Below are 72,089 nucleotides of genomic sequence, written 5' to 3' on the forward strand. Positions count from 1 at the left end.
GATGGTTTTGAAGAAAAGCGGGACATTTTGAGGGAAAAAAACGGGACATAGCCGAAAAAAGCGGGACATTTCAAAAATTTGTTCAGAAAAGTCATGAAATGTATGTAACATATGTGAATATGTTTTTTCTACTCTAAAAGTGCGGTCCTTTTTTACTTAAGTATAAAGTTCTATAAATCGATAATGGAGGCATATTTCAGTTAATACAACATCTGCCTTCCGAACCAACGTCTATGCTTTAACATCCAGGCGTAAACATAGAACAAAGTTGAAACATTTCAGTGCCTTTGCGTTGGCAAAAAAGTGCGAACGACACAAAGACGTTAAAACAACATTGATTGAAACAAAAATAAAATAAATGGGGAAAAAATTTACAGCATTACAAGCGGTTTTTTTTTTTGTTTTACAAAATGTCAAGATACTCTTTCATGATAATTACAATACTTGCTATTGAATGTCATGCCTAAACAAATGTTTTGATAAGGCTCTAATTAGGTAGGCAATTCGGCTAACATTTTATACAAAGAAATCAATTTTTTTATTTGTAAAATGTAGACATTCACTGATTGATTATGGAAAGTTCATAAGCTTGAAATTTCTGGTTTGTGAAAAGAGCTCCACTATATTTATTAGCATAACTTTTTTCACTTTGAAAGTCACATCAGCTTCGTTTCAAGATTGAGAAGATTTCAAAATTATAAAAAATCAAATGAATTCTCTAGAATCGATTTTAGTGCGAAATCAGTGTGTCATTTTTCAGTAATCTATCACTAGCATTACCCAAAATGAGATCTTTTTGGAAATTTGTCTAAATACTGAAAAGCTATAAGTTTTGCCATGCAAATAGTTATTCATACAACAAGTTGCAAAAAGTGATTTTTCAGCACGAGTCGTAAATATATAAAACAAGGGTTACTGAGTCGGATAATTACGTCGAGTGCTAAAAAAATTGAGTTTTGCAATGAGTTTCATACACAATTTTATGCAAATTCGCAACAATCCTTTGAAAATTCATTTATTAACCATCAACTCAAAATAAGGTTGGTCGTGCTGAAATGTAGCACTTTTCGATACTGTATTCAAATTTTCAATTTTGAACACTGAACTGCATAAATGTTACTTTAAATAAAGAAAATGCTTTTTTACATTTTTTACAAATAGAAAAATAGTATGAATCATAAGGCATGTCACAATGTGTCACTGTCTTATACTCAAATGAGCTTGACAAAGAAAAAATGCAAAGCAAATGACATATTTTTATTTGAAAACCAGTTCTTCTTACAAATTTAAATTCAATGTCTTGTTTGATAGATAGTAATCTGTCAATAAAAGGACGTAGAAAAGTTTAAAAGATCATTCCCAAAGAAATAAGGGATCAAAGAAAAAGCAAGCATCTTATTTGTGTGACGTACAATTTTGATAAAGCAAAATTAATCAAACGTAGGCAAACTTGTTTTTATTTATTTGAAAACTTAGTTTAAAAAAGCGGGACATTTCGAGTAAAAAGCGGGACGGCAGGACATTTTTAAAAAAAACGGGACATGTAACACCTTTTTAAATCATTAATTTTAAACACATCATTAATTTTGTTATATTAATAGACTCCTTGAAAAAGGCATAATAAATGCCGAAACGTTGGATGAAGAAATAAAAATCGTTTTAAGATTTTTTCGTGACTGAAATCCGAAATCCGAAAATCAATTTATTCATTACCCAACCAGTCGATAAAAGTTTTACTGTTTTTTTTTTATATTTATTTAAAATTTGGAAATTTGAGAGCATACAAAATTTATTGAAGCAATTTTCTAATACAATATAAAGAACATCATTTTGAAAAGTTAATCAATGACATACCAAAAATAGAATCGATTTGCAACTTTCATTATTGTGTTAACAAATTATCGCCGCTGGTTTTCATGATTCAATTGAATGATTAATGGCATTTCGGTGAACTATACATTCTAATAGGAAGAATATCAAATGAAAGTAATGAAAATTATAGACGGATAGATTAAATAAGAAGCATGAAAGATGTTGAAAATGAGCCAAGAGCGTGATTTGAGAAAACTTCTTGCCGCACAACTTTCATTGTTGGTAATTTTATTGAAAAATTTTGATTAATTATATCAGACCAATTTATAATTTTTAAGGTTTGTGAGTTAATGAGTACACTCAAAGAAATCTTGGTGTTTGAACCAAAAAAAATGATTTTGATTCAAAAAAATATTCTATTGAAACAAATACTTTTTTATTTGTAATAATCTATATTAGAGATGTACCGAATAGTGGTATTCGGCGAACGGCCGAATACCGAATATTGACCTTTTCAACTATTCGGCCAAACGAATATTCGGCCGAATATTCGGCCGAATATTCGGTCGAATATGTGGTCGAGCATTCTGTTGAGTTTTTCAACAGAAATAATAAAGCGACAATTTCATGTTTCTTCTACTCCTTCCATCTTAACACTCGTTATGTGTTTAAATCGATTATTTTCAACCAGATGTATAATACATAAGTTATTTCTTTAATTAGAGGTCTCTTTGATAATCAAAATGTCACCAATAGTTAGAAGGACATCAGATGAGTTGTCACTTCTAGGACGTTTATCATCAAAGAGATTGGGTTTCAGTGAAATCTGCGACAAAACATGTCAAAACAGGTGCAAAGCTATGTGAAATTGCTTATTTTATATTTAATCAGATAAACGTCAAATTTTAGCTAGCTGTCAAAATAGTTGCCGAAAAAACGATAATCTTTAACTTTAAGAACACCACATTTTCTACCAAACGAATCTACACGGCCGAATATTTAAAAAAAGCACATCAGAATTTAGGAATTATTCTCAAACATACAAGAAGAAAAAAGAAAGAAAATTAATTAATATTTAAAATTTTCATCGAATCACAGCAGCAGTGTTAAAATCGTATCTCTAACAATCGTTTTGGAACGCAAAATCTAAAAATTTTCAAAGAAAAAATTAAGTATTTATTTCATTTAGCAAATAATCTGAATAAACCCGGGTAAAATCCGGAAAATTTCAAATATTATCTGGCCATCCCGGTCAGTATTGACTTTTCTCGAATTCTTTATTGGACGATGGATATGTGAAAAAAATCTAGAAAAACCGATAATCAAAGTATAAAGCTATCTATAGTGAAATATACACGGATACACCTTAGATCTCTTACTGAAATCATAAATTTTTGATGATTTTGTAGCTTTTTCAGCATTACCTTTGGATGTATCAGAAATTATTCAATATCAGTTGAAAAATTTGACAAGTTTGTTAGTGTATAAAATTTGAAAAATAAGTATTCGGCCTATTCGGCCTATTCGGCCGAATACTTGGCTCAACTATTCGGTGAGCCGAATATTCGGCTTAACGGTTTTTTGGCGGTATTCGGCGCCGAATATTCGGCCAACCGAATATTCGGTACACCTCTAATCTATATATATAAAAATGAATGTTTGTCTGTCTGTCTGTTCCCTATAGACTCGGAAACTACTGAACCGATCATCGTGAAACTTGGCATTTGAGGGTTTTTGGGGCCGGAGATGGTTTCTGTAATAGTTACAAACCACTCCAACTTAAGGAAGAGGGGGCTTCCATACAAAGTTTGTAGTTTTTCGAAACAAATTAAAGTCATGGCCTTCAATTTCCTGCGATTTTTTTTCCTTTGGGCGGTTTGTTTTTTGTCTCCATAGTCGAGGCGTCGCGAGCCAACGTCGCAAAAGGATAGTAACCATGGCATAGCATACTGATCAGTGGGAATATTTTGGCGCGTATTTCTCAACCAAGCATATTTTCAATGCAAGTGGTGGCGATATGAAGCCTTGATGTGATTTTTTTTTTGTTCTTGATTCCTTGCTCATTTCTACAGCACATGGTTATGTTTGACGCCCAGATGTGACTCAGGTTGACATTTTGCTGATCGAATAAAACATATAGATAATATTTGTTTTGCCAAAATCTGAAATTGAAAAGTCAGGCATCCATTTTTATAGATTTTCTTTTCTTCGAGCGGTTTGTTTTTCGTCTCCATGGGCGAGGCGTCGCTAACAAGCGTCGTTGCAAGATAATAGTAACTAAAGCATACTGTTCATTGATCGCTGGAAAAATTTAAAAATTAGGCGCCTATTTCTCAACCAAGTACTTATATTTCTTACGCACGTGGGGGCGATATGCAACCTAGATGTGTTTTTTTTCTTGCTTATTTGTACACAGCACATGGTAATAAATGACGCCTAGATGGGACACGGATTGATATTTTATCGATCGAATTAAAACCATATAAACGATTTCAAATATTAAAACCATTTTTAATTCGTGGTAATTTAAGTAGTAAATTGTTGTCCAAAAAATATGAATTTGGTAAAGATAAATATGAAATAATGTTATGACACTTTGCGGACGTTTGAAAATAAGAAATTGGGAAGCTTTACATTCAATTTCGTATAATCCAATAAGCCTAGAACGTTAACTGAACAAGAGTCTATTCTATTCTATTTTGTTTATTTATAGACGATTTTAACCAACTTGGTCAGTCGTCCTCTCAACAAGAGTCTGTTCTTTGAAATAGATTGGATAGGATTGAAGTTTTAAAAGGCCGAATGAACTATATGAATTTTTGCAAACGTAAATTGAAATTATCCATAAAATAATCTACTTTTTAATAACAAAAAGTGAGGATATGCATTTTTGGAAGAATTTTCAATTAAGAAAGTAGACTAGAGCAAGAGCAAACTATCAACTTTTACAAAAAATGTATATATTATTTCTCCTTCTAAAAATTGTTGGGCCTAAAAAAAATTGATTAATTAAACTTAACTCTTTTTTTAAAATCATTCACCAAAAAAACTGCTTACACGTTTACTGTTTGTTTACACACAATTCAAGTACAAACTTAACATGAAAAGTGTGGTTTTGGTTAAATATTTTGGCTATATAGAAGAGACTTTTGATTCACTTTTTTGTTGAAAAGTTTTTTTGTGATTGATTTTTCAGGGGCAGCAGATTTTTATGATGAACTTTTAATATGACCTGAAAGTGTTAAAAATAATATTAATTCCTGTAATTTCTCAGGTGGAATAAGTGAAAACGCGCCATTTAGCTATGAAACATTTACAATTTAAGAATTTTATCTCCAAAATGGCCAGAAAGGATATCCCAAGTGTTGAATCTGAAGCGGATATTCAAAATTATTATAAAGGTCTTTGTAAATCAAGGTCTTTTGGTTGAACAGCATTCAGTTAAATTGTAGTACCAAGCATTAATTTATTCCGGAGAAAAACTTAGGATATAGCAATGAAAGTTGATAAAATAGACAAACAAGAACAAGTACTAAATTCATTTTAAAGTCTTTTCACTGACGCATCTGAAAAATACCTATGGGTTTTCACTTGCCCCAATAAATGGGACAAATGTATACTTCGATATTTCTTTTTGTCAACATAACTAATATTTTTTTCTGAAAATATAATTTTTTTCAGAAAATACGAAAGTTGAACTGTGGTGATTAGGATTTGACCGGTGTTTCATTTTTGAAAATAAAGATTTACAGTTAAAAAGACACATAATTTTTATTAAGGTTTTGTTTATATGATAATTTCCAGAAAACAAAATGGACTCATGAAACCATCGAAGCCTGAACAGATTATTTCTTTTCGATCTATTAATTTAAAAAAAATCTGCTTTTCAATTAAATGTAATTAAATCATAAAAATATAACATAATCCTTAATGAAATCGCAGATCACCACCAACAATGTTCTGGAAATTTTGAAATCAGAACTGCTTCAATTAAAATCTTTAAAATAATGGGTGAATATATCTAAACATATGTTTTCCTCTTTTCAAAATCAATCGTTTCTTTGATTCATTGGGTTAAAGTTCAAAGGAATTAATTAATCATTTTTTGCTTGAATAAAAAAAGGAAACAAAATCGCCATTTAATACCTGTTTGGGAACACTTTAAGTATAACTTAAGTATCAGGCGAATCTTTTTGGAAATGATTTTGGTGAAAATATGGATTTTAATTCAAACTTCTTCGAAGGATGAGGATGATGAATAAAAAGCTGTTTGAAAATGGTTAGTAAAAAATCATTTCTTATGTTTTTTTAATTCTTCAGCTCTAAAAAAATACACCATTCAAAGCTAATTGGGAGCTGAAAGCGCTGCGTTAGGCAAAATATTCTGCAAATACTCCAAAAATTGTCCGACATTAAGAACAATATAACAAAACGGAATAAATCTACTGAATGGAATACAGCAAATGAAACATACATATTATCAACATACAGTTATTTATTGAACAAGTTACAAAAATTGGTTTAACTTTGATAGAATTGAGCGGGGCGATTCGAGTAAAGGGAAAGAAGGGAAATGTAAAAAAAAAACTGGGAAAAATAGAAAATGGACGCCAAGTTGAACATGGTAAGACGAAGTTTACCGGGTCTGCTAGTGTATTATAAGTATGATTCCAAAGATTTTATTTTGACACAAATGCTTTATACTTTGAATTTAAAAAATATTTTGAATCGAAGAATTTGTTTTTAAATTCGAAGGTAAAAAGTTCTTACGTCTGAATCAAAGCAATCGAAAGATTCCTTTTAATTCAACCACGGTAAATGAAAAGTTCGTATACCAGTATTTCGATAGCAACTTACAACCTTCTTCAGTGAACGTTTTCGATTGAATCGAAAACGTTCACTGAAGAAGGCAGTAAGTTGCTTTAGAAATACTGGTATATGAACTTTTCATTTACCGTGGTTGAATTAAAAGGAATCTTTCGATTGCTTTGATTCAGTTGAATCATTCAACCAAGTAGGCTCATACCACAACAGAGTGAAGTTCTTACGTTTATTTTTTAAAAGTCAAAATATGGTATCAAAACCTTGTATGAATTTTTATTATTTTTTTTAATTTGGTTAATTTATTACATTCTCTCTTGCCTTATGTTCAGAGCATTTCACCCTCAAAATGCATTTATTAGATATGTTGTCTCATCAGCCTTTTCGTAGGGTTATTTAACCCAATTGTTTCTCTCTGCCACACGTCTGTAGGGATGAGATGAAGTAGAAGCAGAAAATATATCAAAATTCATTCGAAATAAAATGAAATAATTGTTTTATTTGGCAACACTGAAGATTTACAAAATAAAATAAATCTATACGGCAACGTTTTCCATTTTTGTAACAATAGGCAAACAAACATATTATGCGAATGCGAATGCGAATGCGAATAGGCAAACAAACATATTGCGTATTCAGAGAAAAATTAGATTTACGGTAGTTAGACCCAAAATTTGACAGCTCTGCTGATAGGTTGCATTTTCGTCAGTGTAGCCGAGAAACACTAAAGCAAATCACCATATGATATAAATATCCTTTTTTTTTTTAAGATGTACTAAATTTTTATTTGAATGAATGAATCGACTTTTCGACGAGTTTTGTAAATTATTAGATATCGATAAGAGTTGGTTACTTTAAAACATCTATGACTTATTTGAAAAATTTTTTGTACTGTATATTATGTGATTATGTTCAATGTTTGTGTGGATTTCAATGTTAGTTTCTATTCAATATTTCTATCGCGCCAGCATAAAATTTAACTTCGGAAGTCGAACTTCCAACTTCCGACGAAGAAAAATGATGTTTGTACTCAATCTGCGGCTCGCGAGCTACATGCGGCTCTTTGGGTGTGAAATTGCGGCTCTTAAGATCAATACGTGAAAATTTTGAAAATCTATATAATCTTTCAGAATAAACAAAAAGAACATAAGTCTTACTTCAGGTCAAATTAAGGGTTTTTTCAGGATTTAAAAAAAAACATGAAGAACAACTGTAAACAAATTAATCTTGTAGTGCCCAACCCCACCATTAGGCGGAATTTATTGAAATTGTAATTGTCATGCAACCGCATCGAATGATTTTTTGCAATTTTTTTCTCTAAATTATTAAAAAGATTCAATAAGTTGCCTTAAATGAAATTGATATGTGATTGACATTTTTGCAAAAAGAATAGCCGAAGTTGGTTAAAAACGATGAAATATAAAACATGTCTAAAAACATTTTGTTTGATAAATTAAATATTTTCCATCAATATGGTTTTTTTGCTAAACAAAAATTTTTTGAAGTCACAAAATACAACAACTGAGAATTTTTAAGCGGAAAAAAGGGTTTTAAAGGTTTAATAGAAACTTGTCAAAAGCACTGCACCCTCGCCAGATTGAAAAACAAGTTGAGATTTAGAAACGTTTACGTTTTTCTCTTAAAGTTTGATAAAGCCTTTAAAAACTTGTTGTATCTTTTCTAAGGAGGTCCGGAAATTGGAACATTTGAATAAAAAAAGCATTGTTTGTAAAATGGTCTTATAAAATCTGAACTGTTAAAATTATGAAATTGGGTTTTTTTTTCTAGAGTTGAGCGTTTGAGTATAAATTTCCTTTAACAGCGTTCTGATGAAATACGAAAATCGAATGGTAGTTCTTGATGGTTTTTGCTACGATCACCGAATACAGATAATACTTTTTTTGGGCATTAATATTTTTGCAGAGGACTTTTTTTATATTTTTCAAATTTCAAATTTCATCTCTTCATGTTTCTTTTGGTATCCGTGAGAAAGTTTCACAAAGTTTCGAAAATTCACATTCTTCTTCTTCGTTCTAATTTGGAACATTAATTCGGGATTCTTTGGTTCAAAATTTCCATGTTTAAGATACAAATATTCCTGTAAACCAGAAACTGAGTGCCAGAACTAACTAAGGATTCTCATTTGGAATATGTAAGAATATTTAATTTAAGCATAAATATGCATTTAATTCCAGAAGCTTTAATCATAATATACCAAACTCGTAAGCAAAATTTAGAATCAGAGCATTATTAATTTTAAATTTTGAATCCTGGATGAAAATTCATAGAAGCTTTTAAAGAAGGATCAACTAAAATTCAAGATAGATTTGTTACTCAGAGGTTGAGACATTATTTTGATGATTGAGTCTAGAAAAAGAATAACTCGAAAGAGTAACGATTTCAAGAGAACTGAGACTTTAAACCTAGATTTTCGTAATCTAAGAAACCGACTTTTTTAAAGTAATCAAAACTAATACTAGAGAACCGATTCGGAATTCATGATGTACTTCTAATAACATTTTTTCGAAGAAATCTTCTACCTAACCGTATTATCAAACAACATTTCACGATCGATCGAACTCTGCTAATTTGTGGCTCTTTTTTCATGTTGATATTCTGCAAAATGGAAAAACATTAATTAAAATTTGTAGATTAATATAATCTAGAAATGAAAAGTATTTATATCCTTAAAATGAAAAAAAAAATTAAAATTTAGTCATATGGATTTTCACGAATTTTGAAAACAAGTAGAAAACAGACATATTCTGGACGAATTTATTGTTATTATAAATTTTTAAATAAAAAGAGTTATATTTATTATCATTCTAGTTATTTGGGATGTGATTTCAGTGCAACACCCTGTATTGGCTCATTTTATAATGATGTACCTGTTTAGTTTATTGTATCGTACCATTTCCCTGCATAATGATGTACAGTACCGTTCATAATTGTATAGAAATTGGAAGCACGCTCACTGTCACTTCGACTTTGAACTCCCATAACTTTTTACTCTGATGTTATTTTTTGGGCAAATTTTTCGCGTTAGACAGATCAACTATCACACTATTATATCACAAAATTTGAGCTTTCTGGAGTTTGTGTGGCCTGAGATACAGTAATTCTACGAAAATCGGACTTTTTGGAATTGCAATATCTCTGAAACTAAGCTACATTTTTTATTGAAATTTTGCAAAGTGATTGTTGAAATATAAAGCTAGCTTTTTTAAATTTTTCTAAAAGTTCTATCAATGAGATCAAAAGTTACTCGAGGTGCAATATTTTCGGCATCAACATAGAAATGCGATTTCTAGGTTGATGCCGAGGTTCCTTTTACAAGATGAATTCTATCTGGTCACAGAAGCAAATCAACAAAAGCTCATCGCTTTCAAGCTTCCCTTGTATAAAAATATATATTGATTAGTAAAAGCAGAAACAAAATTTGTGACCGTTTGCCAATAAAACATCGAAAATGTGAGGCGTATTATATGAAAAAAGTTAATAAAACTAAATTCATTTAAGGATAAAATAAAGTGTGGCTCTTTCAAACTTGGATATTTTCCTTATCTTTAATTTTTGGCTCTTCTGTCCCAGAGGGTTGCCGATCACTGTACTAGATTGTCGGAAGTATTTGTCAGCTCCCAAACGATGCACAATATTTTTTTTTTATTGAGTCGAATGGCGATTTGAAACAAAGCTGTTTGACACGTTGCTGGTTTCAGGTTTCAGGTTTTTTATATGAAAAAAAAAAAACAATTTTTGAATCTTCTAATAAACATGTAAAAATACCACGTAATCTTTAAGATTGCATGCATCATTCTTCAGTCGTTTTTTTTTTTTGGGATTTTCAGCCGCAAGGACATTGCTCAAGATTTTTCAATCGTTATTTAAATTCAAATAACGATTTAAAATCTTCAGAAATGAATCATCCTTGCGCAAGAAAATCACAAACAATCAGCAATTCAGATAAAGCTGGCAAAAGTAATTTGACTACTTTTTGGCATCATTACCGAAACTAAACTCTGGAATAAGTTTTTGGCAATTTGTTCCGAACACGAAAATTTGCCAAAAATATTAAAAGTTTGAAAGAAAAATACCTTTTATTGTATGATAATCCATCGATTTTATGTAAAGAAATTCGGAGAAAAATACTTCGAAATAAGCTCTGCATTCTTTCTTCTTCTTCCTTCTGATTGAAAATTTAAATCAAGTTTACCAAAGTTTTTTAGGTAAATCATGTTCCAATCAGAACGTTGCCATGTAAAAATCATTTTAAGTGGTTTGAAATGTTGTTGAAATATGATGATTGATTCTGGAACATGATGTTTGTCTTAGTAAAAAACGCATGAAAGTGTTCTATAGATTTATTTCAGTTTCAAAGTTTAATTTCCTTGTTTGACGTTTGCGGTAGTGCTTCTTCTTCTTCAGGAAAAGTTGATAAAATCCATATTAAGTCTGAATGAGCAATAACAAAGTCAGTCATTAATCTATTCTTGTGAGCGACAGACGCGTCTAAGTGAATCTCTGAATTTAGATTCGTAAAGTCACGACAACGTCAACTAAAAAAGACATAAAGTTTAGAATAAATAGAACAAAAATTTATATATGTTCAATGGAGAAAAGGAAGGAAATTACCTAACCTCTAAAGAAAAATCTATGTTATTTAAAGTTAAAAATTATGTGTAACAAAGTAAAACTGTATAACCATAATGTTGCTAATGAAGATAGTTATTGTGACGTAATACCATACAATTACACTTCACCAAACATACTACACCTCTAAACTACACAAACTATAATACTAGCCACAGCTTACATACCATGATACCATCGTACAATAAAGTTAGTTCCATCGCAATACTCAGGCTTGTCTTACATGGTGTAAGAAGCAGAAATAAAAAATACTCGGATTTTGTTAGAAATATCGCCGAAAATATCACTGGATATTCGTCGTTTCTAAGTGAACGCGCTGTGGATGTGATAGATCGAAAAAAAAGTTGCGAATGCTATGCGAAACGGATTTAAACGGAGTGAAATAGAGAATCAAGCGAAACAGCAAGATTGCTGCCGCTTCGAATTCAGTTGGCTCAAATTTGAGCCCTCCTGAGCCATTAGTTTTGAGCGAAAACATGGCGGAACAGTGGTCGAAGTGGTATCTACAATTTAAGTGGTTTTCAATTGCAACCCAACTCTCCGAAAAACCAGGTCCAGTGCAAGCAGCAACACTCCTGAGTGCAATTGGCTCCGAGTGCATAAGAATTTTCGACACATTTAGATTGCGCCCCGAACAAGAAGAAGATGTGGAAATCATCGTGGAAATTAACAATACTTTACACCCAAGTCATGTGTAACCTATGAACGATATCAATTTAACAAGATAGAGCAAAAAGAAGATGAATTGTTTGACGTGTTCGCGACTCGCGTTCGCAAAAAAGTGTGCGTTCTATTTTTTACATGACTCGTTGGTGAAAGACAAGTTAATTATCGGAACAAAGTTCACTAAATCAGTGCCACAATTACTCAATGATGAGCTGAAGTTGCAAAAAACTATTGAGTTGTGTCGAAATTTCGAATTAACGTCGATGCAATACAAAGAGTTGAAAAAAGTGGCCAAAGTGGAAGTGGTAAAATCAGTGAAACGAGCGGAAGAAGAAAGAAACAAAAAGTTACAGACTAGTGACGAACTGATTGATTGTAAACGCTGCGGACGTGAACATAAAAGGGCCGCTTGCAAAGCGTTCAACCAATATTGTAAATATTATGGAGGGAAAGGACATTTCGCGAAAGTGTGTGGATCTAAAAAAAGAAATGAAATGAAAAAGAACTTTAATAGCAGAGAACAAAAAGTGAATGAAATACAACGTGAAAGTGATTATGAAAATTCAGAAGCGGAAGAAGAATTCTACGTTTACACAGTGGAGGATGGTGCGACAGATGATTGGTTCGAAACAATCGAGATTCAAGGAAGAAAGTTGACGGTAAAACTGTATTTCGGTGCTCAATGCAACCTTCTACCTGAAAGAGTTTTTCGAGATGTTCCAGTTGCCATCAGGCCTTCGAGAACGACCAATTTGGTTACATTCAACGGACACAGAATGCCAGTCTTGGGTAAGATCTCCCCGGTGTGCCATGAAAAGGTAGTTCCATTTCAATTATTTTCAAGATCGTTAAAGAAAATGTCACTCCAGTTCTTAGAAGGAAGACCTGTACCGAGCTTCAACTGATAGCCAAAATTCATGCAATAGAAGTTAGTGAAAGCGATCTGTATGAGGGATTGGGATGCCTGCGAAATTATGTATATGACATAGATCTCAAGTGGGAGGTTCGTCCATCGAGAAACGTACCCCACAGCATTAGAAAAGATGTCAAAAAAGAGTTTTCTTGTATGGAAAGGTTGGGCGTGATTAAGCGGATTTTCGAGCCTACACCCGTCGTTAACGTTATGGTGATAGTCAAAAAAGCGGGAAACTTCGAATTTGTATCGATCCGTCACAGGTTAATCAGAATCTCCTCAGGAGGCATCATCCCTTGACGACAATCGAAGAAATTGCTGCTCGTCTGAAAAAGTCCACCCTGTTCACTATTTTAGACTGTAAACGTGGATTCTGGCAAATACGAGTCACAGATCGCACTTCAAAGTATGTCAATTTAGCCCACCTTGGGGTAGATATTGCTGTACAAGACTTCCGTTCAGGCTCGCATCGGCACCGGAAGTGTTCCAACGGGTCATGCAAGATACAGTAGGTGACATCGACGGCGTTGAATGTTCGATGGATGATATTCTCATCCATGCAAGAAACTTCTCGGAACTGAAGGAAGTGACTCAAAGGGTTATCAAGCGAATTCACGATGCTGGGATGAAGCTGAACAAAGAAAAGTGCAAATTTGAACAGCAGTCTATGAATGGCCGAAGGCTTGAAAGCTGACGACGAAAAACTGATGGCAATCAGAAATCTTTGAACGCCAGAAAATAAGCAGCAGCTACAATGAGCGCTAGGTATGATAACCTATCTGGGTAAGTTTGTCAAAAATTTGTCCAACATAACAGCACCCCTTAGATTACTTCTCACTAAAAACGTGGTGTGGATTGGAACGTAGAACAAATCGAAGCTTTCGAAAAGATAAAAAATTTAATGATATCCTCTCCTATCTTAGCGTTCTACGATGTAAACGCACCAGTAACTCTGTCCGTAGATGCCATCTCGAAGGCCATGGGTGCAGTTTTGCTGCAACATGGGAAACCAATTGCGTATGCTTCAAAGTCCCTATCATCAACAGAGCTTAACTATCCCCAGATTGAAAAGGAGGCAGCGGCGATAAGATTCGGGTGCAATAAGTTTCACCAGTACATTTATGGCAAAGAGTTGACGGTTGATACTGATCACAAGCCGCTAGAATCCATTTTCCGTAGACCACTGGACAGAGCACCACTTCGACTCAAAAGAGTTAGATTATATTAGCTCAATATAACCCTCGAGTCACCTACGCGAAAGGTAAAGACATACCAATACCTGACATTCTCAGCCAAAATGTGCAGAATGCTGATCTAGCCGACAGTGATTACGAACTTGAAGTTCACGTGGTGCTCCAGATGTCAAAAAATGCGAGACCATATTATAAATGATCAAGAAATGACCCTGTTGAAGTCAGCCATTATGTCAGGATGGCCTGAGGAGCGAGACCAAGTTGAGCCAATTATACGCAAGTATTTGTGTTTCCGGGAAGAATTGTCAGTTTACGAAGGACTAGTGTTCAAATCGAGCCAAGTAGTGATTCCTCGAACATTGCAACGTAAGATGCTAGCAACAATTCACAGCTGACACCCGGGGTTTCAAAAAGCTGTTATGCGAGCAAAACAGCTGCTGTTTTGGATCAATATGACGCGAGATATCCAGGAAAAGACGGACGCTTGTGGGGTCTGTCAGAAACATCAACGAAGCAATGTCAAACATACAGTGATTTCTAAAGAGATTCCAACCCTGCCATTTGAGAGAGTTGCAACAGATTTGTTTCACTTCTGAGGAAGGGAGTTCATATTGTTAGTTGATAGCTTCTCTAGCTACTTTGACTACAAGGAGCTAGCGAATACTTCATATCGTACCATAATCCAACAATTGAAATCGCACACAGCAAAAATTATTTCCTGTAAAATTACGCAAATTTCCTGTAACAAAAAGGAGCAGGTCATTTACCGTTATTTTACAGGTCAAAAAACAAATTATGTACGTTACTCTTAATTTTCAGTGTACAATTTTTTACAGGACATTTGCTGTAATAATAAATGAATCTTCGTTAGCTTTCAAGGAAAACTATTTAAAATTACAGGTTTTGTTAATTACAGGTTGATTTAAGAAATGTGCAGAGGACAAAACCGATTTGCAGTTCACGCTGCTGCATTCTAGAAACACGCCAAGATCAGCCGATCTACCATCATCTAGTGAAAGACTCATACGTTCGAACTTGCCATGTATAAAAATTAGCTTTCAACCAAGACTGGTCAGCTCAGCAGGGTTTCCACGGCTGTCAATGAAGAGAGAGAGCACCAAAAGCAATATGCAGATCGCGGAGCAGTGGAGTCCAAGCGATACAACCAAGAGAACTCGATTATGCTTCACAATCACGAAACAAAGACATGGACTCCCGCAACCATTCTCAAGAGCACCGACGGGAAGAGATCGTACGTGGTTACAGATGGGGAAAGAATACTGAGAACAAATTCACACCACTTGCGACCAACAGTAGCCGATCAACCAGTGGAGCAGCCTACATTAACCGAGCAGCCTTCTGAACGATTCGAGAATCAGAAAATTGGTCATGATGAATCCCATCCCTCACCAAGTGAAGTTCGATCCGCGGTGCAACCCCTGATGACACGGTCCGGAAGATCCATCAAACCGAAAAGGAGCCAGGATTTTGAATGTTATTAGTTTTGTTAAAAAAGGGAAGATGTGTCGTAATATCATACACTTACACTTCACCAAACATACTACACCTCTAAACTACACAAACTATAATACTAGCCACACCTTACATACCATGTATTGATACCATCATACAATAAAGTTAGTTCCATCGCAATACTCAGGCTTGTCTTACAGTTATTATTGTGACATTTGTCAGCAGATAGATTCAAATTTGCATAGGATACTCTCATGTACAAATTCTCATATAATATTGATTTGGATCTCTTAAAATAATTGTAAATGATGCAGAAGAGATTTTTCACAAAGACATAAATGATAATAGTTTTGAATAAAAAAACGGATCTATGGCTAGTTGCAGAAGCTATCAAATACAATATGATCAATTTTAAAAATCCTAATTTGTTTATGATCTATAAACATATAAGAGAATTTAGGTGAGATAATGGGAAAGTTTGTACGTAAGTTTTTGATTCAAGTATCGATATTTGTTCAAGTAGATAATGAAATAGAAATTGTAGAAGAGTTTCAGTGTGAATGTTTCTCTTATATAGTCAATAAAGTTGAAAAAAGTGCGTTGTAAGGACAGCTTGGAAAAAACATTTGGAGTTGAAAGTTTAGTGTTAGTAAAGTGTTAAAAGAAAACCTGGACAGGATGTTCAGAAATCTACTTTTGCTTTTTGGAAAAGTTAGTGATCCATCGGATTGGGAGGACAGTCTTGAGACTGGCTTGATTAATTATATTTAAATCCGAGTGAAAAAGACAGCTTGAAAATGAAAAAATCGTGTTTATAGGGTAGCATAAGGATCTGACCGAATTCAACCAAGCGTTTCATTAGATTACTTTAAGATAAGAATAAATTCCGAAATTAACCGGGAAAACAACATACAATATGAGGTGTTTGATAATAATATTTCGGTTCTCTCGTATAAATTATTGAACGCAAATCTTTAAAATGTTAAGAAAGTCTCTCCAACGCATAAGCAAAAGTATTGCGATTGAATTATAGCAATACTTCGGTTTTTAATTAAGTTCAACATTCAACAGTTAAATATTTTTATTCAAACAAGTGGCTTAAGTTTTTTAGATATTTGAGGTCCAAATTTTCCAACAAGGCCTTAATAGTGTATGTGCGGTAATAAGAATTTTACGCATTGTATATCATGTATGAAGGATGGTAAAATTGGCTTCGAATACTTTCCAACATCAATATTTGTCGAACTTCTCGCCTCTAAATAATTACAAAATAATTTTCCATCTATCAATGCAAAGATAATTTATATGCAAATAAAAATGATTCTTTTTTATATCACGTTATCTTTCTTTTAGAAATGAAAGACAAATTAGTTAGAAATCTCGAGCTACCTTCACCTAATGAAATTGTTATTCATGTTTGGCGAAACACTTCAGTGTTGCATCCTTCACGGTTGCACTTTCAAGTGTCTGTGTCTTCCAGAGGCGTCAACAACTGCTTCAGTAAATCTCTCCATCAAGCATTCTCCTGCCCGAAGTCACTTTCAATGTTCCTCTATTCATTTGCGGATTTTCTTCCCTGTTTTCATCAGGGGCTCTACTTGTTTTATCCATCCAGCGCAGTCGAGGGGTTCTCAGCACGAAATCGAAATCAACAGAGCAGATCCTTCTCCCTCCGGAATTTCATTTTCCTGGGGCACAATCAGCAAAACGCCGGGCGACAATCGCGTCCTTTCAGTTTGATACAGGAGGAGCAGCGCTATTCTCAAGAGTCTTTCAAGTATTTAGCAGATTTACTGCCTGGTGTGACAAAATTTGCAGCCAGCACCCTCGCACGTTTTTTTTCCTTTCTCATCTCGTTCTATTTTCATTTCGTTTCATTTCAAACTCAAACACTCATGGAAAATGGGAAAATTGCTGTTTGATTATGCACTTGAGAAAGATATGATTTGCACTTCATTTTCGATTTTGAGCAGTTGGACAATTTCTTTACGCAGGAGGGTGGAATCTCTCTAAATCGTGAGGGATGCTCTAATTCCCACCGGATGAGTCATTTTCAGTTTGAAATGAAGTTGAATAACCCTCTATTCCCCACCACCCCTTTGAATCACTAGATCTACCAGATGGAAAAAGTATTAGCCAAAAACTAGTGTCGAGTCAGCATAAATTTAGATGACTTTTATGCTAACTAAAACACGAAGTCGGCCCCGGATCTGATCTTGTTGCGAAAAGTCTCCTCCGTCGAAGACAAACAGGAAGGGCAAACAAAGTTCCGCTTAAAAAATGTGGAACGACTGCCGACTCCATCTGACATCGCAATGGGCAAGCCGCCGGAAAAAAGCTAAAGAAAAAAATACTATGAAACGAGCTCCACACCCCAACCATTCATTCGGTCCCAATTCAATGTTGTATCAATGGAAAAGCCGAAAGCTGTTTTGTCGCTCTCCAAACAGCATCAGCAGCGGGATAGATTTTTCTGCCCCCAACCACCAAATTCCGCTAGATGTTTAAGCCAGAAAAAGGAAAAGTGGCTCCCTTTGGTGCTTTATTCCGGCGTTCGTCGTCGTTGTCGTCGTCTATAAATCCGGCGAAGATCTTTGCCCCCGGAAAATTTCCAAGACAGGAGAACGAGAAAGCAAATAGACATTCTATCAAACATTATGTATCCTGTTACGCGCCATAAAGCTGGGCTATTTGTTGTTCTCTGAAAATGATATTGACCTACCTGATGGTTTTCTTGTAAGATTGCTGTTGCCGGTTAAGATCAGAACAGAAACCAATCAAAAATATGTACTATCTACTGGTGAAATTATTTTCTAACTGTGCTATGCACTGATGGGATGACAATTAGGGAATTCCGAAAATTGATTTTGGCCACGGATCGATAATCAACATTTTTATGGAATCCATATTTTTCTTATATGACCTTGTTCACACAAACTTTAAATCAAAAATAAGACGAACGGATGTTATCGGATTGTCTAAATTTTATGTTTGGCATCAGGGATATGGAAAAAATCATATTTAATTCTGATAAGAGTACTAAGAAACCTTCTTCTTCTTAAACTCTTAAGTATGAAAAGGTTCCACCGATTACGGTCACGATTTCAGAATTGAATGCCTTGTAGAAAGAAATCGTCTCTTCCGTCAAGGATGTGAAGATTTCTTTTCAGATCGGTCGAAGGGGAAGTGCTCGTATATTGGCGGAATCTTCTAAGGATTTCCAAATTTTTTTTAATTATTTGAATAATAAAAAACACCAAATTTTTACATAAGACATAAAAAGTGATCGTCCCTTCAAAATTGTACTTCGTGGTCTAACCGGCGATCAGAAACCGGAGGAGATCACAACCGAATCAAATTCTTTGTAAGGTTTTTCTCCGATTCAAGTAACTCATATGTGGAAATGAACCCACACGAATAATACCAGTAGTGTTGGTTTTGCTCCTGAGCATTTGAGCCATTTTAAAAATGGCCATTTAAAAAAAGATTTATCATGTTTAAATCTTTCTATACTATGATTAGTACAATGCAGCTCGTTAAATTATTCAAAAATGCAAAAGTTGCTGTTATGGTAAAGTAAACATAACTTCTTCAATTTTCAACCGATTTTGTTAAAAAGCCGTTTGAAATCTTCGTTGTAAGGGGGGGGGGGGGGGGGGGGTAGGGTCTAACGGGTATAAAAAAACACCATTTTCACGATTTTTTTCTGGAGCTATCGTTCAAACAAATGTAATCAAATTTTTTGCATTATACAAAGCATTGTTGAAAGAACATTTAGTAATTTTATCGTAGAAAAATATTGAAAAATGAGCCGGTGACGGAGCACTTTCGAGGATGCCTTTTACAAAACAGGATTTGCGGTGGACACTGTATCTCAGCACAGAATCATCTGAAGTCAAAAAATCAGAGCAAAATATTTTCAATAGATGTTTTTCTGAACCCAACGTTTTCATTTAACTTAAAAATATTTTTATGAAATTTTTGTGGCCGTTTGAAGTAAAAACTACGATTTTTCACTTTAAAATCCGCCATTTTTCACCTGTAAAATCTCCCCAAAATAAAAAAAAATCAAAAAAGAAAAACGTTGGGGTCTAGTATTTTATATATAGAAAATATGTTCCAAATTTGAAAAGAATCGGATAAGTAGTTTTCAAATGACGATGTCCACGGACTTTAAAAATGTGCTTTCGAGAAAAACGCGTTTGAAGTTTCTGCTCTTGCTTTATTGCAGTATAAGATAGGAGGAGATAAAGGCCTATAACTTCTACAGTTTTGCTTCGATTGACTTGAAAATTTGACACTACATTCTTGAAATGTTTCAATAAGAAAATAAAAAAAACGATTTTTTTGAAAATGTTAGACCCTACCCCCCCCCCCCCCCCCCCCCCCTTAAGTTGACATTGAAGGTCGATAAAAAATCAGATTTTTTAAGTGTTACCATCGAGTCTAAAATTTTCGCTGAAACAAAATTTTCTCTAAAAAAATGCGTCTTTAGAATGTTTGCTATCATAAAGTCACTAATATCAACAATACTCTTGATCATGTATGTATGTATGTATGTATGTATTTATCAACCTTGGGTTTGCGGCAGCGCCGCGGTTATGGCCAAGAAAATAACCCATGCGTCTATCTTGGCTACCATGCAACACAGTCTAGGATTATAAGGGGAAAAGTCTCGAGAAGCTTTAACCATATTGTTGACTAACCTTAATAGCATGCAAGTCATAATCCCGCCCCCAAGGCTTGCGAAAAAAGAGTGCGTCCTTATTTTACAAAAAGTAGTCAAATACTATCTTTTTCTTAACCATGCCAAATTCTCTTGACATAAATTTAGAAACGTCCAGCGTTCGAAACGGGTAACAAGCACATACTGCTACCTGCTCCTTTTGCAAAATGAAGGTACTCTGATGCCCCAATCCTATTTAGATAAAGTAAATATACAACTATAAAATATAATACAATATAATAAATTAGAATGCAATGTAATATAATGAAATGTATATAATACTAATACAATATAATATAAATAATACGATTCTTGATGCTTCGTAAAACAATGTTGAAAATATAGCTCACGTATACCTGGTTAGAAAATAAAAAATTCAGTCAGCTTAAAGATGATACTTTATAATCTGTTAAATAATAGAAAAGTAACAATCTGAAAATTAAAATCCAAACGAACAAGTTCTGACGAAAAGAGTAAATCAGTTATGAAAAAGTAAAAAAATTAAGCTAAAGAATAAATTAAAGGTAAAAAAATGAAATAGTTTGCCGTCCTTAGCTATTTATTTTTAACGCCTTCTGAAATGAAATGGAATACAGGAATATGATTGTATGAGGTAGTCGAAAGAAAAATTTTGTAGTTTCATGATTAGATGCACAATTTTCCTATTTTTTTCTGCTATAAAAAGTACAAATCACAGCTATATATCCGCTTTAGAATGACTGATAAATGATGAAAAAAGTTATCCTTTCCAAAAGTGATGTTTGGCTGAAAAAGTAATATGATTGAAACAATTGAAAAATTCTATAAATGTTCTACGAATAATTTGAGGTGTGAGGATATTATTGATGAAATGAAGCTGTGAAATGAATAACATTGTAAAATGTTAAAATGTCATTGATTTCATAAATGATGAAATGGAAATTATTTAAAGCATTTTTTTTTTCATTGAAAGATGCAATAAACATGTACAATTTTTAAGAAAACAATACTAACAAATATAATAATAAGATATATGAGTTATGATAATTACACCATGCAATGTTAATCAGCCTGCATGATGGATTTTTTAATTAATTAAAAAAAAATTATGGATAACTGCAGCACATTACAAAAAGAATGAAAAAAAGTAGTATAACAAGTGTGGCGTCATCTCACCTGTTTGTAAATAATTTTAAAGAGAATCATTCAATTAAAAAACCTAAACAAATTATTTACGACTAGTGTTACTTAAGTTGAGATGCTGAGCTTAAGAAAAAAAATGTAGAAAAATGACACAAATTTTATGCTGGAAACAATCATTAGTAGATATACAAAATACTATGAACTACAGTAGATGCTACAATAAATTAAAAGTTCACATTGGTTTATAGAACATGATTCAGTTCATATTCTTCATATTCATTCAACTTAAAGAATAATTCGATTCGGAAAATTGAAACAAATAGCAAGAATTATGAAACGGCACAGTTTTTTGGAAAGATAGAAACCAACCAGTATAGAAAAGTATGTTTTGTGATTGAAAACAGGAATAGGCATAATAAGGTTTACAACACAACATCAGTAAAAACTACTTGATTCGGAAAGTTTAGCCGGAACAGCGCATTCGTCGCATAGTGTGAATAATGTCCGGCTTCCAGGAAAGGTGATCTCCACACAAAGCAAAATATTAGTCGTAGAAGGAATAACGATCACAGCAAGCCATTCTTTGTAGGGGAAAGGTTTCCTAAATGGGCCTATCGGGTTAAATGACCCTACGGCTGTTTGATGAAATGGCTGACTAGACAGCTTATCTGACCAATGCATTTTGAGGGTGATACGCTTAGAACATAAGGCAAGAAAGAATTTTATGAATTTACAAACTCAAAAAAATTTAAAAAATCATACGAGGTTTTGATACATTTTGATGTAATATTTCGACTTTTAAAAATTATACGTAGTCGAACCCCTTGGTGAAAAATTATACGTAAAGAAGCTTATAACAAAAACTAGGATGGTTTTTGTTTCTTACTCAAATGAACTTAAGAAATTAAACATGTTTCAGTTTTGTGGAAGTTCAATAATGATTATATAGTGGAATTAGAGAGTGTTTTTGTATGCCCCCATCATGTTTGTAAAATGCCTCCATCCTAAAATAACACGTTAAATAGAATAAATAAATGATTTTTATAATTGAACCTTCAAATTTAATCTCTGAATAACATCTTAAGAGATAATTGAAGATCTAAAAACAGATTTGATAAAGTTTTTCTCATGGATGAACTACCTCCATAGTATGGCAACCCTAAATTTTGTTTTATTCATACATAGATTTTTATAAAACTTCAGCTTGGTCGTACGGAAATTATTACTTTCTAGCAGTTTCGATGAAATTATACGGAAATATTGCCCAAAAAACAGAAATTTTGTTCAAAACATAAATAGGCGCATTTAGCCCGCACGGTTTGAGGTTCGGCATTTTAGACAACACTTATTATAAAATCGGTTTTCTTGGAAACGGAAGAGAATTTTAACATAAAAATTACTCCAATGTATAGAAAACAGATGCCTGCACACGTGTATATAGTTTTTGTACAGATATTCGATGTGATATTTGATTAAATCAGTATTCTGCTTAATAGGCGCATATAGCCCGCTCCTCCCCTACAAGCATGCAGAAAGAGAAAATGGGAGAAAAGTTCATAGGGTATTTCGGGGGAATATGCACCTGCTAAGGAAAATGACCGAGTATGCGGAATACATAATTCACTAATTACGTAAGCACGATTTTGGAAATTTTAATTTACTTTACTACTAGAATTGGGGCAAAATGTTTAACTAAAATCACGTTGTCAACTAACCTAAAAGCATAGACTCATTCAGTGGAAAGTTTTAGGATTTTTAAGAATTCATAGACATTAAAAGATAAATGACATTACATCAAAATTAACCAACAAATAGGTAGTGAGTAAAAAAAACCTGAGTAATATGGTTTCGAAAGGCTATGGCTGTGATGAATTTTTAATGTAACATTTCTTACGTAAGATTTTTGGAAACCCCCCCTACCCCCCTAGTAAGAAATTGTAAGCAAATGTGAAACCCCCCACCCCCCCCCCCTATGTGCTTACGTAATTAGTGAACAGCCCCATAAGCTGAACACCCGAATACATCGCAACATGTGCTTGGTATTTCTATCTTCTACTCATATTCTGTCAAAAATATTACTTTTTAATGTAAAAACCATGAAAATATTCGATTTTTTACAAACGTCTTTAACAACAACCTTTGAAATCATTGGATGTTAAACGCCCCAGTGTAGGCATATGATGATCCAAAACATTGGATCAAAACGACTCGAAAACAACACAATATTCACAGTGAAAATAAATTAATTCTGTTGTTTGATTCGGAAAAAGTGCAAAAAATATTGTTTTCCAAGTTTATCTACACATGAAAACAAGTGATTTGTTAACATTTCTCAATGAAATAATGAAAATTTTTGAAATTCTTGACTTAATTTTGAACCGTGTCAGTTTCAACCAATTTTTTCTGCTGCTTTTGGCGACAAATTTAGTGAACCGGTTAGATTTTCTTTGCACGATTTTTACTCAAATCCGATCGGAAGTTATAATTATTATGCATCCTAATGATAATTTAGGACTAAGCAAAGAAGAAGATCGATATATAATTTCGATAATCGGTCTGTATTCATGGAAAACTGCACTTCAAAATTTAGAATAAAACACCTGGTTTTGTTGACATCTTACCGAACAGCACCTTGAGAGGAGGGCGATTTGTCCATAAATTCATGGGGGCATTTTGATCGGATATTTGAAATTTAATATGTCTTCAGTTTACCATAAAACAACAATTTTCCACAGTGATGACGTTTTAAGCAATCATCTTGGTGTAAAAGCCTATTTCATTTGATCACTTTTTACAACTCAAGTGATGGATAGCCACCTCAAAATTTAATTTAGTTGTTATTTGTGTTTTAATGAATATCTGGTAACCATTTTTATTAAAATTACAAGGTATTGGTTTTAAGAACACATTTGTGTAAAAAGAATCCACTAGAAACTTCGCAAATCTCCAAAATGTATCAAAATATAGTCGCTGGCGTTTTACCCCGCAAGGGCATTATGGACAGAAGTACCCTACATGGAAATCTCTCACCCATTTTTCGGTCCATCTCTCGAAAATTAATACGCCTTCTGCAACCGCTTCGCTTGCTGGTGCCAACATGATAGGACATGTTCAAACATTCAGTATTTGGAAGAAATCTCCGTTCCACATTTTTTTTTTTATATTTTCCTATTTACACTTCCACTGACACTTAACATCCAAATTTTTTTTTTATTCACTCGTTTCGGAAACCATATTGACCATATTCCGGGAGCTGTCATCGGCTTTAGTTACTCCAATGCGGTTCGAAATCTTTTCTACGTTTTTCCACCAAACCATCACTATCTAACCACTCTTTTACAGCGGATACTTTATGTATTGTTCGAAGAAAAACTATCTTTCCCATATTGCTTCTCCCAACCGGAATCATAAACACATTACCGTTTTATCAAACATTCAGCTTCGGTATCCCACCAGAGCAAACCACGCGCATCGCCCTTAAACCACTGACCACACTGACATGACACTAAGAACAAAAATTCAACCATTTTCTGTCTAATTTTTTGTTGTCAGATTTTGCAGGTTCGCAATACCGACGGCAGGTGGCGAACCTAAAAAATTTGACAAAAAATCCCCTGTAGGAAAAATGGTCCTGTTTAGCCCGATTTTATCGTAGAAATTGCGTGTTTTATTTTTAAAGTTGGGTGGCATTTCCTAACTGGGATAGCATTTCTTCAAATCGATCGATGCGCACTCTGGAATCGACATTGCGTACTGTTGGAAAAATTATCCAGAAAACGAAATCGAGTCAGCATGGTCAGTGCTTAAACTATCTTCACCAGACCGCATTCAAATCAGACCAATCGCCGCACTTCAATCTTCTCTTATCCACGCAAACTGATCAACAATACTTTTGATCATACGTAAAAAATGAAGTTCAAGTGATCGATAGCAAATTTACTCAGCTGTAATATGCAAAAAAGAGATTTCAAATTCATGTTAAGCAGTCCGAGATACTTAAATCTATGTTCAGGTACTTTTTTATATTTCCAAAATTTCATATTTGGAGCATAACTCAAAAACTGTTCTACTGAGATTTTTTTGAATTTCATTAAAAATGGTCTTCAGTTTACTTAGTTAAAAAAAATGCTGTAAACTAGTGTTATTGAAAGAATTACAGTGGGTCAGTGCTGAAAAAGTATGCAAACGCTGTAAAAAAATGTTCACAAAGTTCAAATCAAGCATTGTAGTGAAGCACATGATCGGCAACTACGGATTATACAAACCTAACCTCAAACAACACAGTTTTGCCTGTTCGAAAGCTCGTAAGTTGTATAGCCGGTACCGAGGCTTTGAGATAGATGATTTCTATTGCACGACAAAACTTATGAAAAACCTTATTTCAAACCCACTCCAGCGTTTGAATCCTATACATGTCTGCTCGTAGCAAGGTCCCAAACATATAAAAGAATGTATTTGCTGTTTTTAGAGTGTCCGTCCCGGGATTTCCCGGTCGGGAATTCCCGGGAATTTGAAAAATTTGGGAATTCCCGATTCCCGGGAATCATGGTTTCATTCCCGGGAATTCTCGACATGCATGGAATATTTTTTCTGGAAAAGCCTGATGGCCTCCGGAACCATCCTTATTATTCATATTGATTATGAAGCTATACAAAACTCATTGAGAATATGTCGATTCCTGTGGCAGTAGTATCAGATAAGTTTGAAAAGATTATATGTATTTCCACACCGTTTTCATTGAATGAAAACCAACAACACTTCAAAAATATATGAAAAATCGTGTAGCAGATAGATTGTGTTCCTCGAAGGTAACTTTTATGCACTTCTTTCCCGTTGGATTTGAAAGCCAGATGAATTTCAAAACTTAGAAATGGATTTTTGGATTTATCAAAGCGATAGTTTAAACTTCGAAGTTATCGACGTTTTTCGGTGAGTTTTAATAATAATCTACAAATTTCCAGTTGTCAAACTGGTAATTTGTATTGATTATTATTAAAACTCACCGAAAGACGTCGATAACTTCGAAGTTAAAACTTAAAAATGAAGAATAGATCGTTTTTTTTTTCATATGAAGAGCAATTATGTAAAGTTTCAGAAAAACGATAAAAGGTTGGATTCATCAAACAAATACAAATTTTTTTTTTATCAAACCCTAATTGCATGAATCAACTCTTCATTTGACTTATTGAGGTTCGTTTGACTGTTTTTAATTGATCATTATTGAAAACAATTTTATTTATTTGATAGAAAATAAGTTAAAAAACATTATGAAGAGTACATTTAAAAAAAAATTGGTCGAATGGTTTGAAGCAATATTTGAATCGAAGTGCATAAATTTTACATGTTTTAATATTTCCCGGGATCTCGGGAATTCCCGGGAAACAGGCCACCAGATTTCCCGATTCCCGGGAACGGAAAAATGTCTGAGAAATGGGCACTCTAGCTGTTTTTTTTTGTGAAAAATATAATACTTTTCAAAATTCTACTCCTGTGGAATAACAAAAAATTTCAAAACGAAAACTTTGGTTTTCACTTTTTTTTAAAGCCTAAACAGAATAATCTTGTTTTAAACCTTCGTAACCTACGATCTCTACTAACCGATTATACTTGAAAATTCAATCTCGTGTTGGTTTTATTTCATTATTGTCAGATTTTGTCAGCAGATATTCCATTAAAAACGATTTCGAGTGATTCAAAAATAATCAAGAGTGGTTAACTCGAAACTGCTGTATCCACTAAATTGCCCTCAGTTTCTTTTAAAATAGAAATATAGAGCGAAAAGTAGCAGAAATTGAAGAAGGAGGATGCAGCAACCTAAAATACAGATAAGACAAAGTATAAGTTGGTAAAACTGATCAATATCATAACTGAAAAAAGTGTGCGCCGATCTATGGGAGCTACCAAGAAAAAAAATATAATTTTTTCTTTGAAGAAACGGTATTTTTTTAAAAAAATTTCATTAATTATCAAAAGATTAACTTCATTTCTTTCATACAAAGAGTTTCTATCAAACAAATTTTTGTTTTTGAAATACGCACGTTCGTTACTGTCCCATTTCTTAATAAACTAAGCTTTATAAGTGAATAAACCCTTATCATATTAATAATGTGCATTGCATAATTTTTGTAGAACAAAATAACATCTATGGCAGAAAACGATGGAACTTGATCATGTTGCTCTTTAATTGAACAAAACTTCATATGTTGAGCAATCCAATAGCAAACAGAAACTTTCTGTTAATACTCATTTTTATTTCCTGTGTTAGAATCCTCAATTTTTTTGTCAGCAAAACCATTTCCGACATCTGGTTGCAGTTTTAAATTTCTCAGTTCGAAACTTTTTTCCCGGCGAAGGTGCACAACTCTGCCAGTCCAATTCAGGATCCAAACGTGTAAAAGTGTAATCAAAAGTGACACTCCTCCACACGTGTCGTTCATTCCTGTGAGCTGGCTAGATGAGCGAGTCCCATATCAAAGTGATTTCCAACTTTTGATGGTTTTTCTGCTGCCTGCCGGTTAAACTTTTTCCATCTTGAGACTGCTCAGAGGAAGGGCAATCAGATGGCCAGTCCTTGGGAAAGCAAAGAAAAACACACACTGGGAAGGCTAAATTTGGACGATATCTTTGTTTCCATTTTCGTCATCGCTGCCGTTTGCCCTGGGGTAATCAGGATCGAGTTTTCTCGTCGAGCTGCGCTTGAACTTCTTTATCCTGTTCATCACGGTGACACATCATAAGGGAAATCCACCCACACCCACCAAAACCTGAACCTAGAAATCTGGAAATGAAACCATCTCAAGGTTAGGTGTCGCCGACCTTTTTCGCTTTCCGAAATTGAGCGGTTTGTTGAGTTGAAACCGTCGACCAGTTTCTGCTTCTGTTCTCGTCTCTGTGGATATTACTGCTGCTATAATTTTCTTCAATGGATGATGGGAGGGAATTTTAAAAGTTTCATTGACAAAGTTTGAATGAGCTGTGGGTGGAAACTTTGTGTCATATGAGATGAAAAATGGCACCTGAGGTGTTTTCAAGAGGCGAAAAATTATTCTGGCTTGTTTCTTCATGTTGTGTTTCACTAATATGTATGTATGAGTAAACTGTCATATAAGAATTGCAAAAAATCAGATTATTTCTAATAATTACATACAAATGAACAAATGTATAAAAATTGGCAATTTTTTGTATTGTCTCAAATGTTTCATAATTTACAACGAATTAAAATCTGATTGATTTTTTTATAAATTAAAGGTCATTTTCAAGATTTTAAAACTATCGAATTTAAAAAAAAAATCCACATGAAATTGAACTGACAATTTAAAAAATGCCACGAGAAAGCTAATTAGTGGCCCGTGGAGCTTTGATAAGCTTCAATGTTATGTCTTTCTTTTCATCTAACACTACGTATCAACGTCTGCACAGTGCTTTCTCCGACCATTTTTACCTCTTTAGGCAAGTCTTTCATAAATTTTCCAACACTGGTTTCACATATTTTCTCAGATTTGTTCAAGCAGTAATGGAAATTTTTGATTGGTATGAACTCAGATAGATTTGGAGCTAATATTGAAATAATAAAATTGCATTTTTTTACAGACACAGCAGGTAATTTTTAAAGTTCATAAAAAGATTTCTATGATTTTCTAACTATACTTTATGAGGGCATTCATTCAATATCAACCAATAGGAATAAATTATTAACGATACGAACCATATCAACCATAGGAACCGTGCGAACTAGAGTATCCATCCTTCCGTTTCTCGGGAATCATAGTTTCATTCCCGGGAATTCCCGACATGAATGAATTTATTTTTCAGGAAAAGGCTGATAGCCTCCGGAACCATAGTTTTTGTGTTTTTTTTTTTTTTTTTGAAAATGTAGTCATACAAAACTCATTAAGAATATGTCAATATCTCTGGTAGTAGATATCTTGCAGCCATTTGGTGTAATTATTTTGTTGGAATAGAAAAGTTTAAAAAGATTATATGTGTTTCGATGTGGTTTTCAATTAAAGAAAATCCATAACCCTTCGGAAAATATAAAAAAAAAATTGTGCAGCAAGCAGGCTGATTGTGCTTTCTCGAAAGAAGCATACCTGCTCTAACTTCCCTCTGGCTTTGAAAGTCAGATGAATGTCAAAACTAAAAACTGATCAAGACATCCTTTTGTTCATATGAAAAACAATTAAGTAAAATGTTCAGAAAAAAAACGAAAATGAGTTGGATAAATCAAACAAATAAAAAGATAATGTTTTTTACTAACCAACAATTGAGTGATTGAGTTCTTCATTTGACCTGTTATATTATAGTACTTTCGACTGTTTTTAATTTATCATTGTTGAAAACAGTATGAACTATTTGATTAAAAAATAAGTTAAACAAGCATTACGAAGAATACATTTTGAACAAATTTTGAGCTTGTATAAAGGGTAGGTTCGATAAGCATTTTTAAATCGAAGTGCATATATTTAACATTTTTTTAAATATTTCCCGGGATCCCGAGAATTCCCGAGAAAGAAGCCAGATTACCAGATTACCCGATTCCCGGGAACGAAAAAATGGCCAGGAAATGGATACTCTAGTATGAACCGTTCAAACCGTTCGAACCGTAGGAACCGTAGGAATCGTACACTCAACGAAATTGACACATTAGGGCTATGTGTGAGCCTATATATGTAGATTTTTGCAATTTGTTCCCTAAATGAAAATTATGTGTCCCGCATATACCGAAAAACATAGAAACGTTATGTGTGGTGGCACATGAAAGGCATGTGTGAGACAAATAATTTTATTAAATTTGGCATTCAGAAGCTAAATGTGAGGCATATTATATTAATCAGCATGCCGGATGTTTGTTTTCTTAATTTTCTTTCAAATTTAATAGCGTATTTTATTGCATATCAGAGGTCGAAGATTTTGAATAACAATCCGATAATGACAAATGAAGAACATTTCGCCATTATTCTCAAACTGCCGCTGCCTTTTCATAGCTAATTATCGTCCGTGTGGAACTGCTGGAACTTCCGAAACTCCTCCAGTTGCTTTTGTTGATTATGCGCAAACAGGTTGGCGATTTGTTCCCGCGTCAATAATCCGGTACTCTGAAGCTAAAACAGAAAGATTTGCGGTGAAACAGCTGGATCATAATTTATGCTTCCATAACCTTAGATTCATAATTTGAATTTCCACCTAGTTCTCGAGTGGAACCTCCTGTCCAGCGTCAGTGCCATTGATGCCATTCGGAAAATATTCTTCAAAACATTTTGAGCACGATTATCTAATATTTTAACTGTTCTTTTTCAAGGAATCAAAGAAAACCCGAAAAAATGGTAAAATTTTCCGTCGGACAGTCGGAGCCATTTTGAAAATAATAAACCGTAGGAACCATACGAACGGTAGGAACCGTTCGAACCGTAGGAACCGTAGGAACCGTACAAACCGTAGGAACCGTACGAACCGTAGGAACCGTACGAACCGTAGGAACCGTTAGAACCGTAGGAAACGTACGAACCGTAGGAACCGTACGAACCGTAGGAACCATTTAAACCGTAGGAAGAGTTCGAACCGTAGGAATCGTTCGAACCGTTCGAACCGTAGGAACCGTTCGAACCGTAGGAACCGTTCGAATCGTGAGAACCGTAGAAACATATCGAACCTTAGGAACCGTTCGAACCGTAAGACCCGCACGAACCGTAGGAACCGTTTGAACCGTAGGAACCGTAGGAACCGTTCGACACGTCAGAACCGTACGAACCGTAGGAACCGTTCGAACCGTTCGAATCGTGAGAACCGTAGAAACATTTCAAACCTTAGGAACCGTTCGAACCGTAAGACCCGCACGAACCGTAGGAACCGTTCGAACCGTTCGAACCGTAGGAACCGTTCGAACCGTAGGAACCGTTCGAACCGTAGGAACCGTAGGAACCGTTCGAACCGTAGGAACCGTCCGAACCGTAGGGACCGTCCGAACCGTAGGAACCGTTCGAACCGTAGGAACCGTTCGAACCGTTCGAACCGTAGGAACCGTTCGAACCGTAGGAACCGTTCGAACCGTAGGAACCGTAGGAACCGTTCGAACCGTAGGAACCGTTCGAACCGTAAGAACCGTAGGAACCGTTCGAACCGTAGGAATCGTAGCAACCGTTCGAACCGTACGAACCGTTCGAACCGTAGGAACAGTAGGAACCGTTCGAACCGTAGGAACCGTTCAAACCGTAGGAACCGTAGGAACCGTAGGAACCGTTCGAACCGTAGGAACCGTTCGAACCGTAGGAAGAGTTCGAACCGTAGGAACCGTAGGAACCGTTCGAACCGTAGGAACCGTCCGAACCGTAGGGACCGTCCGAACCGTAGGAACCGTTCGAACCGTAGGATCCGTAGGAACCGTTCGAAACGTAGGAACCGTACGAACCGTACGAACCGTTTGATTCGTTCGAACCGTAGGAACCGTTTGAACCGTAGGAACCGTAGGAACCGTAGGAACCGTTCGAACCGTTCGAACCGTAGGAACAGTCGGACCCGTTCGAACTGTAGGAACCGTCCGAACCGTAGGAACCGTTCGAACCATAGAAACCGTAGGAACCGTTCGAACCGTAGGAACCGTAGGAACCGTACGAACCGTAGAAACCGTACGAACCGTAGGAACCGTTCGAACCGTAGGAACCGTAGGAACCGTTCGAACCGAAGGAACCGTTCGAACCGAAGGAACGGTTCGAACCGTAGTCGGACCCGTTCGAACTGTAGGAACCGTCCGAACCGTAGGAACCGTTCGAACCATAGAAACCGTAGGAACCGTTCGAACCGTAGGAACCGTAGGAACCGTACGAACCGTAGAAACCGTACGAACCGTAGGAACCGTTCGAACCGTAGGAACCGTAGGAACCGTTCGAACCGTAGGAACCGTTCGAACCGAAGGAACGGTTCGAACCGTAGGAACCGTACGAACCGTAGGAACCGTAGGAACCGTTCGAACCGTAGGATCCGTTCGAACCGTAGGAACCGATCGCACCGTAGGAACCGTACGAACCGTAGGAACCGTAGGAACCGTTCGAACCGTAGGAACCGTTCGAACCGTAGGAACCGTTCGAACCGTAGAAACCATAGGAAACATTAGAACCGTAGGAACCGTTCGAACCGTAGGAACCGTTCGAACCGTAGGAACCGTACAAACCGTAGGAACCGTTCGAACCGTTCGAACATTTGGAACCGTAGGAACCGTTCGAACCGTACGAACCGTTCAAACCGTAGGAACAATAGGAACCATCTGAACCGTAGGAACCGTTCGAACCGTAGGAACCGTTCGAACCGTAGGAACCGTTCGAACCGTAGGAACCGTTCGAACCGTAGGAACCGTTCGAACCGTTCGAACCGTAGGAACCGTTCGAACCGTAGGAACCGTCCGAACTGTAGGAACGGTTCCTACGGTTCCTACGGTTCGAACGGTTCCAACGGTTCGAACGGTTCATACGTTTTGTACGGTTCCTACGGTTCGTACGGTTCGAACGGTTCCTACGGTTCCTACGGTTTGTACGGTTCCTACGGTTCAAACGGTTCCTACGGTTCGATCGATTCCTACGGTTCGAACCGTAGGAACCGTTCGAACCGTAGGAACCGTTCGAACCGTACAAACCGTAGGAACCGTTCGAACCCTACGAACCGTTCGAACCGTAGGAACCGTAGGAACCGTAGGAACCGTAGGAACCGTTCGAACCGTAGGAACCGTACAAACCGTAGGAACCGTTCGAACCGTAGGAACCGTACAAACCGTACGAACCGTTCGAACCGTAATAACCGTTCGAACCGTAAGAACCGTACGTACCGTAGGAACCGTCCGAACCGTAGGAACCTTTCGAACCGGTGGAACCGTACGAACCGTTGGAACCGTAGGAACCGTTCGAACCGTAATAACCGTTCGAACCGTAGGAACCGTAGGAACCGTACGAACCGTAGGAACCGTAGGAACCGTAGGAACCGTTCGAACCGTAGGAACCGTTCGAACCGTAGGAACCGTAGGAACCGTTCGAACCGTAGGAACCGTACGAACCGTACGAATCGTTCGAACCGTACGAACCGTAGGAACCGTTCGAACCGTAGGAACCGTTCGAACCGTAGGAACCGTTCGAACCGTAGGAACCGTTCGAACCGTCAGAACCGTACGAACCGTAGGAACCGTTCGAATCGTAGGAACCGTAGGAACCGTTCGAACCGTAGGATCTGTACGAACCGTACGAACCGTAGGAACCGTAGGAACCGTTCGAACCGTACGAACCGTTCGAACCGTAGGAACCGTAGGAACCGTTCGAACCGTAGGAACCGTAGGAACCGTTCGAACCGTAGGAACCGTACGAACCGTATGAATCGTTCGAACCGTACGAACCGTAGGAACCGTTCGAACCGTAGGAACCGTTCGAACCGTAGGAACCGTTCGAACCGTAGGAACCGTTCGAACCGTCAGAACCGTACGAACCGTAGGAACCGTTCGAATCGTAGGAACCGTAGGAACCGTTCGAACCGTAGGATCTGTACGAACCGTACGAACCGTAGGAACCGTAGGAACCGTTCGAACCGTCAGAACCGTAGGAACCGTAGGAACCGTTCGAACCGTAGGAACCGTTCGAACCGTAGGAACCGTAGGAACCGTTCGAACCGTAGGAACCGTTCGAACCGTAGGAACCGTAGGAACCGTTCGAACCGTAGGAACCGTTCGAACCGTAGGAACCGTTCGAACCGTAGGAACCGTTCGAACCGTAGGAACCGATCGATCCGTAGGAACCGTTCGAACCGTAGGAACCGTTCGAACCGTAGGAACCGTTCGAACCGTACGAACCGTTCGAACCGTAGGAACCGTTGAAACCGTTCGAACCGTGTAAACCGTAGGAACCGTTCGAACCGTAGGAACCGTTCGAACCGTAGGAACCGTACGAACCGTAGGAACCGTAGGAACCGTAGGAACCGTTCGAACCGTAGGAACCGTTCGAACCGTTCGAACCGTAGGAACCGTTCGAACCGAAGGAACCGTTCGAACCGTAGGAACCGTTCGAACCGTAGGAATCGTAGGAACCGTACGAACCGTAGAAACCGTGGGAACCGTACGAACCGTTCGAACCGTAGGAACCGTTCGAACCATAGGAACCGTTCGAACCGTTCGAACCGTAGGAACCGTTCGAACCGTAGGAACTGTTCGAACCGTAGGAACCGTTCGAACCGTACGAACCGTAGGAACCGTTCGAACCGTAAGAACCGTAGGAACCGTTCGAACCGTAGGAACCGTAGGAACCGTTCGAACCGTACGAACCGTTGGAACCGTAGGAACCGTAGGAACCGTTCGAACCGTTCGAACCGTAGGAACCGTAGGAACTGTAGGAACCGTAGGACCGTAGAAACCGTAGGAACCGTAGGAACCGTTCGAACCGTACGAACCGTTCGAACCGTAGGAACCGTTCGAACCGTAGGAACCGTACGAACCGTAGGAAACGAAAGGAACCGTTCGAACCGTAGGAACCGTTCGAACTGTAGGAACCGTTCGAACCGTACGAACCGTAGGAACCGTTCGAACCGTAGGAACCGTTCGAACCGTTCGAACCGTAGGAACCGTAGGAATCGTAGGAACCGTTCGAACCTTAGGAACCGTTCGAACCGTAGGAACCGTTCGAACCGTAGGAACCGTTCGAACCGTAGGAACCGTACGATCCGTTGGAACCGTTCGAACCGAAGAAACCGCTCGAACCGTAGGAACCGTAGGAACCGTTCGAACCGTACGAAACCGTAGGAACCGTTCGAACCGTAGGAACCGTTCGAACCGTAGGAACCGTACGAACCGTTCAAATCGTTCGAACCGTAGGAACCGTACGAACCGTTCGAACCGTTCGAACCGTTCGAACCGTTCGAACCGTAGGAACCGTAGGAACCGTAGGAACCGTAGGAACCGTAGGAACCGTTCGAACCGTAGGAGCCGTTCGAACCGTAGGAACCGTTCGAACCGTAGGAACCGTTCGAACCGTAGGAACCGTTCGAACCGTAGGAACCGTAGAAACCGTTCGAAACGTGTAAACCGTAGGAACGGTTCGATCCGTTCGAACCGTAGGAACCGTAGGAACCGTTCGAACCATAGGAACCGTAGGAACCGTTCGAACCGTAGGAACCGTTCGAACCGTAGGAATCGTAGGAACCGTTCGAACCGTTCGAACCGTAGGAACCGTACAAACCGTATGAACCGTTCGAACCGTAGGAACCGTTCGAACCGTAGGAACCGTAGGAACCGTTCGAACCATAGGAACCGTTCGAACCGTAGGAACCGTTCGAACCGTACGAACCGTAGGAACCGTTCGAACCGTACGAACCGTCCGAACCGTTCGAACCGTAGGAACCGTTCGAACCGTAGGAACCGTTCGAACCGTAGGAACCGTTCGAACCGTAGGAACCGTTCGAACCGTAGGAACCGTTCGAACCGTTCGAACCGTTCGAACCGTAGGAATCGTTCGAACCGTAGGAATTGTTGGAACCGTTCGAACCGTAGGAACCGTTCGAACCGTTCGAACCGTAAGAACCGTACGAACCGTAGGAACCGTAGGAACCATAGGAACCGTTCGAACCGTAGGAACCGTAGGAACCGTTCGAACCGTAGGAACTGTTCGAACCGTAGGAACCGTTCGAACCGTAGGAACCGTTCGAACCGTAGGAACCGTAGGAACCGTTCGAACCGTAGGAACCGTTCGAACCGTAGGAACCGTACAAACCGTTCGAACCGTACAAACCGTAGGAACCGTTCGAACCGTAGGAACCGTTCGAACCGTACGAACCGTAGGAACCGTTCTAACCGTAGGAACCGTTCGAACCGTACGAACCGTTCGAACCGTACGAACCGTAGGAACCGTACAAACCGTAGGAACCGTAGAAACCGTGGGAACCGTACGAACCGTTCGAACCGTTCGGACCGTAGGAACCGTTCGAACCGTAGGAACTGTACGAACCGTAGGAACCGTAGGAATCGAAAGGAACCGTTTGAACCGTAGGAACCGTTTGAACCGTAGGAACCGTTCGAACCGTACGAACCGTAGGAACCGTTCGAACCGTAGGAACCGTTCGAACCGTTCAAACCGTAGGAACCGTTCGAACCGTAGGAACCGTTGGAACCGTTCAAACCGTAGGAACCGTTCGAAAAGTTCGAACCGTTCGAACCGTTCGAACCGTAGGAACCGTAGGAACCGTTCGAACCGTAGGAACCGTAGGAACCGTAGGAACCGTAGGAACCGTTCGAACCGTAGGAACCGTTCGAACCGTAGGAACCGTTCGATCCGTTCGAACCGTAGGAACCGTTCGAACCGTAGGAACCGTTCGAACCGTAGGAACCGTAGGAACCGTTCGAACCGTACGAACCGTCCGAACCGTTCGAACCGTAGGAACCGTTCGAACCGTAGGAATCGTAGGAACCGTTCGAACCGTAGGAACCGTTCGTACCGTAGGAATCGTAGAAACCGTTCGAACCGTTCGAACCGTAGGAACCGTACAAACCGTATGAACCGTTCGAACCGTTGGAACCGTTCGAACCGTAGGAACCGTAGGAACCGTTCGAACCGTAGGAACCGTTTGAACCGTAGGAACCGTAGGAACTTTAGAAACCGTAGGAACCGTAGGAACCGTTCGAACCGTAGAAACCGTAGGAACCGTAGGAACCGTTCGAACCGTACGAACCGTAGGAACCGTTCGAACCGTAGGAACCGTTCGAACCGTAGGAACCGTTCGAACCGTAGGAACCGTTCGAACCGTAGGAACCGTAGGAACTGTAGGAACTGTAGGAACCGTAGAAACCGTAGGAACCGTAGGAACCGTTCGAACCGTACGAACCGTAGGAACCGTTCGAACCGTAGGAACCGTTCGAACCGTAGGAACCGTTCGAACCGTAGGAACCGTAGGAACCGTAGGAACCGTTCGAACCGTACGTACTGTAGGAACCGTTCGAACCGTAGGAACCGCACGAACCGTAGGAACCGTTCGAACCGTAGGAACCGTAGAAACCGTTTGAACTGTAGGAACCGTCTGAACCGTAGGAACCGTTCGAAACGTAGGAACCGTACAAACCGTAGGAACCGTTCGAACCGTAGGAACCGTTCGAACCGTAGGAACCGTTCGAACCGTAGGAACCGTAGGAACCGTTTGAACCGTAGGAACCGTCCGAACCGTTCGAAAGGTAGGAACCGTTCGAACCGTAGGAATCGTAGGAACCGTTCGAACCGTAGGAACCGTAGGAATCGAAAGGAACCGTTTGAACCGTAGGAACCGTTTGAACCGTAGGAACCGTTCGAACCGTACGAACCGTAGGAACCGTTCGAACCGTAGGAACCGTTCGAACCGTTCGAACCGTAGGAACCGTTCGAACCGTAGGAACCGTTGGAACCGTTCAAACCGTAGGAACCGTTCGAAAAGTTCGAACCGTTCGAACCGTTCGAACCGTAGGAACCGTTCGAACCGTTCGAACCGTAGGAACCGTAGGAACCGTAGGAACCGTTCGAACCGTAGGAACCGTTCGAACCGTAGGAACCGTTCGAACCGTAGGAACCGTTCGATCCGTTCGAACCGTAGGAACCGTTCGAACCGTAGGAACCGTTCGAACCGTAGGAACCGTTCGAACCGTAGGAACCGTAGGAACCGTTCGAACCGTACGAACCGTCCGAACCGTTCGAACCGTAGGAACCGTTCGAACCGTAGGAATCGTAGGAACCGTTCGAACCGTAGGAACCGTTCGTACCGTAGGAATCGTAGGAACCATTCGAACCGTTCGAACCGTAGGAACCGTACAAACCGTATGAACCGTTCGAACCGTTGGAACCGTTCGAACCGTAGGAACCGTAGGAACCGTTCGAACCGTAGGAACCGTTCGAACCGTAGGAACCGTAGGAACTGTAGGAACCGTAGGAACCGTAGGAACCGTAGGAACCGTAGGAACCGTTCGAACCGTAGAAACCGTAGGAACCGTAGGAACCGTTCGAACCGTACGAACCGTAGGAACCGTTCGAACCGTAGGAACCGTTCGAACCGTAGGAACCGTTCGAACCGTAGGAACCGTTCGAACCGTAGGAACCGTAGGAACTGTAGGAACCGTAGGAACCGTAGAAACCGTAGGAACCGTAGGAACCGTTCGAACCGTACGAACCGTAGGAACCGTTCGAACCGTAGGAACCGTTCGAACCGTAGGAACCGTTCGAACCGTATCAACCGTAGGAACCGTAGGAACCGTTCGAACCGTACGTACTGTAGGAACCGTTCGAACCGTAGGAACCGCACGAACCGTAGGAACCGTTCGAACCGTAGGAACCGTAGAAATCGTTTGAACTGTAGGAACCGTCTGTACCGTAGGAACCGTTCGAAACGTAGGAACCGTACAAACCGTAGGAACCGTTCGAACCGTAGGAACCGTTCGAACCGTAGGAACCGTTCGAACCGTAGGAACCGTAGGAACCGTTTGAACCGTACGAACCGTCCGAACCGTTCGAACCGTAGGAACCGTTCGAACCGTAGGAATCGTAGGAACCGTTCGATTCGTAGGAACCGTTCGTACCGTAGGAACCGTTCGAACCGTAGGAACCGTTCGAACCGAAGGAATCGTAGGAACCGTTCGAACCGTTCGAACCGTAGGAACCGTACAAAACGTATGAACCGTTCGAACCGTTGGAACCGTTCGAACCGTAGGAACCGTAGGAACCGTTCGAACCGTAGGAACCGTTCGAACCGTAGGAACCGTTCGAACCGTAGGAACCGTTCGAACCGTAGGAACCGTAGGAATCGTTCGAACCGTACGTACCGTAGGAACCGTTCGAACCGTAGGAACCGCACGAACCGTAGGAACCGTTCGAACCGTAGGAACCGTAGAAACCGTTCGAACTGTAGGAACCGTCTGAACCGTAGGAACCGTTCGAAACGTAGGAACCGTACAAACCGTAGGAACCGTTCGAACCGTAAGAAACGTACGAACCGTACGAACCGTAGGAACCGTTCGAACCGTAGGAACCGTAAGAACCGTAGGAACCGTACGTACCGTAGGAACCGTTCGAACCGTAGGAACGGTTCGAACCGTAGGAACCGTACGAACCGTAGGAACCGTTCGAACCGTAGGAACCGTTCGAACCGTAGGAACCGTTCGAACCCTTCGAACCGTAGGAACGGTTCGAACCGTAGGAACCGTACGAACCGTAGGAACCGTTCGAACCGTAAGAAACGTACGAACCGTACGAACCGTAGGAACCGTTCGAACCGTAGGAACCGTTCGAACCGTACGAATCGTAGGAACCGTTCGAACCGTTCGAACCGTAGGAACCGTACGAACCGTAGGAACCGTTCGAACCGTAGGAACCGTTCGAACCGTAGGAACCGTAAGAACCGTAGGAACCGTACGTACCGTAGGAACCGTTCGAACCGTAGGAACGGTTCGAACCGTAGGAACCGTACGAACCGTAGGAACCGTTCGAACCGTAGGAACCGTTCGAACCGTAGGAACCGTCCGAACCGTAGGAACCGTTCGAACGGTTCGAACCGTACGAACCGTAGGAACCGTTCGAACCATAAGAACCGTATAAACCGTAGGAACCGTTCGAACCGTAGGAACGGTTCGAACCGTAGGAACCGTACGAACCGTAGGAACCGTTCGAACCGTAGGAACCGTTCGAACCGTAGGAACCGTAAGAACCGTAGGAACCGTACGTACCGTAGGAATCGTTCGAACCGTAGGAACCGTTCGAACCGTAGGAACCGTTCGAACCGTACGAGCCGTAGGAACCGTTCGAACCGTAGGAACCGTTCGAACCGTAGGAACCGTTCGAACCGTAGGAACCGTTCGAACCGTAGGAACCGTTCGAACCGTAGGAACCGTAAGAACCGTAGGAACCGTACGTACCGTAGGAATCGTTCGAACCGTAGGAACCGTTCGAACCGTAGGAACCGTAAGAACCGTAGGAACCGTACGTACCGTAGGAACCGTTCGAACCGTAGGAACGGTTCGAACCGTAGGAACCGTACGAACCGTAGGAACCGTTCGAACCGTAGGAACCGTTCGAACCGTAGGAACCGTTCGAACCGTAGGAACGGTTCGAACCGTAGGAACCGTACGAACCGTAGGAACCGTTCGAACCGTAGGAACCGTTCGAACCGTAGGAACCGTCCGAACCGTAGGAACCGTTCGAACGGTTCGAACCGTACGAACCGTAGGAACCGTTCGAACCATAAGAACCGTATAAACCGTAGGAACCGTTCGAACCGTAGGAACGGTTCGAACCGTAGGAACCGTACGAACCGTAGGAACCGTTCGAACCGTAGGAACCGTTCGAACCGTAGGAACCGTAAGAACCGTAGGAACCGTACGTACCGTAGGAATCGTTCGAACCGTAGGAACCGTTCGAACCGTAGGAACCGTTCGAACCGTACGAGCCGTAGGAACCGTTCGAACCGTAGGAACCGTTCGAACCGTACGAACCGTAGGAACCGTTCGAACCGTAGGAACCGTTCGAACCGTAGGAACCGTTCGAACCGTAGGAACCGTTCGAACCGTAGGAACCGTTCGAACCGTTCGAACCGTTCGAACCGTAGGAATCGTTCGAACCGTAGGAATTGTTGGAACCGTTCGAACCGTAGGAACCGTTCGAACCGTTCGAACCGTAAGAACCGTACGAACCGTAGGAACCGTAGGAACCATAGGAACCGTTCGAACCGTAGGAACCGTTCGAACCATAAGAACCGTACAAACCGTATGAACCGTTCGAACCGTAGGAATCGTTCGAACCGTAGGAATTGTTGGAACCGTTCGAACCGTAGGAACCGTTCGAACCGTTCGAACCGTAAGAACCGTACGAACCGTAGGAACCGTAGGAACCATAGGAACCGTTCGAACCGTAGGAACCGTTCGAACCATAAGAACCGTATAAACCGTAGGATTCGTTCGAACCGTAGGAACCGTTCGAACCGTAGGAACCGTTCGAACCATAAGAACCGTACAAACCGTATGAACCGTTCGAACCGTAGGAACCGTTCGAACCGTAGGAACCGTAGGAACCGTTCGAACCATAGGAACCGTTCGAACCGTAGGAACCGTTCGAACCGTACGAACCGTAGGAACCGTTCGAACCGTACGAACCGTCCGATCCGTTCGAACCGTAGGAACCGTTCGAACCGTAGGAACCGTTCGAACCGTAGGAACCGTTCGAACCGTTCGAACCGTTCGAACCGTAGGAACCGTTCGAACCGTAGGAACCGTTCGAACCGTTCGAACCGTTCGAACCGTAGGAATCGTTCGAACCGTAGGAATTGTTGGAACCGTTCGAACCGTAGGAACCGTTCGAACCGTTAGAACCGTAAGAACCGTACGAACCGTAGGAACCGTAGGAACCATAGGAACCGTTCGAACCGTAGGAACCGTAGGAACCGTTCGAACCGTAGGAACTGTTCGAACCGTAGGAACCGTTCAAACCGTAAGAACCGCACGAACCGTAGGAACCGTAGGAACCGTTCGAACCGTAGGAACCGTTCGAACCGTAGGAACCGTACAAACCGTAGGAACCGTAGGAACCGTTCGAACCGTACGAACCGTAGGAACCGTTCGAACCGTAGGAACCGTTCGAACCGTAGGAACCGTTCGAACCGTAGAAACCGTAGGAACCGTAGGAACCGTTCGAACCGTACGTACTGTAGGAACCGTTCGAACCGTAGGAACCGCACGAACCGTAGGAACCGTTCGAACCGTAGGAACCGTAGAAACCGTTTGAACTGTAGGAACCGTCTGAACCGTAGGAACCGTTCGAAACGTAGGAACCGTACAAACCGTAGGAACCGTTCGAACCGTAGGAACCGTTCGAACCGTAGGAACCGTTCGAACCGTAGGAACCGTTTGAACCGTAGGAACCGTCCGAACCGTTCGAACCGTAGGAACCGTTCGAACCGTAGGAATCGTAGGAACCGTTCGAACCGTAGGAACCGTAGGAATCGAAAGGAACCGTTTGAACCGTAGGAACCGTTTGAACCGTAGGAACCGTTCGAACCGTACGAACCGTAGGAACCGTTCGAACCGTAGGAACCGTTCGAACCGTAGGAACCGTTCGAACCGTAGGAACCGTTCGAACCGTAGGAACCGTAGGAACTGTAGGAACCGTAGGAACCGTAGAAACCGTAGGAACCGTAGGAACCGTTCGAACCGTACGAACCGTAGGAACCGTTCGAACCGTAGGAACCGTTCGAACCGTAGGAACCGTTCGAACCGTAGGAACCGTAGGAACCGTAGGAACCGTTCGAACCGTACGTACTGTAGGAACCGTTCGAACCGTAGGAACCGCACGAACCGTAGGAACCGTTCGAACCGTAGGAACCGTAGAAACCGTTTGAACTGTAGGAACCGTCTGAACCGTAGGAACCGTTCGAAACGTAGGAACCGTACACACCGTAGAAACCGTTCGAACCGTAGGAACCGTTTGAACCGTAGGAACCGTTCGAACCGTAGGAACCGTAGGAACCGTTTGAACCGTACGAACCGTCCGAACCGTTCGAACCGTAGGAACCGTTCGAACCGTAGGAATCGTAGGAACCGTTCGAACCGTAGGAACCGTTCGTACCGTAGGAACCGTTCGAACCGTAGGAACCGTTCGAACCGAAGGAATCGTAGGAACCGTTCGAACCGTTCGAACCGTAGGAACCGTACAAAACGTATGAACCGTTCGAACCGTTGGAACCGTTCGAACCGTAGGAACCGTAGGAACCGTTCGAACCGTAGGAACCGTTCGAACCGTAGGAACCGTTCGAACCGTAGGAACCGTTCGAACCGTAGGAACCGTAGGAATCGTTCGAACCGTACGTACCGTAGGAACCGTTCGAACCGTAGGAACCGCACGAACCGTAGGAACCGTTCGAACCGTAGGAACCGTAGAAACCGTTCGAACTGTAGGAACCGTCTGAACCGTAGGAACCGTTCGAAACGTAGGAACCGTACAAACCGTAGGAACCGTTCGAACCGTAAGAAACGTACGAACCGTACGAACCGTAGGAACCGTTCGAACCGTAGGAACCGTTCGAACCGTACGAATCGTAGGAACCGTTCGAACCGTTCGAACCGTAGGAACGGTTCGAACCGTAGGAACCGTACGAACCGTAGGAACCGTTCGAACCGTAGGAACCGTTCGAACCGTAGGAACCGTAAGAACCGTAGGAACCGTACGTACCGTAGGAACCGTTCGAACCGTAGGAACGGTTCGAACCGTAGGAACCGTACGAACCGTAGGAACCGTTCGAACCGTAGGAACCGTTCGAACCGTAGGAACCGTCCGAACCGTAGGAACCGTTCGAACGGTTCGAACCGTACGAACCGTAGGAACCGTTCGAACCATAAGAACCGTATAAACCGTAGGATTCGTTCGAACCGTAGGAACCGTTCGAAACGTAGGAACCGTACGAACCGTAGGAACCGTTCGAACCATAAGAACCGTATAAACCGTAGGAACCGTTCGAACCATAAGAACCGTATAAACCGTAGGAATCGTTCGAACCGTAGGAACCGTTCGAACCGTAGGAACCGTTCGAACCGTAGGAACCGTAAGAACCGTAGGAACCGTACGTACCGTAGGAATCGTTCGAACCGTAGGAACCGTTCGAACCGTAGGAACCGTAAGAACCGTAGGAACCGTACGTACCGTAGGAACCGTTCGAACCGTAGGAACGGTTCGAACCGTAGGAACCGTACGAACCGTAGGAACCGTTCGAACCGTAGGAACCGTTCGAACCGTAGGAACCGTTCGAACCGTAGGAACGGTTCGAACCGTAGGAACCGTACGAACCGTAGGAACCGTTCGAACCGTAGGAACCGTTCGAACCGTAGGAACCGTCCGAACCGTAGGAACCGTTCGAACGGTTCGAACCGTACGAACCGTAGGAACCGTTCGAACCATAAGAACCGTATAAACCGTAGGAACCGTTCGAACCGTAGGAACGGTTCGAACCGTAGGAACCGTACGAACCGTAGGAACCGTTCGAACCGTAGGAACCGTTCGAACCGTAGGAACCGTAAGAACCGTAGGAACCGTACGTACCGTAGGAATCGTTCGAACCGTAGGAACCGTTCGAACCGTAGGAACCGTTCGAACCGTACGAGCCGTAGGAACCGTTCGAACCGTAGGAACCGTTCGAACCGTACGAACCGTAGGAACCGTTCGAACCGTAGGAACCGTTCGAACCGTAGGAACGGTTCGAACCGTAGGAACCGTACGAACCGTAGGAACCGTTCGAACCGTAGGAACCGTTCGAACCGTAGGAACCGTAAGAACCGTAGGAACCGTACGTACCGTAGTAACCGTTCGAACCGTAGGAACCGTTCGAACCGTAGGAACCGTTCGAACCGTAGGAACCGTCCGAACCGTAGGAACCGTTCGAACGGTTCGAACCGTACGAACCGTAGGAACCGTTCGAACCATAAGAACCGTATAAACCGTAGGTTTCGTTCGAACCGTAGGAACCGTTCGAACCGTAGGAACCGTTCGAACCGTAGAAACCGTAGGAACCGTAGGAACCGTTCGAACCGTAGGAACCGTTCAAACCGTAGGAACCGTTCGAACCGTAGGAACCGTTCGAACCGTAGGAACCGTAGGAACCGTTCGAACGGTTCGAACCGTACGAACCGTTCGAACCATAAGAACCGTATAAACCGTAGGATTCGTTCGAACCGTAGGAACCGTTCGAACCGTAGGAACCGTTCGAACCATAAAAACCGTACAAACCGTAGGAACCGTTCGAACCGTAGGAACCGTTCAAACCGTAGGAACCGTAGGAACCGTTCGAACCGTAGGAACCGTTCGAACCGCAGGAACCGTTCGAACCGTACCAACCGTAGGACCCGTAGGAAACCGTAGGAACCGTTCGAACCGTTCGAACCGTAGGAATCGTAGGAACCGTTCGAACCGTAGGACCAGTAGGAAACCGTAGGAACCGTTCGAACCGTTCGAACCGTAGGAACCGTTCGAACCGTAGGAACCGTTCGAACCATTCGAACCGTAGGAACCGTAGGAACCGTTCGAACCGTAGGAACCGTAGGAACCGTTCGAACCGTAGGAACCGTTCGAACCGTAGGGACCGTAGGTACCGTAGGAATCGTTCGAACCGTAGGAACCGTTCAAACCATAGGAACCGTTCGAACCGTAGGAACCGTAGGAACCGTTCGAACCGTAGGAACCGTTCAAACCCTAGGAACCGTTCGAACCGTAGGAACCGTAGGAACCGTTCGAACCGTAGGAACCGTTCGAACCGTAGGAACCGTAGGAACCGTTCGAACCGTAGGAACCGTACGAATCGTAGGAACCGTTTGAACCGTAGGAACCGTTCAAACCGTAGGAACCGTTTGAACCGTAGGATTCGTAGGAACCGTTCAAACCGTAGGAACCGTTCGAACCGTAGGAACTGTACAAACCATAGGATTCGTTCGCACCGTAGGAATTGTTCAAACCGTAGGAACCGTTCGAACCGTAGGAACCGTAGGAACCGTTCGAACCGTAGGAACCGTTCGAACCGTAGGAATCGTAGGAACCGTTCGAACCGTAGGAACCGTTCGAACCGTAGGAACCGTAGGAACCGTTCGAACCGTAGGAATCGTAGGAACCTTTCGAACCGTAGGAACCGTTCGAACCGTCCGAACCGTAAGAACCGTTCGAACCGTAGGAACCGTTCGAACCGTAGGAACCGTTCGAACCGTACGAACCGTAGGAACCGTTCGAACCGTAGGAACCGTTCGAACCGTACGAACCGTAGGAACCGTTCGAACCGTAGGAACCGTAGGAACCGTTCGAACCGTAGGAACCGTTCGAACCGTAGGAACCGTTCGAACCGTACGAACCGTAGGAACCGTTCGAACCGTAGGAACCGTAGGAACCGTTCGAACCGTAGGAACCGTTCGAACCGTACGAACCGTAGGAACCGTTCAAACCGTAGGAATCGTAGGAACCGTTCGAACCGTAGGAACCGTACGTACCGTAGGAACCGTTCGAACCGTAGGAACCGTTCGAACCGTACGAACCGTAAGAACCGTTCGAACCGTAGGAACTGTTCGAACCGTACGAACCGTAGGAACCGTTTGAACCGTAGGAATCGTAGAAACCGTTCGTACCGAAGGAACCGTAGGAACCGTTCGAACCGTAGGAACCGTAGGAACCGTTCGAACCGTTCGAACCGTGGGAACCGTTCGAACCGTAGGAACCGTTCGAACCGCAGGAACCGTTCGAACCGTAGGAACCTTAGGAACCGTTCGAACCGTAGGAACCGTAGGAACCGTTCAAACCGTAGGAACCGTTCGAACCGTAGGAACCGTAAGAACCGTTCGAACCGTGAGAACCGTTCGAACCATTCGAACCGTAGGAACCGTAGGAACAGTTCGAACCGTAGGAACCGTAGGAACCGTAGGAACCGTTCGAACCGTAGGAACCGTTCGAACCGTAGGAACCGTAGGTACCGTAGGAATCGTTCGAACCGTAGGAACCGTTCAAACCATAGGAACCGTTCGAACCGTAGGAACCGTAGGAACCGTTCGAACCGTACGAACCGCAGGAACCGTTCGAACCGTACCAACCGTAGGAACCGTTCGAACCGTAGGAACCGTTCAAACCGTAGGAACCGTTCGAACCGTTCGAACCGTACGAACCGTAGGAACCGTTCGAACCGTACGAACCGTACGAACCGTAGGAACTGTAGGAACCGTAGGAACCGTTCGAACCGTTGGGACCGAAGGAACCGTTCGAACCGTAGGAACCGTAGGAACCGTTCGAACCGTAGGAACCGTTCGAACCGTTCGAACCGTAGGAACCGTTCGAACCGTTCGAACCGTAGGAACCGTTCGAAACATTGGAACCGTTCGAACCGTAGCAACCGTACGAACCGTAAGAACCGTTCGAACCGTAGGAACCGTTCGAACCGTAGGAACCGTTCGAACCGTAGGAACCGTTCGAACCGTAGGAACCGTTCAAACCGTTGGAACCGTTCGAACCGTAGGAACCGTTCGAATCGTAGGAACCGTTGGAACCGTACGAACCGTAGGAACCGTTCGAACCGTAGGAACCGTTGGACCCGTACGAACCGTACGAACCGTTCGAACCGTAGGATCCGTTCGAACCGTAGGAACCGTAGGAGTCGTACGAACCGTGAGAACCGTTCGAACCGTAGGAACCGTTCGAATCGTAGGAACCGTTGGAACCGTACCAACCGTAGGAACCGTTCGAACCGTACGAACCGTAAGAAACGTTTGAACCGTAGGAACCGTACGAACCGTTCGAACCGTAGGATCCGTTCGAACCGTAGGAACCGTAGGAGTCGTGCGAACCGTAGGAACCGTTCGAACCGTAGGAACCGTTCGAATCGTAGGAACCGTTGGAACCGTACGAACCGTAGGAACCGTTCGAACCGTAGGAACCGTTCGAACCGTTCGAACCGTAGGAACCGTCCGAACCGTAGGGACCGTAGGGAACGTTCGATCCGTAGGAACCGTCCGAACAGTAGGAACCGTTCGAACCGTAGGAACCGTTCGAACCGTAGGAACCGTTCGAACCGTAGGATCCGTAGGAACCGTAGAAACCGTTCGAACCGTAGGAACCGTCCGAACCGTAGGAACCGTTCGAACCGTAAGAACCGTTTGAACCGTAGGAACCGTTCGAACCGTAGGAACCGTCCGAACCGTAGGAACCGTTCGAACCGTAGGAACCGTTCGAACCGTAGGAACCGTTCGAACCGTAGGAACCATTCGAACCGTAGGAACCGTAGGAACCGTTCGAACCGTAGGAACCGTTCGAACCGTAGGAACCGTTCGAACCGTAGGAACCGTAGGAACGGTTCGAACCGTAGGAACCGTACGAACCGTACGAACCGTTCGAACCGTAGGAACCGTTCGAACCGTTCGAACCGTAGGAACCGTTCGAACCGTAGCAACCGTAGGAACCGTTCGAAACGTAGGAAGCGTTCGAACCGTAGGAACCGTAAGAACCGTGAGAACCGTTCGAACCGTACGAACCGTACGAACCGTAGGAACCGTTCGAACCGTAGGAACCGTAGGAACCGTACGAATCGTAGGAACCGTTCAAACCGTAGGAACCGTAGGAACCGTTCGAACCGTACGAACCGTAGGAACCGTTCGAACCGTAGGATCCGTGCGAACCGTAGAAACCGTAGGAACCGTTCGAACCGTAGGAACCGTTCGAACCGTACGAACCGTTCGAACCGTAGGATCCGTTCGAACCGTAGGAACCGTAGGAACCGTTCGAACCGTAGGAACTGTACAAACCATAGGATTCGTTCGAACCGTAAGAACCGTTCAAACCGTAGGAACCGTTCGAACCGTAGGAACCGTTCGAACCGTAGGAACCGTACAAACCGTAGGAACCGTTCGAACCGAAGGAACCGTTCAAACCGTAGGAACCGTTCGAACCGTAGGAACTGTCCGAACCGTAGGAACCAATCGAACCGTAGGAACCGTTCAAACCGTACGAAACGTTCGAACCGTAGGAACCGTAGGAACCGTAGGAACCGTTCGAACTGTAGGAACCGTTCGAACCGTAGGAACCGTAGGAACCGTTCGAACCGTAGGAACCGTCCGAACCGTAGGAACCGTTCGAACCGTAGGAACCGTTCGAACCGTAGGAACCGTTCGAACCGTAGGAACCGTTCGAACCGTAGGAACCGTAGGAACGGTTCGAACCGTAGGAACCGTACGAACAGTACGAACCGTTCGAACCGTAGGAACCGTTCGAACCGTAGGAACCGTCCGAACCGTAGGAACCGTAGGAAACGTTCGAACCGTAGGAACCGCCCGAACAGTAGGAACCGTTCGAACCGTAGGAACCGTTCGAACCGTAGGAACCGTTCGAACCGTAGGAACCGTAGGAACCGTAGGAACCGTTCGAACCGTAGGAACCGTCCGAACCGTAGGAACCGTTCGAACGGTAGGAACCGTTCGAACCGTAGGAACCGTTCGAACCGTAGGAACCGTCCGAACCGTAGGAACCGTTCGAACCGTAGGAACCGTTCGAACCGTAGGAACCGTTCGAACCGTAGGAACCGTTCGAACCGTAGGAACCGTTCGAACCGTAGGAACCGTCCGAACCGTAGGAACCGTTCGAACCGTAGGAACCGTTCGAACCGTAGGAACCTTCCGAACCGTAGGAACCGTTCGAACCGTAGGAACCGTAGGAACCGTTCGAACCGTACGAACCGTCCGAACCCTTCGAACCGTAGGAACCGTTCGAACCGTAGGAATCGTAGGAACCGTTCGAACCGTAGGAACCGTTCGAACCGTAGGAATCGTAGGAACCGTTCGAACCGTTCGAACCGTAGGAACCGTACAAACCGTATGAACCGTTCGAACCGTTGGAACCGTTCGAACCGTAGGAACCGTAGGAACCGTTCGAACCGTAGGAACCGTACGAACCGACGGAACCGTTCGAACCGTAGTAACCGTAGGAACCGTTCGATCCGTAGGAACCGTTCGAACCGTAGGAACCGTTCGAACCGTAGGAACCGTTCGAACCAAAAGAACCGTACAAACCGTAGGAACCTCTCGAACCGTAGGCGTTCGAACCGGAGGAACCGTAGGCACCGTAGGAACCGTTCGAACCGTAGGAACCGTTCGAACCGTAGGAACCGTTCGAACCGTACGAACCGTAGGCACCGTAGGAACTGTTCGAACCGTAGGAACCGTTCGAACCGTAGGAACCGTTCGAACCGTACGAACCGTAGGAACCGTTCGAACCATAAGTACCGTACAAACCGTAGGAACCGTTCGAACCGTAGGAACCGTTCGAACCGTAGGAACCGTTCGAACCGTAGGAACCGTAGGAACCGTTCGAACCGTAGGAACCGTTCGAACCGTTCGAACCGTTCGAACCGTAGGAGCCGTTCGAACCGTAGGAACCGTAGCAACCGTAGGAACCGTTCGAACCGTAGGAACCGTTCGAACCGTAGGAACCGTTCGAACCGTAGGAACCGTAAGAACTGTAGGAACCGTAGGAACCGTTGAAACCGTTGGAACCGTAGGAACCGTTCGAACCGTACGAACCGTAGGAACCGTTCGAACCGTAGGAACCGTTCCAACCGTTGGAACCGTTCGAACCGTACGAACCGTAGGAGCCGTTCGAACCGTAGGAACCGTAGCAACCGTAGGAACCGTTCGAACCGTAGGAACCGTCCGAACCGTAGGAACCGTTCGAACCGTAGGAACCGTTCAAGCCGTAGGAACCGTAAGAACCGTAGGAACCGTTCGAACCGTACGAACCGTAGGAACCGTTCGAACCGTAGTGTTCGATTCACAATCGGAAATGTTATTTGCATCGAAAAAGTTATTTGCAATTCGCATCGCAAATTCAACCATCTGCGATGAAACACCCTATCGAACCATCATCGACAATCATCAACTCGACCGAGTTTGCAGCGGAACAATAAACGCCGGCCGGCGTGCCGGTGAGATTTGTGGCTTCACACAATAGAGCCTTCGAAAAAGTGATCGATTGTGTGCTGTATGGTTTCATCACACGCGCTGGGGGAAAAAACTACTAGCCAACAGTCTTCGTTCGTTCGCAGCCGTCTGCACATCTTCGCATGCAAGCTTTCCAAATCAACCTGGAACTTGCTATTCAGTTTGCCAGTTGATTTCTTAGACTAAGTGCAATTATAATTTAAGTGGAAAATAGCATAAGATTAAATAAATTTAAGTCCAAATTGCTTAGTTTGAATACAAAAACAGTTTCTCACATAATTGGACTAGTTTTGATGTCAAACGTGAAGAAAATTAAACCGTTTTCGGGTGTCATGCATGAGCGTTCCGTCGATTAATTGCATGCCAGGACTTAGTTTATTGACACACCGAATCTTCAAGTAAGTGATTCCGGATTTTGTCCACTGCCCTCCCGGGGCTTCGACATGGTCCTTCGAACCGGATAGACGTCGATAAGAATCCGTCTGACCGGAAAACACGTTTTGGATCCGGAATCTATCCGTAAAATGGCTGCTGCGCCATTTTGGAACCACGTTGCTGCTTGCTGATTTTAATATATCCAAGGCATATTTTATGCCTCACATAGGTGAGTGCGGTTCCAAATACTTACCGTTCCGTTATTTTTCTACCGGATCTAAATTTTTTGCATGAATCCTGGATTATACGTGACCTGCGAACGAACTATCATCGCCCGAGATCGAGCATCTCCCGGGTGACATTTGCGCGCCGAGGTGGAAGATCAATTCCTGTGAATTTCTCCAACCTGGCCTATCGAAAGCTTACCTAGTGCTACTACCACGTGGTCCAACCAATTGGAAGTTACAAAACGGACATTTTGAAGACGATTTGGTGCATTTTCGAGCTCATTATCCAGAGTCAACAATTCCTCCTGGATACTTACGGCCCTTTCTTGGTGCAGAGGCAATAATTATACAAGGCATATTTCAAGCCTTGCCCAGGTAATTAGGGTTCCATTTCCTTTAAGCCGATTTGCGCGGTCTACGCGGTCTTTTGATTTTAGATCCACACCGTGAACGAGATGTCGGCCGCCGAAAGGAAATTGCGGGGTCTAAAAAACCGCAAACGCAGCATTACGACTTCCTTCGCTGGGATTGTTAACTTCGTCAACGAGTTTCAACAAGAACGCGATGCAGTCGAGGTTCCAGTCAGGCTGGAAAATCTTGTTGAACTTTGGAAGGAGTTCAATGCCGTTCAGCAGGAGCTCGAGATAATGGAGGATTCTGGAGACGACAAAACATTGCAGGAGTATCTCAAGGAGCGCACGGATTTTGAGAGGAACTACTACCGGATCAAAGGTACTCTGCTTTTGTATGCTAAGCCGTCCCCTGAATTACATGACACTACTCGTCGTTCTGCGGAACCCTCCCACCAAATGAACATTAAACTACCCGATGTGAAAATCCCAATTTTCAATGGCAATTTTGATAATTGGCTAAATTTTCACGATTTATTCGTTTCGCTCATTCATTCATCAACGAGCCTATCAACAATTCAAAAATTTTACTATTTGCGCTCTTCTTTAGCTGGCGAAGCGCTCAAAATTATACAAACTATCCCTATTAGCAATGATCAGTACCAAGTTGCATGGAAAATGTTAGTGGATCATTTTCAAAACCCCAGAAGGCTCAAACGCACTTATGTACAATCGCTATTTGAATTCCCTTGCCTGAAACGTGAGTCTCCAGCAGAATTACACACACTTATTGAGGGTTTCGAGGCAAATGTAAAAATATTGAAACAGTTGGGCGAGGCAACTGAACATTGGGATGCCTTACTTATCCATCTACTTAGCGTTCGGCTAGATCCGATTACTAGAAGGGATTGGGAAGAATATGCGGAAAATGAAAACATTGATCAATTCCCTAAGCTTGTCGAGTTTCTCCAACGTAGGGTAAACGTCCTGCAAACAGTTTCCACTAAGCCTTCTACGTCGCAACAACCTAGTTTCCCAGCCAAGAAGCCAGCTTTTCCACGAGTTAGCAATTATGGTAGTGTACAGAATAGTGGATTTCAACGCAATTGTTTCGTCTGCTCTGGTCAGCACAACATTTATCAATGTGCTTCATTCAACAATATGTCCGTCGATGAAAGGGAAAATGTTGTCCGCCGTAATCAATTATGTCGAAATTGTTTGCGCCGTGGGCACTTAGCCAAAACTTGTTCCTCTGAGTCTAGTTGTCGCAATTGTAATAGTCGTCACCATACCAAACTCTGTTCGCCTCAAAGGTTCGAAAATAAACCAGCTCAAAACATTAGATCAAACAAACCTAGTCCACCCATTCCGAAACCTGATAACCCAGCATCTGAAACTTCCGCTGCCCATTCTGGAGTCACTAGCTGCAGTTCACAAGGTTCAACCTCTCGTAAAGTCCTTCTTGCTACTGCGGTCATTTTAATGGTTGATGATACCGGAAACGAATACCCCGTCCGTGCATTATTGGATTCTGGAAGCGAGTGTTGCTTCATAGCCGAGCGTGTTAGTCAGCGTATGAAGGTGCAGCGGAATAGAGTGGATGTTCCTATTGCAGGCATAGGACAGTCGTCAACAAGTGTTCGTTCAAAACTCCGCTCGACGTTCAAGTCGCGGATTTCAAGCTTCAAGGCCACCGTTGATCTATTCGTTTTGCCAAAGGTTACCGTAGACTTGCCGACTATTTCCATAGACGCCTCCGCATGGGAAATACCTACAGGAATTCAACTAGCCGACCCTGCCTTTTACGAATCAGCTAAAATCGATGTGGTGCTTGGTGCAGATGTCTTCTTTGACCTCTTCAACGTTCCTGGACGAATTTCTATGGGTGATTCTATGCCGCATCTGGTGAATTCTGTGTTCGGTTGGATTATCTCGGGAAAAGTTCCTGAAAGGAAGGTTAACGCTCCTCTAATTTGCAATGTAGCAACTACAGCTGATTTACATCGAGATATGGAAAGATTTTGGCTCCTCGAAACTGATGATTCTCCTGCTTATTCGCCCGATGAAATGTTATGCGAAAAATTATTCGTCGAATCGGTTTCACGTTCACCCAGCGGTCGCTACATGGTTCGCTTACCTATGAAGCAAGACGTTTTGAAAAATTTATGCGATAATCGGAGAACTGCTTTGCATCGATTTCGTCTTCTAGAAGGTCGCCTCAAACGAAGTCCTCAACTAGCAATTCAGTATCGTGAATTCATGGACGATTATATCAACCTGGGGCACATGAAACAAATAGATGATTCCTCAATCGATCACCAACCGTCTTTCTTTCTTCCTCACCACCCAGTGGTTCGAGAACAAAGTAGCACAACAAAACTAAGAGTCGTATTCGACGCCTCTTGTAAGAGCTCATCAGGTATTTCTTTGAACGATGCTATGCTGGTCGGTCCGACCATTCAGGATGACCTTAGGTCAATTATTTTGCGATCTCGAATTCATCCCATTTTGATTGTTGCCGATGTTGCCAAAATGTTCCGGCAAATTGAGATCCATCCAAACGACACACCTCTTCAGAGAATTTTCTGGCGGTCAGATCCCGAACAAGAAGTTCAAATCTTCGAATTAAAAACCGTAACATACGGTACTGCTGCAGCACCTTTTCTCGCTACTCGAGTTTTGCAGCAGATGGCTCACGACGAGAGTAAAAATTATCCAATCGCGTCCAAGGCGACTTGTCGAGACATTTATATGGACGATCTCATTTCTGGTACAAAAACAGTCAACGAAGCAATCGAGCTTATTACGCAGTTAGAAGGCATGTTTTCCTCAGCAGGCATGGAGCTACGCAAGTATGCAAGCAATTACCAGGAAGTCCTGGAACAGCTACCTGAATCAAAAAGAGCTCTCCAGTCGACAGTAGATTTTGATAAGGATCAAACAATAAAAACGTTAGGCCTGCACTGGGAAACCAACACCGACCGTTTGAAATATGTTATTCTTGATTCACAAACTGAAATCACCTCAACGATTACAAAAAGAACAACACTTTCTTGTATCGCGAAATTATTCGACCCTCTAGGGTTACTAGGGCCCGTTGTGGTAACGGCCAAGTTTTTTATGCAAGCTCTCTGGAGTTTGAAAGAAGACGACAAACTTTGGGACTGGGATCGTGAACTCCCAGAAGATATGCAGATTTACTGGAAATCATTTGTCGCTGAGCTTCCGCTTCTGAATCAGCTTAGAATCGATCGATTCGTTATGCTTCCGAACACTGTCGACTTCGAATTACACTTTTTCTCCGATGCGTCGGAAAATGGATACGGTTCCTGCGTTTACGTTCGGTCAACCAACTCAAAGGGCGAAATCAAAACAGCACTACTTACATCGTCTTCCAAGGTGGCACCTTTGAAGAAGCAGAGCATCGCACGTCTAGAGCTTTGTGGAGCACTCTCGTCGGCTAAGTTGTACAGCAAGGTTTCGAAGTCACTCAGGGTTCCAGCAAAGGCATTTTTCTGGGTGGACTCTACAACGGTTTTGAGCTGGTTGGCAGCAACACCTTCGTCATGGTCGACCTTTGTAGGGAACAGGGTTTCGAAAATACAAACAGCGACAGAGAAATGCGACTGGAACTTCATAGCTGGAGTTGAAAACCCGGCGGACATAATATCCAGAGGACTTCCCGCAAACAAACTACTCGACAGCAGACTATGGTGGGAGGGTCCGCATTGGCTCGCTCAGGAGAGGAGTTTCTGGCCAGTGAATGCTGCACAATTTGAGCTTACGGAAGAGGCTGCTCATGAGCGCAAAAGAAGCGCGTTAACGTCAGCTGCACTTGCACCTACATTTGTGGACACGTACATCGCCAATTTCTCCAACTATCAGCACATGTTGAGAATGACTGCTTATTGGAGGAGGTATTTCACCAATCGTCGTTTGCCGAAGTCTGAAAGGGTCGTATCTCAACCACTTACAACAGAAGAAATCCTTGGAGCTGAGAATGTTTTGATTCAGCTTGTTCAGCGAAATAGTTTTCCCGAAGAATGGAAGGATTTGGAAAATCAACGACCAGTTTCGAACAAATCTCAACTTCGTTGGTTCAACCCAATTTTTGCCACAGATAAGGTTCTTAGAATTGGCGGTAGGTTGGGAAAGTCGGCTCAATCGTACGCATCGCAACACCAAATAATATTGCCAAAATCTCACGCTTTCGTCACACTTCTGGTACGATCTTATCATGAACGTTTATTGCACGCCGCAACCCAATTACTCACTAACACACTTCGTTTACGTTTCTGGATTCTCGGTGGTCGAACCACACCAAGGCTCATAGTTCACTCCTGCGTAGTTTGTTTTCGAGCCAAGCCGAAAGCCATACAGCAGCTTATGGCTGATTTGCCATCGCCACGCGTAAAACCATCAAGACCATTTTCTATCACCGGTGTAGATTTCTGGGGACCAATTTACCTAAAACCTCGTCACCGTCGTGATGCACCTATTAAGGCTTATGTGTGCGTTTTTGTGTGCTTTAGCACCAAGGCCGTCCACCTAGAGATTGTAACGAACCTTAGCACAGCAAAATTTCTCCAAGCTCTCCGTCGATTTGTTGGACGTCGAGGCTTGTGTTCTGATATTTTCTCCGATAATGGGACGAATTTCACTGGAGCTAATAATGAAATTCGTCGCCTTCTGAAAACTAAAGACTTTCAACATTCTGTTACCCGCGAATGCTCCGACAACGGAATTCGCTGGCATTTCAACCCGCCCAAAGCTTCGCACTTTGGCGGACTCTGGGAGGCTGCCATTGCTTCAGCCCAGAAACATTTTGTTCGAGTTGTGGGGGACCGAAAATTAGAATTTGACGACATGGAGACCCTGTTAGTTCAGATTGAGTGTTGCCTGAACTCGCGTCCGCTCACCGAACTCACAAACGATCCTACGGATTCACGGCCGTTAACGCCCGGCCATTTTTTGATCGGCGAGGAACTGAAATCTGTTCCCGACGAAAATTGCCTCAACATTCCATTCAACCGGCTTCCACAATGGCAGCAAATCCAGAAAATGCAGCAGGAGATATGGAATCGCTGGAATCTGGAGTATCTACACACGCTCCAATCTCGTACCAAATGGTTCAAACCTCCCGTGGAGCTGAAAAAGGACCAGCTCGTTGTCCTTATCGACGAGAATCAACCGCCAATGCGCTGGGCAATGGCACGAATCGTCGATTTACACCCTGGTTCCGATGGAGTAGTTCGAGTCGTATCACTACAGACACCCACCGGAAAAACAACCCGTTCAACATCGAAAATATGTGTTCTTCCTATTCCATCGCCGTCCGAAGAACAAAATTCATCAAAATTTTCCGAATCACAGTAAGGACTGTGACTTCAACGGTTTCCAACTAGGATCAACCACGTCAGCATCGGATTTCCGCATGGGCGGATCAATCAACGTAGCAGCTTATTTAAAATACAAGGCCCTCAAACTGTAGGGTCCAGGTGAGGACCTTTCCAATCAATTTACTCTTTTGAAACCCTCTACCGGGTCTTATATATTCTTTTCATATCGACGAAAAACCGCCGGAGATGACATCGAGACGACAACTGGGTTCAACGCTTCGCTGGTACCATCATCGTCAACGTGGTCAACTCTCCCGGGGACAGCATCATCCAACAACTACTTATGGTCAACGATTCAACGTTCCAGAAATAGTTATTTCTGCGAGGGGCAGGATGTTCGATTCACAATCGGAAATGTTATTTGCATCGAAAAAGTTATTTGCAATTCGCATCGCAAATTCAACCATCTGCGATGAAACACCCTATCGAACCATCATCGACAATCATCAACTCGACCGAGTTTGCAGCGGAACAATAAACGCCGGCCGGCGTGCCGGTGAGATTTGTGGCTTCACACAATAGAGCCTTCGAAAAAGTGATCGATTGTGTGCTGTATGGTTTCATCACACGCGCTGGGGGAAAAAACTACTAGCCAACAGTCTTCGTTCGTTCGCAGCCGTCTGCACATCTTCGCATGCAAGCTTTCCAAATCAACCTGGAACTTGCTATTCAGTTTGCCAGTTGATTTCTTAGACTAAGTGCAATTATAATTTAAGTGGAAAATAGCATAAGATTAAATAAATTTAAGTCCAAATTGCTTAGTTTGAATACAAAAACAGTTTCTCACATAATTGGACTAGTTTTGATGTCAAACGTGAAGAAAATTAAACCGTTTTCGGGTGTCATGCATGAGCGTTCCGTCGATTAATTGCATGCCAGGACTTAGTTTATTGACACACCGAATCTTCAAGTAAGTGATTCCGGATTTTGTCCACTGCCCTCCCGGGGCTTCGACACGTAGGAACCATAGGAACCGTACGAATCGTAGGAACCGTAGGAACCCTTCGAACCGTAGAAGCCGTTCGAACCGTACGAACCGTAGGAACCGTTCGAACCGTAGGAGCCGTAGGAACCGTTCGAACCGTTCGAACCGTTCGAACCGTGGGAAAAGTTCGAACCGTAGGAACCGTTCGAACCGTAGGAACCGTTCGAAACGTAGGAACCGTAGGAACCGTTCGAACCATAGGAACCGTAGGAACCGTTCAAATCGTAGGAACCGTTCGAACCGTTCGAACCGTAGGAACCGTAGGAACCGTTCGAACCGTACGAACCGTAGGAACCGTTCGAACCGTAGGAACCGTTCGAACCGTAGGAATCGTAGGAACCGTTCGAACCGTAGGAACCGTAGGAACCCTTCGAACCGTAGAAGCCGTTCGAACCGTACGAACCGTAGGAACCGTTCGAACCATAAGAACCGTACAAACCGTAGGAACCGTTCGAACCGTAGGAACCGTTCAAACCGTGAGAACCGTTCGAACCGTAGGAACCGTTCGAACCGTAGGAACCGTAGGAACCGTAGGAACCGTAGGAACCGTTCGAACCGTAGGAACCGTTCGATCCGTACGAACCGTAGGAACCGTTCGAACCGTAGGAAACGTAGGAACCGTTCGAACCGTAGGAACCGTTCGAACCGTACGAACCGTAGGAACCGTTTGAACCGTAGGAATCGTAGAAACCGTTCGAACCGTAGGAACCGTAGGAACCGTAGGAACCGTTCGAACCGTTCGAACCGTGGGAACCGTTCGAACCGTAGGAACCGTTCGAACCGCAGGAACCGTTCGAACCGTAGGAACCGTAGGAACCGTTCGAACCGTAGGAGCCGTAGGAACCGTAGGAACCGTAGGAACCGTAGGAACCGTTCGAACAGTAAGAACCGTTCGAACCGTTCGAACCGTAGGATCCGTTCGAACCGTAGGAACCGTTCGATCCGTAGGAACCGTCCGAACAGTAGGAACCGTTCGAACCGTAGGAACCGTTCGAACCGTAGGAACCGTTCGAACCGTAGGAACCGTAGGAACCGTAGGAACCGTAGGAACCGTTCGAACCGTAGGAACCGTCCGAACCGTAGGAACCGTTCGAACCGTAGGAACCGTAGAAACCGTTCGAACCGTAGGAACCGTCCGAACCGTAGGAACCGTTCGCACCGTAGGAACCGTAGGAACCGTTCGATCCGTAGGAACCGTTCGCACCGTACGAACCGCAGGAACCGTTCGAACCGTAGGAACCGTAAGTACCGTAGGAACCGTTCGAACCGTAGGAACCGTTCAAACCATAGGAACCGTTCGAACCGTAGGAACCGTTCGAACCGTAGGAACCGTTCGAACCATATTAACCGTTCGAACCGTAGGAACCGTACGAACCGTAGGAACCGTACGTACCGTAGGAACCGTTCGAACCGTAGGAACCGTTCAAACCATAGGAACCGTTCGAACCGTCCGAACCGTAGGAACCGTTCGCACCGTAGGAACCGTAGGAACCGTTCGAACCGTAGGAACCGTTCGAACCGTAGGAACCGTTCGAACCGTAGGAACCGTCCGAACCGTAGGAACCGTTCGCACCGTAGGAACCGTAGGAACCGTTCCAACCGTAGGAACCGTTCGCACCGTACGAACCGTAGGAACCGTTCGAACCGTAGGAACCGTAAGTACCGTAGGAACCGTTCGAACCGTAGGAACCGTTCAAACCATAGGAACCGTTCGAACCGTATGAACCGTTCGAACCGTAGGAACCGTTCGAACCATATTAACCGTTCGAACCGTAGGAACCGTTCGAACCGTAGGAACCGTTCAAACCATAGGAACCGTTCGAACCGTAGGAACCGTTCGAACCGTAGGAACCGTTTAAACCATATTAACCGTTCGAACCGTAGGAACCGTACGAACCGTAGGAACCGTACGTACCGTAGGAACCGTTCGAACCGTAGGAACCGTTCAAACCATAGGAACCGTTCGAACCGTCCGAACCGTAGGAACCGTTCGCACCGTAGGAACCGTAGGAACCGTTCGAACCGTAGGAACCGTTCGAACCGTAGGAACCGTTCGAACCGTAGGAACCGTCCGAACCGTAGGAACCGTTCGCACCGTAGGAACCGTAGGAACCGTTCCAACCGTAGGAACCGTTCGCACCGTACGAACCGTAGGAACCGTTCGAACCGTAGGAACCGTAAGTACCGTAGGAACCGTTCGAACCGTAGGAACCGTTCAAACCATAGGAACCGTTCGAACCGTAGGAACCGTTCGAACCGTAGGAACCGTTCGAACCATATTAACCGTTCGAACCGTAGGAACCGTTCGAACCGTAGGAACCGTACGAACCGTAGGAACCGTACGTACCGTAGGAACCGTTCGAACCGTAGGAACCGTTCAAACCATAGGAACCGTTCGAACCGTAGGAACCGTTCGAACCGTAGGAACCGTTCGAACCGTAGGAACCGTTCGAACTGTAGGAACCGTTCGAACCGTAGGAACCGTAGGAACCGTTCGAACCGTAGGCAGGGGTGTCATTCGCTCACACAATGAGCTCAATGTGCATTTTTTCCATAGCACATTGAGAGAGCAAAACCGAGCACTGACTGAGCTAGCTGTCCATCAATGTGCCACATCGAAGCAAATCACTGTGCTACGCAACGATAGCCCTCAGCACATTGAGCTGCACAATGTGTACCAGTATACCACCACAACGCTGAATTCAACAAACGAAAGCGAATTCTTTCCCAATAATCAAGCAACAGCAACAACAAAGCCGAAATTTGGGCGGGCTCGGCCTGCCGGCTGCCGAACACCGTTGCCACAAAAAAAAATCTGTATCATAAATGAGTCTGATCTTCGTCCATACGTGTACAATTTAACAGAATTATAAACAGATTTTCGTGACATCGCTGCTCGGCAGCCGGCAGGCCGAGCCCAACCGAATTTCTTTTGTGTTGTTGCTGTTGCTAGTTTATGAGTTATTTTCATCCTTGCAAGCAGGCGGTGTGTCTTCGTGCCGGACTGGACGAACGATGATCGTTTTTGTTTTCTACTGATGAGAAGAAAAAATAAAACGAAGAAGCGTGCTTGGCAAATTTCTAAAGCCAGAGTTCACATTGAGCAGCACATTGAGCAGAGTGGATCAGCTCATTGTGTTTTTCAGCATTGTGAGAAACCTCTCAGAAAATCCGGTTATCGGCGCGCAGTAAGAGAGCGAGCAGTAGATATTCTATCGCCGTGCGCGCAGTTCTAGAAAGCTTGCGTTCACATTGTGCTTTTAGTACACATTGTGCTGTTTTGAGGAGTATAACACCCCTGACCGTAGGAACCGTCCGAACCGTAGGAACCATTCGAACCGTAGGAACCGTTCAAACCGTACGAAACGTTCGAACCGTAGGAACCGTAGGAACCGTAGGAACCGTTCGAACCGTAGGAACCGTTCGAACCGTAGGAACCGTAGGAACCGTTCGAACCGTAGGAACCGTCCGAACCGTAGGAACCGTTCGAACCGTAGGAACCGTTCGAACCGTAGGAACCGTTCGAACCGTAGGAACCGTTCGAACCGTAGGAACCGTTCAAACCGTACGAAACGTTCGAACCGTAGGAACCGTAGGAACCGTAGGAACCGTTCGAACCGTAGGAACCGTTCGAACCGTAGGAACCGTTCAAACCGTACGAAACGTTCGAACCGTAGGAACCGTAGGAACCGTAGGAACCGTTCGAACCGTAGGAACCGTTCAAACCGTACGAAACGTTCGAACCGTAAGAACCGTAGGAACCGTTCGAACCGTAGGAACCGTTCAAACCGTACGAAACGTTCGAACCGTAGGAACCGTAGGAACCGTAGGAACCGTAGGGACCGTAGGAACCGTTCGAACCGTAGGAACCGTTCGAACCGTAGGAACCGTAGGAACCGTTCGAACCGTAGGAACCGTCCGAACCGTAGGAACCGTTCGAACCGTAGGAACCGTTCGAACCGTAGGAACCGTTCGAACCGTAGGAACCGTTTGAACCGTAGGAACCATTCGAACCGTAGGAACCGTACGAACCGTACGAACCGTTCGAACCGTAGGAACCGTAGGAAACGTTCGAACCGTAGGAACCGTCCGAACAGTAGGAACCGTTCGAACCGTAGGAACCGTTCGAACCGTAGGAACCGTTCGAACCGTAGGAACCGTAGGAACCGTAGGAACCGTTCGAACCGTAGGAACCGTCTGAACCGTAGGAACCGTTCGAACCGTAGGAACCGTTCGAACCGTAGGAACCGTAGGAACCGTTCGAACCGTAGGAACCGTTCGAACCGTAGGAACCGTAGGAACCGTTCGAACCGTAGGAACCGTTCGAACCGTAGGAACCGTTCAAACCGTACGAAACGTTCGAACCGTAGGAACCGTAGGAACCGTAGGAACCGTTCGAACCGTAGGAACCGTTCGAACCGTAGGAACCGTAGGAACCGTTCGAACCGTAGGAACCGTCCGAACCGTAGGAACCGTTCGAACCGTAGGAACCGTTCGAACCGTAGGAACCGTTCGAACCGTAGGAACCGTTCAAACCGTAGGAACCGTTCGAACCGTAGGAACCGTAGGAACGGTTCGAACCGTAGGAACCGTACGAACCGTACGAACCGTTCGAACCGTAGGAACCGTTCGAACCGTTCGAACCGTAGGAACCGTCCGAACCGTACGAACCGTAGGAACCGTTCGAACCATAAGTACCGTACAAACCGTAGGAACCGTAGGCACCGTAGGAACCGTTCGAACCGTAGGAACCGTTCGAACCGTAGGATCCGTTCGAACCGTAGGAACCGTTCGAACCGTAGGAACCGTTCGAACCGAAGAAGCCGTTCGAACCGTACGAACCGTAGGAACCGTTCGAACCGTAGGAGCCGTAGGAACCGTTCAAGCCGTAGGAACCGTAAGAACCGTAAGAACCGTAGGAACCGTTCAAACCATAGGAACCGTTCGAACCGTAGGAACCGTTCGAACCGTAGGAACCGTTCGAACCATATTAACCGTTCGAACCGTAGGAACCGTACGAACCGTAGGAACCGTACGTACCGTAGGAACCGTTCGAACCGTAGGAACCGTTCAAACCATAGGAACCGTTCGAACCGTAGGAACCGTTCGAACCGTAGGAACCGTTCGAACCGTAGGCAGGGGTGTCATTCGCTCACACAATGAGCTCAATGTGCATTTTTTCCATAGCACATTGAGAGAGCAAAACCGAGCACTGACTGAGCTAGCTGTCCATCAATCTGCCACATCGAAGCAAATCACTGTGCTACGCAACGATAGCCCTCAGCACATTGAGCTGCACAATGTGTACCAGTATACCACCACAACGCTGAATTCAACAAACGAAAGCGAATTCTTTCCCAATAATCAAGCAACAGCAACAACAAAGCCGAAATTTGGGCGGGCTCGGCCTGCCGGCTGCCGAACACCGTTGCCACAAAAAAAAATCTGTATCATAAATGAGTCTGATCTTCGTCCATACGTGTACAATTTAACAGAATTATAAACAGATTTTCGCGACATCGCTGCTCGGCAGCCGGCAGGCCGAGCCCAACCGAATTTCTTTTGTGTTGTTGCTGTTGCTAGTTTATGAGTTATTTTCATCCTTGCAAGCAGGCGGTGTGTCTTCGTGCCGGACTGGACGAACGATGATCGTTTTTGTTTTCTACTGATGAGAAGAAAAAATAAAACGAAGAAGCGTGCTTGGCTAATTTCTAAAGCCAGAGTTCACATTGAGCAGCACATTGAGCAGAGTGGATCAGCTCATTGTGTTTTTCAGCATTGTGAGAAACCTCTCAGAAAATCCGGTTATCGGCGCGCAGTAAGAGAGCGAGCAGTAGATATTCTATCGCCGTGCGCGCAGTTCTAGAAAGCTTGCGTTCACATTGTGCTTTTAGTACACATTGTGCTGTTTTGAGGAGTATAACACCCCTGACCGTAGGAACCGTCCGAACCGTAGGAACCATTCGAACCGTAGGAACCGTTCAAACCGTACGAAACGTTCGAACCGTAGGAACCGTAGGAACCGTAGGAACCGTCCGAACCGTAGGAACCGTTCGAACCGTAGGAACCGTTCGAACCGTAGGAACCGTTCGAACCGTAGGAACCGTTCGAACCGTAGGAACCGTTCGAACCGTAGGAACCGTTCAAACCGTACGAAACGTTCGAACCGTAGGAACCGTAGGAACCGTAGGAACCGTAGGAACCGTAGGAACCGTAGGAACCGTTCGAACCGTAGGAACCGTTCGAACCGTAGGAACCGTAGGAACCGTTCGAACCGTAGGAACCGTCCGAACCGTAGGAACCGTTCGAACCGTAGGAACCGTTCGAACCGTAGGAACCGTTCGAACCGTAGGAACCGTTTGAACCGTAGGAACCGTTCGAACCGTAGGAACCGTCCGAACCGTAGGAACCGTAGGAAACGTTCGAACCGTAGGAACCGTCCGAACAGTAGGAACCGTTCGAACCGTAGGAACCGTTCGAACCGTAGGAACCGTTCGAACCGTAGGAACCGTAGGAACCGTAGGAACCGTTCGAACCGTAGGAACCGTCTGAACCGTAGGAACCGTTCGAACCGTAGGAACCGTTCGAACCGTAGGAACCGTTCGAACCGTAGGAACCGTTCGAACCGTAGGAACCGTGGGAACCGTTCGAACCGTAGGAACCGTCCGAACCGTAGGAACCGTTCGAACCGTAGGAACCGTTCGAACCGTAGGAACCGTTCAAACCGTAGGAACCGTTCGAACCGTAGGAACCGTTCGAACCGTAGGAACCGTTCAAACCGTACGAAACGTTCGAACCGTAGGAACCGTAGGAACCGTAGGAACCGTTCGAACCGTAGGAACCGTTCGAACCGAAGTAACCATTCGAACCGTAGGAACCGTAGGAACGGTTCGAACCGTAGGAACCGTACGAACCGTTCGAACCGTAGGAACCGTCCGAACCGTAGGAACCGTAGGAAACGTTCGAACCGTAGGAACCGTCCGAACAGTAGGATCCGTTCGAACCGTAGGAACCGTTCGAACCGTAGGAACCGTTCGAACCGTAGGAACCGTAGGAACCGTTCGAACCGTAGGAACCGTCCGAACCGTAGGAACCGTTCGAACCGTAGGAACCGTTCGAACCGTAGGAACCGTAGGAACCGTTCGAACCGTAGGAACCGTCCGAACAGTAGGAACCGTTCGAACCGTAGGAACCGTTCGAACCGTAGGAACCGTTCGAACCGTAGGAACCGTAGGAACCGTAGGAACCGTTCGAACCGTAGGAACCGTCCGAACCGTAGGAACCGTTCGAACCGTAGGAACCGTTCGAACCGTAGGAACCGTTCGAACCGTAGGAACCGTCCGAACCGTAGGAACCGTTCGAACCGTAGGAACCGTTCGAACCGTAGGAACCGTTCGAACCGTAGGAACCGATCGAACCGTAGGAACCGTTCGGACCGTAGGAACCGTCCGAACCGTAGGAACCGTTCGAACCGTAGGAATCGTAGGAACCGTAGGAACCGTTCGAACCGTAGGAATCGTAGGAACCGTTCGAACCGTTCGAACCGTAGGAACCGTAGGAACCGTTCGAACCGTAGGAACCGTTCGCACCGTACGAACCGTAGGAACCGTTCGAACCGTAGGAACCGTTCGAACCGTAGGAATCGTAGGAACCGTTCGAACCGTTCGAACCGTAGGAACCGTAGGAACCGTTCGAACCGTAGGAACCGTTCGAACCATATTAACCGTTCGAACCGTAGGAACCGTTCGAACCGTAGGAACCGTCCGAACCGTAGGAACCGTTCGAACCGTAGGAACCGTAGGAACCGTTCGAACCGTAGGAACCGTTCGAACCGTAGGAACCGTAGGAACCGTTCGAACCGTAGGAACCGTTCAAACCATATTAACCGTTCGAACCGTAGGAACCGTTCGAACCGTAGGAACCGTCCGAACCGTAGGAACCGTTCGAACCGTAGGAACGGTTCGAACCGTAGGAACGGTTCGAACCGTAGGAACCGTTCGAACCGTAGGAACCGTTCGAACCGTAGGAACCGTAGGAACCGTTCGAACCGTAGGAACCGTCCAAACCGTAGGAACTGTTCGAACCGTAGGAACCGTTCGAACCGTAGGAACCGTTCGAACCGTAGGAACCGTTCGAACCGTAGGATCCGTAGGAACCGTACGAACCGTAGGAACCGTTCGAATCGTAGGAACCGTTCGAACCGTTCGAACCGTTCGAACCGTAGGAACCATTCGAACCGTAGGAACCGTTCAAACCGTACAAAACGTTCGAACCGTAGGAACCGTAGGAACCGTTCGAACCGTAGGAACCGTTCGAACCGTAGGAACCGTAGGAACCGTTCGAACCGTAGGAACCGTCCGAACCGTAGGAACCGTTCGAACCGTAGGAACCGTTTGAACCGTAGGAACCGTAGGAACCGTAGGAACCGTTCGAACCGTAGGAACCGTAGGAACCGTTCGAACCGTACCAACCGTAGGAACCGTTCGAACCGTAGGAACCGTAGGAACCGTAGGAACCGTCCGAACCGTAGGAACCGTTCGAACCGTAGGAACCGTTCGAACCGTAGGAACCGTTCGAACCGTAGGAACCGTTCGAACCGTAGGAACCGTTCGAACCGTAGGAACCGTAGGAACCGTTCGAACCGTAGGAACCGTTCGAACCGTAGGAACCGTAGGAACCGTTCGAACCGTACGAACCGTTCGAACCGTTCGAACCGAAGGAACCGTTCGAACCGTAGGAATCGTAGGAACCGTTCGAACCGTAGGAACCGTTCGTACCGTAGGAACCGTTCGAACCGTAGGAACCGTTCGAACCGTAGGAATCGTAGGAACCGTTCGAACCGTTCGAACCGTAGGAACCGTACAAACCGTATGAACCGTTCGAACCGTTGGAACCGTTCGAACCGTAGGAACCGTAGGAACCGTTCGAACCGTAGGAACCGTTCGAACCGTAGGAACCGTAGGAACTGTAGGAACCGTAGTAACCGAAGAAACCGTAGGAACCGTAGGAACCGTTCGAACCGTAGGAACCGTAGGAACCGTTCGAACCGTAGGAACCGTTCGAACCGTAGGAACCGTAGGAACCGTTCGAACCGTAGGAACCGTTCGAACCGTAGGAACCGTTCGAACCGTAGGAACCGTAGGAACCGTAGGAACCGTTCGAACCGTAGGAACCGTAGGAACCGTTCGAACCGTACGAGCCGTAGGAACCGTTCGAACCGTAGGAACCGTTCGAACCGTAGGAACCGTTCGAACCGTAGGAACCGTTCGAACCGTAGGAACCGTTCGAACCGTAGGAACCGTAAGAACCGTAGGAACCGTACGTACCGTAGGAATCGTTCGAACCGTAGGAACCGTTCGAACCGTAGGAACCGTAAGAACCGTAGGAACCGTACGTACCGTAGGAACCGTTCGAACCGTAGGAACGGTTCGAACCGTAGGAACCGTACGAACCGTAGGAACCGTTCGAACCGTAGGAACCGTTCGAACCGTAGGAACCGTTCGAACCGTAGGAACGGTTCGAACCGTAGGAACCGTACGAACCGTAGGAACCGTTCGAACCGTAGGAACCGTTCGAACCGTAGGAACCGTCCGAACCGTAGGAACCGTTCGAACGGTTCGAACCGTACGAACCGTAGGAACCGTTCGAACCATAAGAACCGTATAAACCGTAGGAACCGTTCGAACCGTAGGAACGGTTCGAACCGTAGGAACCGTACGAACCGTAGGAACCGTTCGAACCGTAGGAACCGTTCGAACCGTAGGAACCGTAAGAACCGTAGGAACCGTACGTACCGTAGGAATCGTTCGAACCGTAGGAACCGTTCGAACCGTAGGAACCGTTCGAACCGTACGAGCCGTAGGAACCGTTCGAACCGTAGGAACCGTTCGAACCGTACGAACCGTAGGAACCGTTCGAACCGTAGGAACCGTTCGAACCGTAGGAACCGTTCGAACCGTAGGAACCGTTCGAACCGTAGGAACCGTTCGAACCGTTCGAACCGTTCGAACCGTAGGAATCGTTCGAACCGTAGGAATTGTTGGAACCGTTCGAACCGTAGGAACCGTTCGAACCGTTCGAACCGTAAGAACCGTACGAACCGTAGGAACCGTAGGAACCATAGGAACCGTTCGAACCGTAGGAACCGTTCGAACCATAAGAACCGTACAAACCGTATGAACCGTTCGAACCGTAGGAATCGTTCGAACCGTAGGAATTGTTGGAACCGTTCGAACCGTAGGAACCGTTCGAACCGTTCGAACCGTAAGAACCGTACGAACCGTAGGAACCGTAGGAACCATAGGAACCGTTCGAACCGTAGGAACCGTTCGAACCATAAGAACCGTATAAACCGTAGGATTCGTTCGAACCGTAGGAACCGTTCGAACCGTAGGAACCGTTCGAACCATAAGAACCGTACAAACCGTATGAACCGTTCGAACCGTAGGAACCGTTCGAACCGTAGGAACCGTAGGAACCGTTCGAACCATAGGAACCGTTCGAACCGTAGGAACCGTTCGAACCGTACGAACCGTAGGAACCGTTCGAACCGTACGAACCGTCCGAACCGTTCGAACCGTAGGAACCGTTCGAACCGTAGGAACCGTTCGAACCGTAGGAACCGTTCGAACCGTTCGAACCGTTCGAACCGTAGGAACCGTTCGAACCGTAGGAACCGTTCGAACCGTAGAAACCGTAGGAACCGTAGGAACCGTTCGAACCGTACGTACTGTAGGAACCGTTCGAACCGTAGGAACCGCACGAACCGTAGGAACCGTTCGAACCGTAGGAACCGTAGAAACCGTTTGAACTGTAGGAACCGTCTGAACCGTAGGAACCGTTCGAAACGTAGGAACCGTACAAACCGTAGGAACCGTTCGAACCGTAGGAACCGTTCGAACCGTAGGAACCGTTCGAACCGTAGGAACCGTAGGAACCGTTTGAACCGTAGGAACCGTCCGAACCGTTCGAACCGTAGGAACCGTTCGAACCGTAGGAATCGTAGGAACCGTTCGAACCGTAGGAACCGTAGGAATCGAAAGGAACCGTTTGAACCGTAGGAACCGTTTGAACCGTAGGAACCGTTCGAACCGTACGAACCGTAGGAACCGTTCGAACCGTAGGAACCGTTCGAACCGTAGGAACCGTTCGAACCGTAGGAACCGTTCGAACCGTAGGAACCGTAGGAACTGTAGGAACCGTAGGAACCGTAGAAACCGTAGGAACCGTAGGAACCGTTCGAACCGTACGAACCGTAGGAACCGTTCGAACCGTACGAACCGTAGGAACCGTTCGAACCGTAGGAACCGTTCGAACCGTAGGAACCGTTCGAACCGTAGGAACCGTAGGAACCGTAGGAACCGTTCGAACCGTACGTACTGTAGGAACCGTTCGAACCGTAGGAACCGCACGAACCGTAGGAACCGTTCGAACCGTAGGAACCGTAGAAACCGTTTGAACTGTAGGAACCGTCTGAACCGTAGGAACCGTTCGAAACGTAGGAACCGTACACACCGTAGGAACCGTTCGAACCGTAGGAACCGTTTGAACCGTAGGAACCGTTCGAACCGTAGGAACCGTAGGAACCGTTTGAACCGTACGAACCGTCCGAACCGTTCGAACCGTAGGAACCGTTCGAACCGTAGGAATCGTAGGAACCGTTCGAACCGTAGGAACCGTTCGTACCGTAGGAACCGTTCGAACCGTAGGAACCGTTCGAACCGAAGGAATCGTAGGAACCGTTCGAACCGTTCGAACCGTAGGAACCGTACAAAACGTATGAACCGTTCGAACCGTTGGAACCGTTCGAACCGTAGGAACCGTAGGAACCGTTCGAACCGTAGGAACCGTTCGAACCGTAGGAACCGTTCGAACCGTAGGAACCGTTCGAACCGTAGGAACCGTAGGAATCGTTCGAACCGTACGTACCGTAGGAACCGTTCGAACCGTAGGAACCGCACGAACCGTAGGAACCGTTCGAACCGTAGGAACCGTAGAAACCGTTCGAACTGTAGGAACCGTCTGAACCGTAGGAACCGTTCGAAACGTAGGAACCGTACAAACCGTAGGAACCGTTCGAACCGTAAGAAACGTACGAACCGTACGAACCGTAGGAACCGTTCGAACCGTAGGAACCGTTCGAACCGTACGAATCGTAGGAACCGTTCGAACCGTTCGAACCGTAGGAACGGTTCGAACCGTAGGAACCGTACGAACCGTAGGAACCGTTCGAACCGTAGGAACCGTTCGAACCGTAGGAACCGTAAGAACCGTAGGAACCGTACGTACCGTAGGAACCGTTCGAACCGTAGGAACGGTTCGAACCGTAGGAACCGTACGAACCGTAGGAACCGTTCGAACCGTAGGAACCGTTCGAACCGTAGGAACCGTCCGAACCGTAGGAACCGTTCGAACGGTTCGAACCGTACGAACCGTAGGAACCGTTCGAACCATAAGAACCGTATAAACCGTAGGATTCGTTCGAACCGTAGGAACCGTTCGAAACGTAGGAACCGTACGAACCGTAGGAACCGTTCGAACCATAAGAACCGTATAAACCGTAGGAACCGTTCGAACCATAAGAACCGTATAAACCGTAGGAATCGTTCGAACCGTAGGAACCGTTCGAACCGTAGGAACCGTTCGAACCGTAGGAACCGTAAGAACCGTAGGAACCGTACGTACCGTAGGAATCGTTCGAACCGTAGGAACCGTTCGAACCGTAGGAACCGTAAGAACCGTAGGAACCGTACGTACCGTAGGAACCGTTCGAACCGTAGGAACGGTTCGAACCGTAGGAACCGTACGAACCGTAGGAACCGTTCGAACCGTAGGAACCGTTCGAACCGTAGGAACCGTTCGAACCGTAGGAACGGTTCGAACCGTAGGAACCGTACGAACCGTAGGAACCGTTCGAACCGTAGGAACCGTTCGAACCGTAGGAACCGTCCGAACCGTAGGAACCGTTCGAACGGTTCGAACCGTACGAACCGTAGGAACCGTTCGAACCATAAGAACCGTATAAACCGTAGGAACCGTTCGAACCGTAGGAACGGTTCGAACCGTAGGAACCGTACGAACCGTAGGAACCGTTCGAACCGTAGGAACCGTTCGAACCGTAGGAACCGTAAGAACCGTAGGAACCGTACGTACCGTAGGAATCGTTCGAACCGTAGGAACCGTTCGAACCGTAGGAACCGTTCGAACCGTACGAGCCGTAGGAACCGTTCGAACCGTAGGAACCGTTCGAACCGTACGAACCGTAGGAACCGTTCGAACCGTAGGAACCGTTCGAACCGTAGGAACGGTTCGAACCGTAGGAACCGTACGAACCGTAGGAACCGTTCGAACCGTAGGAACCGTTCGAACCGTAGGAACCGTAAGAACCGTAGGAACCGTACGTACCGTAGTAACCGTTCGAACCGTAGGAACAGTTCGAACCGTAGGAACCGTTCGAACCGTAGGAACCGTCCGAACCGTAGGAACCGTTCGAACGGTTCGAACCGTACGAACCGTAGGAACCGTTCGAACCATAAGAACCGAATAAACCGTAGGTTTCGTTCGAACCGTAGGAACCGTTCGAACCGTAGGAACCGTTCGAACCGTAGAAACCGTAGGAACCGTAGGAACCGTTCGAACCGTAGGAACCGTTCAAACCGTAGGAACCGTTCGAACCGTAGGAACCGTTCGAACCGTAGGAACCGTAGGAACCGTTCGAACGGTTCGAACCGTACGAACCGTTCGAACCATAAGAACCGTATAAACCGTAGGATTCGTTCGAACCGTAGGAACCGTTCGAACCGTAGGAACCGTTCGAACCATAAAAACCGTACAAACCGTAGGAACCGTTCGAACCGTAGGAACCGTTCAAACCGTAGGAACCGTAGGAACCGTTCGAACCGTAGGAACCGTTCGAACCG

General features: G+C 44.2%; 1 protein-coding gene across 1 annotated transcript; it reads left to right on the forward strand.

Moving 5' to 3' along the window:
* Positions 1–13,629: 13,629 nt before the first annotated feature.
* Positions 13,630–57,162, forward strand: LOC129752613 (uncharacterized). The gene is made up of 4 exons (XM_055748387.1): positions 13,630–13,645; positions 13,786–14,075; positions 51,874–52,181; positions 52,764–57,162. The coding sequence occupies exons 1-4, from the start codon at positions 13,630–13,632 to the stop codon at positions 57,160–57,162; spliced, it is 5,013 nt and encodes a 1,670-aa protein (XP_055604362.1).
* The last annotated feature ends 14,927 nt before the right edge of the window (positions 57,163–72,089 follow it).

This window comes from Uranotaenia lowii, chromosome 3 (genome assembly GCF_029784155.1).
Source record: "Uranotaenia lowii strain MFRU-FL chromosome 3, ASM2978415v1, whole genome shotgun sequence".
NCBI lineage: Eukaryota > Metazoa > Arthropoda > Insecta > Diptera > Culicidae > Uranotaenia > Uranotaenia lowii.

What these genes read in the sequence shown, in the direction of transcription:
- LOC129752613 (XM_055748387.1), top strand. An exon ending in CACCACTTCGACTCAAAAGA is followed by an intron (nt 14,076 to 51,873) that starts GTTAGATTATAT and finishes TTTTGATTTTAG; the next exon opens with ATCCACACCGTGAACGAGAT. An exon ending in ATCAAAGGTACTCTGCTTTT is followed by an intron (nt 52,182 to 52,763) that starts GTATGCTAAGCC and finishes TCTCCAACGTAG; the next exon opens with GGTAAACGTCCTGCAAACAG.